This window comes from Hevea brasiliensis, chromosome 16, assembly GCF_030052815.1.
Source record: "Hevea brasiliensis isolate MT/VB/25A 57/8 chromosome 16, ASM3005281v1, whole genome shotgun sequence".
NCBI classification, from domain to species: domain Eukaryota; kingdom Viridiplantae; phylum Streptophyta; class Magnoliopsida; order Malpighiales; family Euphorbiaceae; genus Hevea; species Hevea brasiliensis.
Window position 1 is genome coordinate 17,180,519 of NC_079508.1, and position 72,089 is coordinate 17,252,607.

Consider the following 72,089-nt stretch of genomic DNA (forward strand, 5'->3'; position numbering starts at 1 on the left):
TTGAGGAACACTTTATCGCCAACCGCATATTCTATGTCATTTCTCTTCAGGTCGGCATAGGATTTTTGTCTGTCTGAGGCAACCTTCAAATTGGCTTTGATTAGCTTTACCTTCTCCTCAGTCTGTTTCACCAAGTCTGGTCCTACCAGCTTATCTTTGCCCAATTCAGTTCAACATACGGGGGTTTTACACTTCCTCCCATACAGTGCTTCATACGGGGCCATTTGAATGCTAGCTTGGTAGCTATTGTTATATGTAAATTCTGCCAGTGGGAGGTATCTATCCCAACTCCCCTCAAACTTAATGACACAGCTCCTCAACATATCCTCCAGGATCTATCACATAATTCACATTGTTACTATCATTTCAATTTATTAATTGTGAAAATTCAATTAGTTTTTAGGTTTACCTGGATTACTCGTTCCGACTGTCCATCTGTCTGAGGATGAAAGGCTGTGCTAAAGCGGAGTTGTGTGCCCAAGGCTTCTTGCAACTTTTTCCAGAATCTCAATGTAAACCTTGGGTCTCGATCAGATATGATGGAAAGTGGGATTCCATGCAATCTAACAATCTCACTGATATACAATTTTGCTAGCTTCTCCAGTGAGTAGTCAGTCCTAATTGGCAGAAAATGTGCTGACTTCGTTAATCTATCCACCATCACCCATACTACATCATGCTTCTTCTGGGTGAGAGGTAGACCACTAACAAAATCCATAGTGACCTGGTCCCATTTCCATTCAGGTATGCTTATATGTAACACCCCTAAGTTCGGTAGTGCGTTCTACTATTCCGGTGACCAGTGTTGTCTGGACAGCTAGGATGCCTAGAACTACACTTCAATATGAGTGAGGAGACATAAAATAATGAAATACAAGAAAAACAAAGGAAAAATAATAGCAAAGAAATGTGATCAAGTTAAGCGAGTCGGGAAACCTAGCGATGGGTGACCGCACCGGGAAGTCACGGCGTGGACCGTTGACTAATCAACTGCGAAACCACGGAAAACATTTTTAGAACTTAAATAGACCCTTATTGAAGAATAAATATCATTAGAAAGATCAAAGAAAAATTAAATAATTAGTACAAAGAAAAGTGAGAAATCGAAAAACGGATAAACCTCGGTGTTACCGAAAAATCGGGAATGCAACCCGAACAGGGGCATTATGGTCATTTGACATCCCGAAGTGTCTTTTGACCTAAATTTCCATTAAAAATAAATAATATTACACTTAGAAAATAAAATGAAAAATTAGTTTAGTGGTACCTAAAGTAAATAGCTAAAATCATGGGTTAATGTGGAATAAATGCACAATTGGCTTATTATATGATTATTTGGAGTTAGTGGACCAATAAAGGATTAATCAAACACATAGTGGGGCAGGTGTACTTCCATTACACCATCAGAAAATTTCATCTTCTCCATTGTACCAAAGTTGCCGTGAATGAAGGTGAGAGAAAACTCCATGGGCGTTTCATGCAAGCTCACTTAACCTCCCCATTTTCAACCCCAATCCCTTAAGTGGCTTCATGAAAGTTTGTCTACTCATCACAAGGAAGAGTTTGATACCAAATTTGAGAAGTTTAAGCAAGGTTTAACAAGCTTCAACCATAAGGTAAGTTAATATTTTTGAAGATAGCTTTGTTAAGTTTTGTGTACATGTTATGGGTGTTGGTTTTGTGAAGGAAATTTTTAAGTTTGAAGAGTATTGAGATATCCATTTTTGGGCAGCCATGTAATCATGTATTGATGAAGTATTTGTACATATAATTGATGAGAATTATGTTGGTTGTGATGATTTAATAACCTAGTGAATTACTTCACATGTATAAGGTGATTTTTGCACTTGGAATGGGATTTAATGAATTGTAGGACACTTGGTGTTGAAGGACAATTTCGGCAGCTTGGGGACACTTGAATAAATGTATGTATTCATGGAAGTGTTGGCAGAATGTTGACATAGAAGGATTGATGGATATGTGTATGAAATTATTTTGTAAAGTGTATGTGAGAATTAGTGATGTTTAGGTGTGTATGTGATTGTATTTAGACTTTGTAAATGTGAACTTTAATTGGTGTATTGAAGATAATTGTAATCTGCCCAAAGTGAGGATAATGTAAAGTGGGATGTGGTTTTGGTAATGTACCAAAACAGATTTGGTAGGGAAGTAAACATATTGCAAGGTAAATGTGTGTAATTGATGTGTGTTAAGCAAAGTAACCAAGGGCAGTGTACATTTTAGCTAATAAGTTTAAATGTGTAACCTCAATTGGTATGAGACCAATTGGAGGTGGAACTAGGCACAAAATGTGCCAACTTTCATTGAGAAAACATACCAAAATTCTGCTTGCAAGGTGACCTAAGAAAATGACCAATTCGGATTAGGTGCAATTAAGACCTGAAAAATGACCAATTGGGCAGCAGTGAGTGTTTAGGCCATAACTCACTCAAAACAGGTCCAATTGACCTGAAATTTTAACCATGAATAGTTAAGACCCATACCTACAAGTATTATGAAGATACAAAAGCCCAGAAATGACCATAAGCAAGTCAAAAAGCTTGCACAAGTTCGGGTCCAAAAACTGGCCGAACCAAAGTTGACCAAATTGACCTAAAATTGACCTTATTTGATGCTATTTGACCAGCAATAGTGTAATGACCATAACTTGGTCTACTTAACTCGGATTGACCTAAAATTTTGTCCCGCGTGCAATAAGACATAGATCTACAAGTTTGTAGTTTTGATCGAAACCCGAAAACCGAGGGAACTAGGTCGTCTGCTTAGGTCAAACTAGTATCCCAGAATCCAGCAAATTGCAAGAAAATGCACTAAACAAGGAAATGAGTTTGGTAAAATGTACCAACCCTAAAACCCTATCGAATATGACATATTAAGGACACCAAAACCTAATTTACCTTAAATGCATCGAGGGTTGGTATATTAGGTAATTGAGCAAATAATAGCCTTCAGTGAATTACTTATCGAACATTATCGTTAGAGACAGTTTAATTTAGTACTGAAACACTTCAAATTGTGTTTCTCAGTTACCAAAGACTCAGGAAAAGGGAAGGAAACACTGAGTACAGACCAGGAGACAATTATCAGAGGTTTGTGCACAACTAGTTTTTAACTGATTTTACTTTGAATATTTCATATGATTAAATGACATATTTTTCTTATGTATTATGTTTAACAAGCATTGGATTTAATTCAATGATTATTGAAAATTGTTATAGTATGTATGAATTCAGCTTTGTGAAATGGTATTTCCACAAGTATTAAGCATTATTATGGATTGAACAAATTATTGTTTTGGAAAATTGTGATAGAACATTTTTTGAATTGTGAAGGTAATTTTCATGGAAAAATGCAAATTTATGATTTGAATTGTGATGAGCATAAAAATTATTGGATATTAGAATTGACTTTGAATCGAATTATATTGTGATTTATGCTCACTAAATGGATTGTAATACTGTTTTATATCTCACTATAGATGCTTGACTAGGTTATTACCTGTCTCTCTCATTTGTTGAGAAGACAATGGAGTTAGTTGTGTTTTGATTACCATGGTACGTGCACAGGCTTAGATTTTCCTTTGATTTGAGGTTAGATCTAAGTTTATTTTATCGTTATGGCCCTTGCGGAAGATTCATTATTGTGATGGTACTATGCACGATGATTCGACCTCCCCGACCATAGGGAGTTAGAATCTGATTCGACCTCCCCGACCATAGGGAGTTAGAATTACATCGAATATGGCCCTTTCGGATTAGTCTTGCATGGTTAGTGAGATAAAGAATGATTTTTGAGATAAAGAATGAGTTTTGAGATACAGTATGATTTTTGAGATACAGTATGATTTTTGAAATACATAATGATTTTTGAGATCTGAGAATGGCTTTTGAATGGTAAGGAATTTTGATTTCAATTATGGTTTATGTATAATTGATTTCGTTAGAATTATTTAAATGGATAGTCATGATTTGATAAATTGAATTTTGTGATCAAAGTCATTTATACAAATGATTTACATTATTGGCAATGAATATTTTGAGTTGTGGAATTTGATGAGTATTCAGATTTCCAAAATATTTACTGTAAATTTTGTCAATGTATATTGTACTATGTTTTAAATTATAGTTGTGCACCACTGAGTTCACCACTCAGCGATAGCTTTGTATGCTGTCGCAGGTAAGAAGAGCATAGAGCAGTGATTAAGTTTCTTTGAAGACATATTCAGATCAGCTCCAGGTATATCATAGGTATACCCATGTACATAGGTTTTGATGTATGCATGTAATAATATGTATGTAAATTATTTGAGCAGTTGTAAATTAAAATTGTACAGTGAAGTTGTAAAGTAAATTATGAGTTATCTTGACTTGTAAAATTTGTATTATATTTATTTTATCTCATCCTTTGAAAATACTGAAAAATTGTTGTGGATTGAGTTGAGAAAAATATTATGTTGAATTTTGTTGGAGTTGATGTTTGGAAAAAATATTGAAGTGCTTTTTTTTTACAGGTTTTCTGAAGAACTGTTTTATCCAAAATACAGATGGCACTCTGCCAAAATTTTTACAGAAATTCCAAATAATTTAAATGTGTTAGTTCTATCACTTCAGATCAAAAAGGTTTTTAACACCTGTAAATAGTGCTCACCACTGTAAAAGAAGTAAGAAAAGTTTTTTAAAATCCCTTGTAGTGTATTTAATGGGTTATCAGTAGACGGAGTTGGTAATTCATTAGGTATACTACGGGATCATGTTATGCCTTACAGAGGCGTAGGGTGTGATTTGTTTTAGTGGTATCAGAGCAATGGTTTTAAAGTAAATTTTGAACTGTGAATTTGAAATCTTTTTGTCGGTAACTACAACTGCTCAAATCTTTGATACATATAGTACATTTACATCATAAATGTGAACTAATGGAGAGGAATCTCCTTATGTTGGTTGTACAGGAATAGAAAATTCTGTGAAAAGAATGGAAGAGCAGAATGAGACAATAGAACAGTCTGTGATGGTAGAAGTTCAAGTTGAGGCCCCAACTCCACAAAGTGTAGAAGGCCCGACTATACCAGCTTTACCAGTACAAATTACTGCACAAATGGCCCAGCAAATGGCCACTTTCTTCCAACAAATGGCTGATAATCTGTCAGCCCAAGCCCAAGTACAGACCCAACCCCCACAAGGGTAGTGTGAAATGGAAAAGAGGGAGAAACCTATGGGTCAGCGTTCGAACAGTAATTTGGGGAAGAGAAAAGAATTTGAGAAACCCCGAACTCAGAAATATGATAGAGGCGGATCATCAGGGCAGAGACCACTATGATCTAGTCGTCGAACAACTAGAAGTTCCTACCCTTCCCGCCAATGTGAAACTTGTAGAAGATATCATGGAGGTATTTGTTGTAAGGCCTCTGGAGCCTGTTACAATTGTGGAAAACTTGGACACTTTGCTAAAGATTGTGCTAAACCACCTCGATCTGCTCTCCGGAGTTCACAGACCGTCAGTCAGACTCAAGATAGAAATAGAGTTGGTACTCCTCACCACTATAACACAGTGAATCAACCCGAATATAGTAGCGCACCAGTCGGAGAGTCCACTATGCGCCAGGTAAAAGGAGCAGAAACTTCAGATGTAGCTGCTGGTAAGTTCTTAATTTTTGAAAGAAACAATTAGTTATTAATTGATCCCAACACTACTTAGTTATGTGTTAGTGTCAGAACTATATGTTCTGTTGTTATTCCTTTACATGGGAACGAATTTTGATGTATTAGTGACTAGTCCTTTAGGATAATAACTATAATAACAAGTATGATTGACATTACTTTTGGAAGAATTGTTAGCTAAAAGTATTTTCTAACATACCATAAATTATAAAGCTAAATGGCGAGCCTACTTAATGTAAGGCAAGAGGACCTAAAAGTAAGTTACAGTAATAGAATTACTCTAGATGAGGGCAAAGATGTTACTGTTAGTAATTGTCAAAGGAAATTGTAATCAGAATCGGTTTGGGATATTAGTGGATTCGAGAAAGATAAGATGTTAGAAAACCTAGTCCATGAGGTTATAACGTAGTGACTATATAATGTTCTCGATGTTTGTATTGTAAGCTCTGATTCTGATGCAAACCTTTGGATTATTGTGTAGATCTACGTGTTTCCTCGTGTTACAATAAGTAAGAATATTTGTAAGTAATCTATAAATTGATACTGATTGCACGAATAGGGTACTATTACTGAAATAAATGTGAAAATTTTAGTCGAAATTTAAAACTTGAGAACTAGCACATCGAAAGACTACACTTGTAAGGTAGCCGAGTCGAGAACTCGATTACAATAATGTGAACTACGATTACCACAAGAATTGCTATTAGCTTAGAGATTTGATTACAACGTATCATCCTCAGACAGATGGACAATTGAAACAAGTAATTCAGGTAAATTCGGAAACTCATTCAGTTCCTATAAATAATGAAATGAAATGATAAAAATAACCTGTAAAATGTGATAAGCCCTCAAGAATATATCGAGAACTTGTGTCATTGAATCCGAGAGGAGATGGGACAGAGACATCCCACTAACAGAATTTGTATACATTAATAAGTGTCAAGCTAGCATACAAGTGGTACCCTATGAAACATTGTAAGGGAACAGATAACTATGGATTTTGTGATGAGATTTCTGAGGACACAGAATAGTCATGATGCAGTATAGGTTATAATTGACAGACTAACCAAGTCTGCTCACTTTTGCGATCCGGATGGACTATAGCACAGAAAGATTGGCGGATTGTACATATATGAGATTGTAAAATTGCATGGAGTGCCAGTATCAATTGTGTCTGACAGAGATCCTAGGTTCACTTCTAGATTCTGGGGTAGTCTTCAGAGAGCCCTGGGAACTAGATTCAACTTCAGCACAGCATTCCACCCATAGACAGATGGCCAGTCTGAGAGGGTTATTCAGATATTAGAGGATATGCTATGGGCTTGTGTAATTGAATTTGAAGGTAGTTGGGATACACACTTGCCTTTGATTGAGTTTGCTTATAACAACAGCTACCAATCAAGCATTGGGATGCCTCCATATGAAGCTTTGTATGGCAGGAAGTGCAGAACTCCCTTATGTTGGGATGAAGTAGGTGAAAGGAAGATGATTGGGCCAGAAATTGTTCAACAGACAGAGGAAAAGATCAGATTGATTAGAGATAGACTCAAGGCTGCATCAGACCGTCAGAAGTCCTATGTTGGTTTGAAAAGAAGAGATATTGAGTATGCAGTGGGTGATAAGGTATTCCTCAAAGTTTCTCCTTGGAAGAGAATTATGAGATTTGGCGAGAAAGGAAAGCAGTCCTCGTTTCATCGGACCATATGAAGTTACGGAAAGAGTGGGTCCTTTAGCATATCGGTTGGCATTACCTCCAGAGCTAGCAAGGATACAGTGTCTTCCATGTGTCCATGTTAAGGAGGTACAGATCGACCCATCTCATGTCTTGTCGATTGAAGAGATTGAAGTAAATCCGGACCTCTCATCTGAGGAAGAACCCATAAAAAATCTGGCGTATGAGGTGAAGCGGTGAGAAACAAGCAGATACACTGGTTAAAGTCTTTGTGGAACCATCATTCAGGCCAGGAAGCTACTTGGGAACGTGAAGAGGATATGAGGAGACAGCACCCACAGCTGTTTAGAGACTAATGCCAGATAAAATTTCGTGGACGAAATTTATTTAAGGGGGGGAGAATTGTAACACCCCTAAGTTCGGTAGTGTGTTCTACTGTTCCGGTGACCAGTGTTATCCGGACAGCTAGGATGCCTAGAACTACACTTCAATATGAGTGAGGAGACATAAAATAATGAAATACAAGAAAAGAAAATACAAGAAAAACAAAGGAAAAATAATAGCAAAGAAATGTGATCAAGTTAAGCGTAGGAAACCTAGCGATGGGTGATCATAGGAAGTCACGGCGTGGACCGTTGACTAGCTCTGGATGCGAGGGAACCTGGAAAACATTTTAGAACTTAAATAGACCCTTATTGAAGAATAAATATCATTAGAAAGATCAAAGAAAAATTAAATAATTAGTACAAAGAAAAGTGAGAAATCGAAAAAGCGGACAAAACCGGTGTTCAGAAAAGTCGGAATGCAACCCGAACAGGGCATTATGGTCATTTGACATCCCGAAGTGTCTTTTGACCTAAATGTCCATTAAAAATAAATAATATTACACTTAGAAAATAAAATGAAAAATTAGTTTAGTGGTACCTAAAGTAAATAGCTAAAATCATGGGTTAATGTGGAATAAATGCACAATTGGCTTATTATATGATTATTTGGAGTTAGTGGACCATTAAAGGATTAATTAAACACATAGTGGGGCAGGTGTACTTCCATTACACCATCAGAAAATTTCATCTTCTCCATTGTACCAAAGTTGCCGTGAATGAAGGTGAGAGAAAACTCCATGGGTGTTTCATGCAAGCTCATTTAACCTCCCCATTTTCAACTCCAATCCCTTAAGTGGCTTCATGAAAGTTTGTCTACTCATCACAAGGAAGAGTTTGATACCAAATTTGAGAAGTTTAAGCAAGGTTTAACAAGCTTCAACCATAAGGTAAGTTAATATTTTTGAAGATAGCTTTGTTAAGTTTTGTGTACATGTTATGGGTGTTGGTTTTGTGAAGGAAATTTTTAAGTTTGAAGAGTATTGAGATATCCATTTTTGGGCAGCCATGTAATCATGTATTGATGAAGTATTTGTACATATAATTGATGAGAATTATGTTGGTTGTGATGATTTAATAACCTAGTGAATTACTTCACATGTATAAGGTGATTTTTGCACTTGGAATGGGATTTAATTAATTGTAGGACACTTGGTGTTGAAGGACAATTTCGGCAGCTTGGGGACACTTGAATAAATGTATGTATTCATGGAAGTGTTGGAAGAATGTTGACATAGAAGGATTAATGGATATGTGTATGAAATTATTTTGTAAAGTGTATGTGAGAATTAGTGATGTTTAGGTGTGTATGTGATTGTATTTAGACTTTGTAAATGTGAACTTTAATTGGTGTATTGAAGATAATTGTAATCTGCCCAAAGTGAGGATAATGTAAAGTGGGATGTGGTTTTGGTAATGTACCAAAACAGATTTGGTAGGGAAGTAAACATATTGCAAGGTAAATGTGTGTAATTGATGTGTGTTAAGCAAAGTAACCAAGGGCAGTGTACATTTTAGCTAATAAGTTTAAATGTGTAACCTCAATTGGTATGAGACCAATTGAAGGTGGAACTAGGCACAAAATGTGCCAACTTTCATTGAGAAAACATACCAAAATTCTGCTTGCAAGGTGACATAAGAAAATGACCAATTCGGATTAGGTGCAATTAAGACCTGAAAAATGACCAATTGGGCAGCAGTGAGTGTTTAGGCCATAACTCACTCAAAACAGGTCCAATTGACCTGAAATTTTAACCATGAATAGTTAAGACCCATACCTACAAGTATTATGAAGATAAAAAAGCCCAGAAATGACCATAAGCAAGTCAAAAAGCTTGCACAAGTTCGGGTCCAAAAACTGGCCGAACCAAAGTTGACCAAATTGACCTAAAATTGACCTTATTTGATGCCATTTGACCAGCAATAGTGTAATGACCATAACTTGGTCTACTTAACTCGGATTGACCTAAAATTTTGTCCCGCGTGCAATAAGACATAGATCTACAAGTTTGTAGTTTTGATCGAAACCCGAAAACCGAGGGAACTAGGTCGTCTGCTTAGGTCAAACTAGTATCCCAGAATCCAGCAAATTGCAAGAAAATGCACTAAACAAGGAAATGAGTTTGGTAAAATGTACCAACCCTAAAACCCTATCGAATATGACATATTAAGGACACCAAAACCTAATTTACCTTAAACGCATCGAGGGTCGGTATATTAGGTAATTGAGCAAATAATAGCCTTCAGTGAATTACTTATCGAACATTATCGTTAGAGACAGTTTAATTTAGTACTGAAACACTTCAAATTGTGTTTCTCAGTTACCAAAGACTTAGGAAAAGGGAAGGAAACACTGAGTACAGACCAGGAGACAATTATCAGAGGTTTGTGCACAACTAGTTTTTAACTGATTTTACTTTGAATATTTCATATGATTAAATGACATATTTTTCTTATGTATTATGTTTAACAAGCATTGGATTTAACTCAATGATTATTGAAAATTGTTATAGTATGTATGAATTCAGCTTTGTGAAATGGTATTTCCACAAGTATTAAGCATTATTATGGATTGAACAAATTATTGTTTTGGAAAATTGTGATAGAACATTTTTTGAATTGTGAAGGTAATTTTCATGGAAAAATGCAAATTTATGATTTGAATTGTGATGAGCATAAAAATTATTGGATATTAGAATTGACTTTGAATCGAATTATATTGCGATTTATGCTCACTAAATGGATTGTAATATTGTTTTATATCTCACTATAGATGCTTGACTAGGTTATTACCCGTCTCTCTCATTTGTTGAGAAGACAATGGAGTTAGTTGTGTTTTGATTACCATGGTACGTGCACAGGCTTAGATTTTCCTCTGATTTGAGGTTAGATCTAAATTTATTTTATCGTTATGGCCCTTGCGGAAGATTCATTGTTGTGATGGTACTGTGCACGATGATTCGACCTCCCCGACCATAGGGAGTTAGAATCTGATTCGACCTCCCCGACCATAGGGAGTTAGAATCACATCGAATATGGCCCTTTCGGATTAGTCTTGCATGGTTAGTGAGATAAAGAATGATTTTTGAGATAAAGAATGAGTTTTGAGATACAATATGATTTTTGAGATACAGTATAATTTTTGAAATACATAATGATTTTTGAGATACAGAATGGCTTTTGAATGGCTTATGTATAATTGATTTCGTTAGAATTATTTAAATGGATAGTCATGATTTGATAAATTGAATTTTGTGATCAAAGTCATTTATACAAATGATTTACATTATTGGCAATGAATATTTTGAGTTGTGAAATTTGATGAGTATTCAGATTTCCAAATTATTTACTGTAAATTTTGTCAATGTATATTGTACTATGTTTTAAATTATAGTTGTGCACCACTGAGTTCACCAGTCAGCGATAGCTTTGTATGCTGTCGTAGGTAAGAAGAGCATAGAGCAATGATTAAGTTTCTTTGAAGACATATTCAGATCAGCTCCAGGTATATCATAGGTATACCCATGTACATAGGTTTTGATGTATGCATGTAATAATATGTATGTAAATTATTTGAGCAGTTGTAAATTAAAATTGTACATTGAAGTTGTAAAGTAAATTATGAGTTATCTTGACTTATAAAATTTGTATTATATTTCTTTTATCTCATCCTTTGAAAATACTGAAAAATTGTTGTGGATTGAGTTGAGAAAAATATTGTGTTGAATTTTGTTGGAGTTGATATTTGGAAAAAATATTGAAGTGTTTTTTTTTTTACAGGTTTTCTGAAGAACTGTTTTATCCAAAATACAGATGGCACTCTGCCAAAATTTTTACAGAAATTCCAAATAATTAAAATATGTTAGTTCTATCACTTCAGATCAAAAAGGTTTTTAACACCTGTAAATAGTGCTCACCACTGTAAAAGAAGTAAGAAAAGTTTTTTAAAATCCCTTGTAGTGTATTTAATGGGTTATCAGTAGGCGGGGTTGGTAATTCATTAGGTATACTACGGGATCATGTTATGCCTTACAGAGGCGTAGGGTATGACATTATAGGCTGTAGATGAAACTTGATGTTCTGCTTTAACTTGTTGACATGTCAAACACTTAGTCACATAGTCAGCTATATCCCTCTTCATACCAGGCCACCAATAATGAGGCTTCAAATCATTATACATTTTTATGTTTCCCAGGTGCATAGCGTAAACACTAGTATGTGCTTCTTTCAGAATACTAGTCTTCAGTTCCCCATCATCTGGTACACACGCTCTTCCTCTGTTGCACAGACACCCATCTGCTTTTACCTCGTAATCAGTTTTATTTCCCTCTGAAATTTTACCCACCATACCATTAATTTTTCATCTGCATTCTGCCCATCTTGTATCTGCTGTAGCAGGTATGACCTCACTTGCAACTCAGCCAAAATAGCTCCATCTTGTGCTAAGGACAGACGGGCATTTAGTGATCTTAAAGCTGTGATGGACTTTCTGCTCAAGGCATCAGCAACTACATTTGCCTTCCCAGGATGGTAATCTATCACACAACCATAGTCCTTCAGGAACTCAATCCATCGCCTCTGTCTAAGATTGAGCTCCTTCTGGGTTAGCAAGTATTTCAGACTTTTGTGGTCTATATATATGTAGCATTTTTCACCATATAAATAATGTCTTCATATCTTCAGTGCGAAGATAATTGCTACTAACTCCAGGTCATGAGTAGGGTAGTTATGTTCATGTGGCCTTAACTGCCTGGAAGCATAGGAGACCACTTTCCCCTCTTGCATCAATACACACCCTAACCCATTATGCTAGGCATCACTATAGACCACAAAGTCTTTTCCTGATACTAGCTGTGTTAACACTGGTGCTTCTATCAACATAGCCTTTAGCCTCTCAAAACTGGCTTGGCACTTGTCGTTCCAGCCAAATTTCACATTTTTGTGTAACAACTTGGTTATTGGAGCAGCTATAAGAGAAAACCCCTTCACAAATCTTCTGTAATACCCAGCTAGCCCCAAGAAACTTCTAACCTCAGTTGTATTTCTAGGAGGCTTCCATTCCATCACTACTTCTATCTTTTTGGGATCCATTCTTATCCCCTTTGCTTATACTATGTGTCCAAGGAAAGAGATTTCACTCATCTAGAAGTCACACTTGGACAGTTTAGCATACAGCTTCTTTTCTTACAAGGTTTGCAGAATAATCCTCAAATGTTCATCATGTTCTTCTCTAGTCTTGGAATACACCAGAATATCATTAATAAAGACCACTACAAACCGATCTAAATATGGATGGAAGATACGATTCATAAGGTCCATAAATGCTGTTGGTGCATTTGTTAACCCAAACGGCATCACTAGGAATTTATAATGTCCATACTGGGTTCTGAATGCAGTTTTTGACACATCTGCATCCTTTACCCTTAACTAATGATACCCTAATCTGAGATCAATTTTTGAAAATACACCGGCTCCCTTTAACTTATCAAACAGATTGTCAATTCTGGGCAACGGATATTTATTCTTCACAGTTACTTTGTTCAACTGCCGGTAGTCAATACACAATCTCAAGGTTCCATCCTTCTTCTTTAGAAACAGCACCGGAGCTCCCCATGGTGACACACTAGGGCGTATGAACCCCTTATCGAGTAACTTGTGCAACTGAATTTTCAACTCCCTCAATTTAGTGGGTGCCATCCCATAAGGGGCAATAGAAATTGGTGCTGTACTCGGCATTACTTCAATAGCAAATTCGACTTCCCTTTCTGGTGGAAAACCAGACAATTCATCAGAAAATACATATGGGAAGTCTCTTACTGTGGGTATATCACACAGATTCGGCTTAGCCTACCTAGTATCAACCACGTGTGCTAGGTAAGCTTCACAGCCTTTTCTCATCAATCTTCTTGCAACTGTGGCTGAGATAACATTGGACAGGAAATCTGTCCTTTCACCCACAACAATAATCTCATTACCCTCAAAAGTTTTCAGAGAAATCCTCTTTAATTTGTAATCAACTATTGCCTGATGACGTGACAACCAGTCCATTCCCAAAATCACGTCAAACTCGTGGAAGGGCAATTCAATTAGGTCTGCAAAGAATTCATACCCCTGAATCCTCAACGGGCAACCTTTATACACCTTATTCACTATCACACTGCAGCCTAGTGGATTTGTGATCAGAATGTCTTGATCACTCTCCTCTTCTGAAACTCCCGTCTCTACGGGTAGTTTGATGTAGATGTATGAATGAGTGGATCCTGGATCCACCAATGCATGCACAGATGTGTTGTAGAGGGAGAACGTACCACTGATGACATCCGGAGCATCTTGCTCCTCTTGAGCTCTTATGGCATAGGCTCTTGCAGGTAATCTAGCCTTTGGCCTTTCAGTTGACTCAGATGCAGGCCTCAGTGATGGACCAGTTGCCTCAAATTTATTGGGCTTCCTACCCCTTTGAGGTGCAGGAGCAGGTCTGTCTGTTGGTGTTAGAGCAGCTGTAGTAGTCCTTTTCGGACAATTTTTGATCTGATTTTATGTAGATCCATACCATAAGCATGTACCAGTCACTCGCCAACAGTCCCCTTTATGCCACTTCTGGCAGTACGGACAGGCAAAAGATGCTGGGGCTGATCCCCTGAACACCGTCCCTGGAGAGCTGCCCACTGATGGTGTGGACTGGCCTCTCCTAGGTGTAAACTATGGTCTGGGCCCCTAGAAATTACCCTGACCTTGTGGTTGTCCCGAACCCTGAACAGGAGGACCCTTGCTCTTCTTACTGGGAGCAGAAAATGATCTAGACTGACCTGGACCCCTCTTTTACTGTCTTTCCCTTCTATTCTGCTCATTTATGCGGACTCTTTCTACTTTCGATGCAGCATTTACTAATTTGGCAAAATCCATGATCTCCAATGCTATTATCATGACTTTGATATTTTCATTGAGCTCTTCTTCGAACCTTCTACACCTCTCTGCCTCTGTCGGGACTATCTTCCCCCCATACTGGCTCAGTCTGACGAATTCTCTCTCATACTCTACCACTGATAATTGCCTCTGTCTCAGACTAATAAATTCTCTTCTTCTCTCTTCTAAATATACTTTACTAACATACTTCTTCCTGAACTCTGTAAGGAAGTAATCCCAGGTGATTTGATCCGGTTGCACCTTACTGGTTACTGTGTCCCACCACTGGTATGCATCATCTTGAAGTAGGGACACAGCACCCTTTAGGTTCTGCTTGGGGGTGCAATGAAGCTGTTTCAACACTTTGATTATTCTATCCAACCAGTTTTCCGCTGTCATAGGGTCATCCTCCTTCTTTCCAAAGAAATCCACAGCCCCATGTTTTTGCAGTTTCTCCAGATGGGACTTCTGTGGTGCTGGTAGAGGTTGTGGCCGTGGTTGTGGTGGTGGAATTGCCCCCATCATTTGCCAGTAAAATTTGGTCATTTGTTCAAATAATGCAAACTGAGGTTAGGCAGGTGCCTCAGTTGCTGGTGGAGCAGATTCTTCCCTGCCCCCAGATTCAGCCCATGGTGGAGCATGACTCTCCACCTCTTCATCAGCTGCTCTTTGAGAAGCAGGATCCATATCCTGATCAAAATAACAAAACAAATAAATCTGCATCAATGTCACCTCAACACTTACAAATGCAATGCAATGGTATGTACTCTATCTAGGCCCATAAACGCCTAAACCGATGCTCTGATACCAATAAATGTGACACCCCTTACCCGTTTACAGTGTAGCCAAGCAAGATATGCCACACAGTGTACCGGAGCACCAAATCATATTTTCATTACAATTTACCCTTTTTAATTCATTTATTTATAATTTTGATTAATCTGAATTTTTTGCAAATTTTATAGAAAATTCGGTAGAGTGCTGGCTATAAATTGGAAAAACAGTTCTTCTGAATCTGTTAAAAACACTTCAAATATAATCATAATATCAATCTCAGTCAACCACCAACATATTTTCAACAATTTCTCAAATGACTTCATTATCTCAAATTTCAATTCATTTCATATCGTACTCAATTCAATAAGAAATACTCAATTTATTACTGAACATGGTTCATAAATAATTACATCAAAAGCATAATTACATGAGTTTAAAATATACATAACAAAAGTTTAGAAAATACAAAAGACCAAAAGTAGCCTAATATCCTACCAATGCACTGCAAATGTGAGGTGATTCTAGACTCTGTGTGCAGATCTGAAAGCTCACCCGGTATGAGGTCTCCTGGACTCCCTAGCTATGTCTCCAGTACTTGCACGTGGCAAAAGCGACGCCCTAAGCAATTCTGCTTAGTGGTGACAATATAAAATAAAATAACTAAAATAAAGTGAATATGCAGAATGTATGTTTACATCTTTAGTAGACTTAATATCTGGCATTTATTGCTGTAATACCCCTATTTGCATAGCCTGGTATATTTCACTATTTCGGTGACTGGTGTCGGTCCGGATAATTAAGGGGATTAGAACCACACTTAAGACAACTAGATAAGCTATAAATACAAATAATTAGTAATTACCAATTAGTTAAGTATAAATAAGAAAAACAGAACATAAGAAGTTAAACGAGCTGAGAGTCACAGCGATGGAAGACCTTCTCGGGAAGGACTACGAAGTTGATTTAAACTCAAATTTTGAACCGTAAAATGTGATACCATGGTCCTTAGGACCATTACGAACACAGTGGAAAAGAGAAAATTACGAAAAAGAATTGTTAAGTCAGTCAAATAATTAGGTCAAGGAGCCAAAAGAAATATTGAATTATTTGCAAACCAGGTCGAACCGGCGAGGGACAATTTGGTCAATTGACCCCGAGAGCTGACTCCTGACCTAACTGTCAAATAAAATTAGAGAAAAGAAAATTTCGAAATCGAAAATTAAATTAAAGAACTAGGAAAAAATAAATAAAAAAAAGAAGAAAAAAAGAAAAGTTGAAATGAGTGACATCATGCATGATGTCATAAACACTAATATAATTAAAACTTAAATTTTGGATAATTATGGTCTTCCATAAGACTAAAAACATAAAAGAAAAGAAAAAAAAAAAGGAAAAAAAACCCTCATTTCTTCTTCCTTGCTGCCCTTACTCTCTTTCACCCTCTCCTCCTCAAAATTTCCATTAAAGCTAATTTTGAGCTTGAAGAAACCAAACCTTAGCCATAAAAATTGCAAATCCCTTAATTAAACTTGGTCTTTTAGTCTTGAAAAGAAGTTTGAGCAAGAAAGAAAGAAGAAAGGAAGGAGTTGAAGAGGAAAAAAAATTCTACAATTCAAGCTGAAAAAGACTTAGAAAGTCTGAGAGACTGAGTCAAGGCCTAGAGGTGACTCACGTCAGGTTTGTGCACAATAATCCCTATTTAAGCATTTTATCATTAAAAAATGGATTTAGTATGCATTATGAGTTTAAGAACTTTTGTGTTGCCACTTTGTGAATGCAAATGTAATTTTGGAAATTGATTTGATTTTTGTATGCAATATTTGAATAAATTATTTTAAATTGATTTCAGATTCACACTTAGCATGACAGTACCATATTATTCCCCTATTTATGGGGTTGAGATCAATTATTTTCCTCCCTCTCTGGTTTACCAGTTGAGGTTATTGATCGGATGAGTACTCACTAGCTAGCTAGCCACCTCCCTCATTGATTTTGATTAGTGGGGTTGTAGTTTGCTTTGTCGTGGTGTACAACGCAGCATTGATCGGAAATTTTGTGTCATGGCTTAAGTTGTGTATGATTTGGCAACACTGTGTTGATTAAATTATTTGACCAAATTGTGCTATTATGAGTTTTGATAATTTGTGAAATGTGATTGAGAAATATTTAATTTGTGATTATCAATGAATGTTTTATGTACTACATTTTAAATTTTTATTGTGCACCACTGAGTATTTTTATACTCAGCGATAGCTTATTTTGCTGTCGCAGATAAGGGCAAGGAGAAAACAGCAGAATGAGCTACTACTGAGATAGTGGACTTCACTAATCACTTTTGTAAGGGTATTTATTTGTACCCTTGTAGTTAATTGATATAAATATTGTAATGTTTTATATATCAATGTAAAGTTGAGCAGTTGTATAATAAATTGTAATAATATTATTTCTGTATTTTATATCTGTAAATTAAACTTGTGAATGTAAATTAGCTTTGTTGAATGAAATGATGAAATATTTTGAGATGACAAACTTGGATTAAATTGTGAAATTATTTTGAAGTGGTTTGATTTGAAAATTGAGATTAATTCGAGGTTGGGAGTTGTGGAAAAATTTATTGAAAGTGTTTTTCTCAGGTATTTGAAGAACTGTTTTCTCAAAATACAGACGGCACTCTGCCGAAATTTTTATAAAATTTGTGGAAAAATAAAATGGGCAAAAGTTTTAAATAGTTTTGAAACTTCAATTAAATGATTTTAATTCCTACCAAAATGCTCACCACTTCCAAAATGTAAGAAAATGGTTTTAAAATCCCTTGTAGTGTACTTAATGAATTATCGGTAGGTGAAGTTTGGTAGTTCATTAGGTATTCTACGGGATCATGTTATGCCTTACAGTGGGGTAAGGTGTGACATGTTTTAGTGGTATCAGAGCATGGTTTTCCAATAAATTTTGACTATGTATATGAATATTTCTTTGATAAGTACAACTGCTCAAGTATATTTAATTGATACATATGACATATTTACATCATGAATATGCACTAATGGAGGTCAACCTCCTTGTGTTTGATCTCAAAAAGTAGAAATTTTGGGAAAACAGAATGGAAGAAGGAGATCATTCCGTGGAACAATCTGTTAAGGCTGAGGTTCAAGGGGAAGCCCCAGCACTCCAGAATGTGAGTGGGTCAGCCACTCCAGCTCCTACTCTAGCACCGCAGTTTCCTGCTCAATTTGCACAGCAGATGGCTGCGTTTTTCCAACAAATGGCAGGAAATGTGCCACCCCAAGCTCAGATGCAAGCACCTATAGCACAACCACAGCCCTCTGCTCGGCAATATAAAAAATTGATGAAATTTGAGGCCACCGAATTTAAGGGCACTGTGGATCCAATGGAGGCAGAATAGTGGTTGGAAAGAATGGAATGGGTTTTCAGAAAGCTGCAGTGTACTGAAGAATTAAAATTTGAATATTCAGTATCTCTTCTCCAAGGGGATGCATATGAATGGTGGAAGACCATCCCCCACAGCCTAGTTGAGCCACTTGTGTTGACCTGGTCAGACTTTTTGAGGGAGTTTCGATAGAAGTGGGTCCCGATGCTTATGTGGATATGAAGTTACAAGAATTCTTGAGTTTGAAACAAGAGGATAGAACAATAGCAGAGTATGAACGCGATTTTTCAAGGCTAAGCCACTATGCTGGAAGCTTAGTCTCCACCCCCAGAGACAGATGTAAGAGGTTTGAGTCTGGGTTAAGGCCGAATCTGAGGATGCAAGTTGTGGGATTCAAACACCAGAATTTTTCTGAGCTGATTTCATAAGCCCTGGAACTAGAAAGGATAGAATTAGAAGGGGCAGCGAAGAAGGGTACACAAGAGAAAGAGAAGACTGCAAAGACTACTGGTCAAGCACCTGAAAGTGGTTCAGGGAAGAGGAAATAGTTTGGAGGATTTAGCTCTCGCAGATCTGGCAGAGGCAGATTCTCTAGCCAAAGACCACTCGGACTAGTCAGCAGACCCAGTAAGCACCTCGAGGAGATTTATCAGTCCGGCAGTATGAGACTTATGGTAGAACGCATGGTGGGGTTTGTTTCAAAGCCACAGGTGCATGTTTTAACTATGGAGGGAGCGGACATTTTGCTAAGGATTGTACTAGTCCGCGTTGGTCTAGACCTTCTGCTACATCTGAGGGATCAGCCCAAGTCTCTGCACCTAGAGGGTCATAGCCAACTGGTAGAGGTAGAGGTAGAGGCAGAGGTAGGTGTCCTAGTAACACTCCTAGAAGTCAAAGCACTATTAACCAGCCAATACCTAGTGGCGCATCAGTCAGAGTGTATACCATGCGTTAAAGGGAGGAGGCTAAAACATCAGATGTAGTAGTTGGTATTTTCTCCATCCTTGACCAAGATGTATATGTTTTGTTTGATCCTGGCTCCACACATTCGTATGTTAGTGCTGGTGTGATGTGTTCTACTGTTATTCAGTGTGTACCAATGGACTATGATGTGCTAGTAACTAGTCCATTAGGCCAGGAGGTTAGGGTAAATAAATTATATATGGATTGTTCTTTGGTGATCCAAGGACATACTTTTCTGTCTGATTTGATTAAAATGCCCTTAAGAGATTATGACATTATCTTGGGCATGGATTGGTTAGCCAGGCATCATGCGATGATTGACTATAGACTGAAGACAGTCACTTTTGGTCTCCCTCAGTATGGTGATATAGTAATACATGGGGAGAGGCAGTTATTGCCTTCAAACATCATTTCAGCTGCACTGGCTGAAAGAACGGAAGCGTGAAAAACACAAGTTTATACCATTGAATTCAAAAATTTTCACCTAGGGTCACATGCATCATGCAAGATTTATTTTTATCTATTTGATTTCAATGATAAACAGCATATTAAAACTCTTTTAATATGTTTTTGTATCTGTATTTTCCATTTAAGATTTTTAAAATTAATCAGATTAATTTTATAACCCTAGATTAAATCAAGAACGATTACACTAACCTCTTGATGCACTGCAGCGTGTCTGCGCCTTTGAGATTTGTCTTCAGGACACCAAATGTTGTCCCTCTAACTTGTCCACACCAAGAACACCTATGACAGCCCTTGAACAGCTTCTAAAGCTTTTTCTATTAATTAGAAATTCAAGTTCTGCCTTTTAAGAGATTAGAGATGTAAACAGGACACTAGAAACAATTTCTAGTGTTCTTAATTCAAGAGATTGATGGCTAATCTCTTTGAATTGATGAGAGATGAAGAAGAATAGATGGAGAACCTCAAAATGGCGTGACAAAGGAGAGGAGTGGCTCCTGGTTGTTTTTCTTTCTCATAACAACACTTATATAGCTAGGTTAACACATTAAACCCTTGCCACATATCACTATTTGATTAGCTCTAGGTTTAAGTGACCCAATCACATTGTGCCAAGTGTCAAACCTATATTTAATCTTGATTTTAATCATCTTACATGATTAAAAAACATTTGGCAAGCTTATGTGTAATCCCATGTGTCACCATCTCATGGTGCCACGTGTCACACTGTGAAATGACCAAAATGCCCCTGTGTCTTAATTTTGAGTTCTGAACCCAAAATAATTATTTTTCTTCTTCTAATTTATATCAAATATAAATTAATTAATTAATCTCTATTAATTAATTTCTCATTAATTAAATTCATATTTAAACACTTTAAATATAAATTTAACTTATACTATACATCCAATAATCTAGATTTGGTTTCAAGTCATGCTAGGGACTTTGCAATTTAATTGCAAACCAAACCTATTTAATTAATCAATTAAACCCTTTAATTAATTAATTAAATCATATTTAAATAGGTGATAACTTGTGTATGTGTGTGACTTACTAGGCTCATCACTAATTGGCAATAAGACATGATATCAACTCTTAATATCATCAGAACTCTTTCTTACCATAAATGATTTCTCTAAATCATTTTATGAACCTCATAAACCATGATTAACACCTAGCATAGCATGCCATGGCCACCCAATTAGTAATAAGGTTTACCTTAAATGAACCTATAATCATATGTTACCATGCACTAGAATCTCTCTGTTACAAAATCCCAACTCAAGCTGGAGTCATGGTTTATGTCAAACTCCATTTGCTATGAATATTATGTTCTCTTTTAATTCCAGTTCTTGATTAAAAAGATTTTCTCATCAGAAACTCTTTTCTGAATAAATCTATCTGTCCTGGCTAGGAACTTGAAACATCAAGAACAATTAAATGAACATAGGATTTTATCCTTATTTACTTAGAGGAACAGATTCCATCTTGATCAACACCTACCTCCATATATAACTAGTAGGAGCCAATAGATGCCCATACACCCATACACAGTACAAGTATGAAAGCAGTATCAAACTCAAACTACCTATATACAAGATAACTGTGCTATATCAGGTCTAAAGATTATATGCACTGATATGATTTATGACAAAACATTGACAAGAGTAAACTCCCTGTGCTTGTCATAAGTGTCACTGGTTTGGCCTACTTATCATTTATAAGTGCCTATCATGTTTGTTACATGGATGAGACTCACCATTCCATCTTATTTATATCTCATATAAATAACTTGGTAACAAACATGAATACAATCTTTCTGGATAAGTCATGTCCTTATTATGAAGTATCCTCGATTATGAACCTATTTATGATACTTTGTGCTAGAAATATTGTCACTCATATTCTTAACAACTTAAGAATAATATTTCTAACAAAATATCAATGGACCTTTTATATTACACATAAATATATTATGTAAACAGAAAAGTGGAAATGCCTTTTATTAATAAAAATATGTACAAGATGCATGCTAAATGATATGCTCTAGTGGCCAGAAAAATGATTAGGAAGGGGTGTGAGGCGTACTTGGCACATGTGATAGACACCCAAGTGGGTAGTCTAGCATAGAAGGACATCCCTACGGTATGTGACTTTTCAGATGTATTTCCTGATGAATTGCCTGGATTACCTCCAGAAAGAGAAGTGCAGTTTGAAATTGATGTTATGCCTGGTGTGGACCCAATCTCTATAACACCATATAGAATGGCACCTGCAGAATTGAAAGAGTTGAAAGTGCAATTGCAAGAGCTGCTGGACAAGGCCTTGCACTAATTGAACCTCTACAACTCCAGTTATTGCTGCCCAAACCTGCTGGACTCATGGTCAGTCTTGCAGGTTAGCCAAGGCAGCAATACTAACTTTAATTCCCACTACACAAACCACTTCATTTCTCATTCACACATAACTAAATGGTTACTAATAGACCATTAAAACTTACTTTCACCATTTCATGATCAAAGTCTCAATTTCATACCCAAACCCTAACCCATTCCATCTCAAATTATGCATTCACTTACTTTTTACCATCCTAAACAATAGGTTAGTGTTAAGGGCAGCTAGGATACCATTTTAATTCAAGAAAATCTTCAAAACCCTACCAAGCCCAAGGCTGCTGGAATTTTAAGCAAGACATAAACATGATGTTTATTAAATTTTCTTGTAAGTTTGCATTCAATTTCACTCCTTCAACATGAATTGGAAGAGAAAGAGTGAGTTTAGTCACTAACCTTTAATGAAGTAAATTCCAAGCTTATCAAAGCTCCTCCTTTCTATTTCCTTTTACTGTCTTTAGCTTGCCCAAGATGTATGAACAATTTTTTGTGAAGACAAAGTTGAGTTTCAAGGTAATTTAGTGGGTGATTTCAAGCTTTCCTAAGCTTCCATGGAGTTTCTCTTCTCTTTCTCTCTCTCTAATATTTCCGCTGGTTTGGAAAGAAATGGTTGCTAGAATTTTTCTTGGTTGTTTTTATCTTATTTTGTGTCCCTTTTATCTCTTAAGTCATTTTGTTAAGTGGTGATTGGATGGAAATTCTTAATTACATAAGCATGACATCATAATTCTCAATTTAACTTCTTTTTCTTTCTTTTCTTTTCTACCAAATTTCAAAACAATTTTTAGCAATATTTATTCGCATTTTGTGTCATAATAATTATTTACTTAAATGGACAAGTCGGCCAAAAATCACCTCTAAAGGCGAAATGACCAAAATGCCCTCTGTTTGGCTTAACAAACTAAAATTGTCTGTACCGATTGAAAAATTTTTCTAAGCATTTTCTTGGCATTCTAATGCCATAGGACCTCAATGACCCTTCTCTGGAGTCCCAAAAATTATTTTATGAATTTTCTCTAGGGTCTAAGGCTCCTAGTTGCGAGAACTGCAACTTCCCACTAGGTTACCCATCGCTAGGGCACCGGCTCATTTAACTTAGTTGTATTTTATTTCTAAAATTTTTTCTAAATTTTTCTTATTAATATTTGAGTTAATTATGCTTCCTTACTTTAGTTTGAATATCTTTCCAGACGTTCTAGCTGTCCGGACTAACACTTGTCATCGAAATAGTAGAATGTACGGAGTTGCTACAAGGAGGGTGTTACAGTCCTGGAAGTAGACGCCCTAAGCATGGTAAATGCTCAGTTTGATCAGCTTACAAGGAAACTCGAAAGAATGCATGCCAATGCAGTTGGTACAAATAGTCAACATAAGGATAGCTATGGAGGAGGATACATGAGTTCAGAACACAACAATTTCAATGAACCCTCCACAGAACAGATGAACTATGTGAATAATGGAGGAAACTTCAACCAGAGGTAGCCCAACAATCCATATTCAAATACTTACAACCCTAGATGGAGGAACCACCCAAATTTCTCATGGTCCAATCAACAGAACCAGCCAATAAACAAGCAACAAGGGTCCAAACCACCAGCACCCCCTGGATTTCAGAACAGAGGTCAAAACTTTGCATAGTCATCACTACCTCTCCAACCTCAACAACCTGAACTGAAAATGACTATGGAAACCATGATGGAAGGATTCCTAGCAGCTCAACAACAACAAAATGAATTGATTAAATAGCTGACTTCCACAGTGGACCAACTCACTACTCATAACAAGAAGTTAGAGAATCAAATTACTCAACAAGCAAGTTCTTCAAGTAAGGCTGCTGGCAAACTGCCTAACCAATCGGAAGTGAACCCAAGGGAGCATTGTAAGGCAGTTACACTGAGGAGTGGGAGAACTCTAGCACAACCAGAGGTAGAACTGACAGAGGAATCCATAGAAAAATCTAAAGACCAAGCAGAGAAAAAGGAGAAAGAAGCTAAGAAAGATCAGGAAGAGGAAGCAAGGAAGACAAAGAAATTACTAGAGCCATACCAACCTCCCTTACCTTTTCCTCAGAGATTTCAGAAAGCCAAATTGGACAAGCAGTTTGGGAAGTTTTTGGAAGTTTTACAGAAACTTTACATAAACATCCCCTTCACTGAAGCACTTTCTCAGATGCCATCCTATGCCAAATTTCTTAAGGAAATTTTGTTTAAGAAAAGAAAGCTAGAAGACTAATAGTAGCTCTAACAGAGGAATGCAATGCCATACTGCAAAACAAACTGCCTCCAAAGTTGACAAATCCAGGAAGCTTCTCCATACCTTGCCACATTAGTAACAAGAAAATGGACAAGGCCTTCTGCGATCTTGGTGCAATCGTCAGTTTAATGCATTTATCAATATGCAAAAAGCTAGAGATAGGAGAACTGAAGCCCACAACAATCTCATTGCAATTGACTGATCGATCTGTTAAATATCCTGCGGGTATACTTGAGAACATTCCTATCAAAGTGGGCAAATTCTTCATTCCAGTGGACTTTATTGTCCTTGAGATGGAAGAAGATGTTCAAATTCTTATCATCTTGGGAAGACCATTCTTGGCAACTGCCAGAGCCATCATATATGTAAAAATGGGCGACTAACTCTCAAGGTAGGAGAAGAAGAAGTGGAGCTCAACTTGTTTGACACAATGAAACACAAATTTAAACCTGATGAATGCTTCAAGGTTGACACAATTGATGAACAAGTTGAAAAGGAATTTCATAAGACACATCCTAAAGATCCTCTTGAAGCATGTATTGTGTACAGCCACACAATGGATGATGAAAATATAGAAATAGCAGCCTGTGCACAATAGTTAGCAGCTCATCCACCCCTACCCTCAGCTAAGGCTTTTGAGATGGAGAAGTTGAAAGAGGAATAAACTAAAGATAAGCTCCAGGAAAACACCAAACAGGTAGAACTTAAACCTCTCCCCTCATCGCTAAGGTATGCATTTCTAGACTCAAATTCTAAATATGCTATTATAATCAATGCTAGCCTGTCTAAGTTGGAAGAGGAAAAATTGTTAAGAGAACTTAGGATCCATAGCAAGGCCATAGGGTATAAAATAGAAGACCTGAAGGGAATCAACCCTTCGATTTGCATGCATAGGATACCCATGGAAGAAAACAGTAAACCCACGATCGAACACCAAAGAAGACTTAACCCAAACATGAAAGAAGTAGTCAAGAAAGATATTTTAAAACTATTAGATGCAGTTATCATATACCCAATTTCTGATAGTAAATGGGTTAGTCCAGTACATATACTTCCTAAGAAAGGTGGGACAACTGTTATCCAAAATGCAAACAATAAACTAATCCCTACTAGAGTAGTCACTCAGTGGAGAATGTGCATAGATTATAGGAAATTGAAAAGTGCCACCAGAAAAGACCATTTCCCTCTTCCCTTCATCGACCAAATGTTAGAAAGGTTAGCGTAACATTCTTATTTCTGTTATCTAGATGGGTATTTGGGATTCTTTCAAATTCCTATTCACCCAGAAGACCAAGAAAAGACAATATTCACTTGTCTCTATGGAACATTTGCATATAGGAGAATGCCTTTTCGTCTTTGTAATGCCTCTGCTACGTTTTAAAGATGCATGATGGCTATCTTTTCTGATTATATTGAAGATATCATGGAAGTTTTTATGGATGATTTTTTTGTCTATGGAACTACTTTTGATGATTGTCTAGCTAATTTATCTAAGGTGTTGCAAAGATGTGAAGAATCAAACCTGGTCCTAAATTTGGAAAAATGCCACTTCATGGTAAGGGAAGGCATAGTTCTGGGACATTTGATATCAGAAAGAGGAATTGAAGTTAATAAGACAAAAATTGAGATCATTAAAAACATGCTAACCCCAACATCAGTTAAGGGAGTGCGAAGCTTTTTGGGACATGCAGGATTCTACAGAAGATTCATCAAGGACTTTTCCAAAATAGCTAAGCCACTTACCAATTTGTTAAGTCAAGATGTTCCCATTGATTTTGATGAAAATTTTCTTGTCTCCTTTAACAGGATCAAAGAAGCCCTGATATCAACACCAATAATGCAGCCACCAAATTGGGAGCTACCATTTGAGGTGATGTGCGACGCGAGTGACTTTGCAGTTGGAGCAGTGCTCGGGCAAAGAAAAGATAAAAAGCTCCATGCTATTTATTATGCTAGCAAGACACTCGATGATGCACAAATCAGTTATGCCACCATAGAGAAGGAATTCCTAGTAGTGGTGTTTACAATGGACAAGTTCAGATCTTACCCCATTGGGTCAAAAGTCATTGTATTCACAGATCATGCTGCAATCTGGTACCTTTTGAACAAGAAGGAAGCAAAACCAAGGCTGATTCGATGGATTCTACTCCTAAAAGAATTTGACCTTGAAATCAAGGACAAAAAAGGATCCGAAAATGTAGTAGCTGACCATCTTTCCAGACTAAAATTGGAGTACACAGGGGACTTCGAAGATTTACCAATTAATGATTCATTTCCTGATAAGCAATTACTTACATTCTCCAAGGCTTCATGGTATGCTGACTTTGTTAATTTTCTTGTATGCAGGGTACTGCCTCCAAACATGACTTATCAACAAAGGAAGAAATTCCTACATGATGTGAGATATTACTTATGAGAGGAACCTTTACTGTATAAGAGATGTAATGATGGACTGATAAGAAGATACATACTAGAAGAAGATATGGAAAGTATCATTTATCACTGCCATTTATCACTATATGGAGGACACTTCGACACCTCGAAAACCATAGCCAAGATTTTGCAAGCAGGGTTTTTCTGGCCACATTTGTTTAAGGATATAAGATGCTTTGTGCTAGGCTGTGATCAATGCCAAAGAACAAGTAACAGTTTAAGAAGGAATGAAATGCCACTGCATCGTATACTTGAGATAGAATTGTTTGATGTATGGGGAATAGACTTCATGGGCCCATTTCCCTATTCCCTTAGAAACAAGTATATTCTGGTTGGAGTTGATTATGTGTCAAAATAGGTAGAAGCAATTGCGACACCAACCAATGATGCTAGAGTAGTCACAAGATTCCTTAAGAAGAACATCTTCACAAGATTTGGCACATCACGAGCGATAATCAGTGATGGAGGAAGTCACTTCTGCAACCAACAATTTGAAACACTATTAAAAAAGTATGGAGTGACTCACAAGGTGGCCACACCTTATCATCCTCAATTCAGCAGTCAAGTAAAAATCTTAAACAGGGAACTGAAGCAGATTCTAGAGAAAACTGTAAACAAGTCCATGAAGGATTGGTGCATGAAGTTAGATGATGCACTATGGGCAAACCGCACTGCATATAAAACCCCAATTGGCATAACACCCTTTCGATTGGTTTATGGAAAATTATGCCATCTCCCTGTTGAACTTGAGCATAAAGCTTACTGGGCAATTCATATCCTAAACTTTAACCTCAAAGCTGCTGGTGAGAAAAGACTCCTGTAACTGAATGAGTTGGAAGAAATTCGACAGGATGCATATGAAAATGCCAAAATCTTCAAGAATAAAACCAAAAGATGGCATGATAAGCACATAACAAGGAAAGAAATAAAAGAAGGAGATCTTGTCCTGCTATTCAACTCTAGATTGAAACTCTTTCTAGGGATGCGAAAATCAAGATGGTCTGGACCTTTCAAGGTCACCCAAGTCTTCCCACATGGAGCAGTAGCAGTGTGGAGCGAAACCTCAGGTGCATTTAAGGTCAATGGGTAGAGGCTGAAGCCTTACTTTCAGGGAGAACCCATAGAAATGGGAGTCAATTACACCCTCGACCATCCTATTGACAGACCATAAACAAGTAAAGTCCAGCTGAAGATTATAAACAAGCGCTTTTTAGGAGGCAACCCAAAATTTTTTCTGAATTCTTCTTTTTCTCCTTTTTCATATTAATTTTTGTTTCATACTCATTAACACTTCATTTTGTAGGATTTTTGGAAAGGGGAGTAGAGAACAAGAGAGGAAAGGAATCACCAAGTCAAAACCACAAAAGGAAAATTTGGACAAAACTAGGAAAGTTGTAACACCCCTCACCCGTCTACAATATAGCCGAGTGAGGCATGCTACACGGCGTGCCGGAACACCTAGTCTATTATTATCTCATTTCTTGAACTCAATTTGATTTTAAGAAGTCATTTATGAAATATTCATATCATGTTGATACTATTGTCATACTTTGTTAAAATCAGTGTTTCAAGACTGGTAATAAAAATTTGGCAAGGTGCCGTTTATATTTAGGACTAACTGTCCTTCCAAACCTGTTGAAAACAGTTTAATATTATGATATCAAAATCTCAAATATTTCACAGTCCCTATTTCTCAGTAAAGTCAATAGACTTTTACAGTCATTAAACAGTTCCATAATACAGTCCATAATAATTTAAATATGTACAAAATATTACAAACTTTAAAGCTTTCATAATATTACAAAATACAAGGCCAAATTTCAAATATACAACAAAAGTACAAAATACAAGATATCCTAAGTCCTACCATGTATGCAATGCAGTGCAGATGACTCTGGACTCCTGTGCAGATTTGATGTCTCACTCGGTAGTAGGTCTGCTGGGCTCCCTAGCTGTGTCTCCAATACCTACGCGTTACAAAAGCAACGCGCTAAGCAATTTTGCTTAGTGGTGCCAAATGTAAAGAAATATACACTAAAATAAGGTAAATAAAGTGTTTACAAATTTTTGGTGGTGCTGTATGTCAGTAGATTGGATTTAGGTATTTGAATTTAATAGTACTTGAATTACTGCCCGTGTAGCCTATATCGACTGCATCGGATAAATGGATATACTGGCACTGGGTACCTAGTACCTCGGGCCGTCACACCATCGGTCACAAAGTGTCTCCCGGTGTGCAAATAGCGTAGCTAAAAAGCCATATAGTCAATCTGGCGATAAGCCAAAAATAAATACACAATATGTATAGCCGTAGGCTATTAAAGTCACAGTGCGGCATAATAGGCCGTAAAAACACAATATGGCATAAAGCCATTTACAGAACAGCTGTCAGAATCCTATTGGCATGCCAACCTATCCATACTAGTCAACTAGGCAAACTAGGGCACATTATAAATTAATTGTTTACTTCTTCAATCTTTGGAGTTTACTAATTATTATATAATTCACAAGTCAATGCATGTGTTGACCTTTTTAGGTAATATGGATAAGTTATTTCTAGCATCAATATGTCACAATTTAAATCTCAATATGCTGCCAATATAGTGCAATTTACCATTTTTACAAGTTGGCATTCATTGCCAAAATTCTTCAAGCATCATTGTATGCAAAATGTCACATTCTCTGTTTTTGTGTGCTAGATTGGTCTAGGTTAAAGTCCTATTTACCTTGGTTTTTAGCTTCGGGTCAAAGAAGCAAAATTGTAGCTCTATGTCTTATTGCACGCGGGGCAAAATTTCACGTCATTCCAAGTTGTGTAGACTAAGATATGGTCAATTTGCTAAAGCTGGACAGATTGCACTTTTGGTGCACAATTTGGTCAATTTTTAGGTCACTTTCGGTTCGGCAGTTTTTGTGCCCGAACTTGTGCAAGCCATTTGACTTGGTTCTGGTCATTTCTGGGTTTTGGTGTCTTCATAATACTTGTAGATATAGGTCTTAACTATTCATGGTCAAAATTTCAGGTCAATTGGACCTGTTTTGAGTGAGTTATGGCCTAAACACTAACTGCTGCCCAAATGGTCAGTTTTCAGGCCTCAAATGCACTAATCCGGATTCGGTCACTTTTTAAGGTCAGTTTCTAGGCAGAATTTTGGCAACCTTTCTCCATGAAAGTTGGCCTATTTGGTGTCTAAGTTCACCCTATATTGGCCTCATACCAATTGGGTTCATAGTTTGGCACTTATGGCCTCATTTAGGTACTGCCTTCAATACACAACCTGCACAAATCTCATACACTTCCAATTTAATGTTCCTCCTCCTCCTCATTACTACAATATTCAATCAACAACACTTCTATACATATATTGTACACAATTCCAGCAAAAATTCTGGGTAGAATACTCAAGTCCACAAGGCACACAATACACCATTAAACTTCAATATTTACATCCACCCAAATTCAACATACTTCAATGTTAATATTACACATATACTTCAACATATTCATACTTCAATATCATTTACACTTGTTGCCCACAAATTGATATTAACATATATCATTAATAACCATATATTCACACACAAATTCATGCTATTAGGGGCTGCCAAACATGGCAGTTTGCTCAAGGCTTCAAGGTTCCATTTCACACCTTAAATCTAAACACTACATGTACATATTTATGCATAAACTTACTCTAACTTTCATTTGAATCAATCAACCTTCATTCTCATTCATTAAAAGTAAAAATAACTCAAGCTCAACAAGGGTTCATGGTTGCCAAAAATGGACAAGTCCATTTCTCACTATTTCTTGTATTTCTCTTCACCAAAACACTCACCTCAACCTAAACACAAGCTTTACCAAAGCAAGGGAGGGATTTTGGACACTTACAACTTTTGATGCTTATCAAAACTTCACCAAATCTGGTTTTTCTTGTTGCCAATATCTTCCCCAAGGTAAGTAGGCAAGCTTTAATGAAGGAAAGAAGTGGAAAGGATGGCTTGATCATGCACCCATGGAGATTGCATGTGGGGTGGCCATGGTGATTTCCATGGTGGAATTCATTACGGCAAAGTAAAATGGGCTGATGAAGAAGATGATGGTGAGTGATATCTGCTGTCCCAAGGCTGTGATAAGGGTCCCAATATCTATGTTAGTGGAGCACTAACTTGGATTTTAATGTTAATTATTCAAAGTTTCATAAATTGGATTTTATCCCCCATTTCTTTCACTATTCTTATAATGTATCACAATTTAATTTTTTTCATGATATTTTCTAAGTGTAATATCATTTATTTTTAATGGAGATTGAGGTCAAAAGGCAACACTATGTGTCAAATGACCAAAATACCCCACTTCGGTTTATATTCCTGATTTTTCGGTAACACCGATTTTTTTCTGTTTCTCGATTTTTCATTTTTCTTTGTACTAATTTATTAATTTTTCTTTGATATTTCTAGTGTCAATTACATTTCAATAAATCTTTATTTATGTCTCAAAATTATATTCAGAGGGTTCGCCGCAGTCCTGGGGTCGGCAATGGCCTTCCCGGTGCGGTCACCCATCGCTGTGGTGCCGGCTCGTTTAACTTAGCATCATTTTCTCTCTTTCATTTTTGTTTGATTTTTCTTGTATTTTATTTTTATTTATTTCATCATTATATGTCTGTTCACTATCACCGAAGTGTAGTTCCAGATATACTGACTTGCCTGGACAGTTATTTGACTACTGGAGCAATTGAACGTACAGAACACGTGCAATGGGGATGTTACAACTCTTCCCCTCTAAATAAAAATTTCGTCCTCGAAATTTACCTGATGTGAAGAGCTGAGGGAACTGTTGTCTCATTGTCACCTCGCTCTCCCATGTTGCCTCTTCCGTGTTGTGGTGTCTCCATAGGATTTTCACTAGTGGAATTGTCTTATTTCTGAGCTCTTTTACCTCTCTTGCCAAGATTTTAATTGGTTCTTCTTCATATGTTAGGTCAGGTTGTACCATAATTTCTTCTGCTGAGATGACATGTGAAGGATCTGATCTGTATCTTCTGAGCATCGAGACGTGGAACACATTATGTATCTTGTCCAGCTCAGGTGGTAAGGCTAATCGGTAGGCTACTGGTCCCACACGTTCAATAACTTCATATGGGCCAATAAACCTAGGGCTTAATTTTCCCTTTTTCCCGAATCTCAACACTTTCTTCCACGGTGATACTTTGAGAAATACCTTCTCGACAACTTCATACTCAATGTCTTTTCTCCTCAAGTCAGCATAAGATTTCTGTCGGTCTGAGGCAACTCTCAAATTGGCCTTTATCAGTTTCACCTTTTCCTCTGTCTGTTTTATCAGGTCTGGCCCCACTAGCTTATCTTACCCAATTCAGTCCAACATATAGGTGTTCTGCATTTTCTCCCATACAGTGCTTCATAGGGTGCCATTTGTATGCTAGCTTGATAGCTATTATTATATGCAAATTCTGCCAGTGGAAGGTATCTCTCCCAACTTCCCTCAAACTCATTAACACAACTTCTCAGCATATCCTCGAGGACCTATCACACATATTCAGTTATTACTATCATTATTATCAGTTTATTGTTTGCAATAACTCAGTGAGTTTCAAAATTTACCTGGATTATTCTTTCTGACTGTCCATTCGTCTGAGGATGAAAAGCTGTACTAAAATGGAGTTGTGGCCCAAGGATTCTTGTAATTTCTTCCAAAATCTAGATGTAAACCTCGGGTCTCTATCAGATATAATGGAAAGTGGAATTCTATGTAGTCTAACTATCTCACTGATATACAATTCTGCTAGCTTTTCCAGTGAGTAGTCAGTTCTAACTGGCAGAAAATGTGCTGATTTGGTTAACCTATCCACAATCACCCATACTACATCATGCTTCTTCTGAGTGAGAGGTAGACCACTGACAAAGTCCATAGTGACTCGGTCCCACTTCCATTCAGGTATGTTTATGGGCTGTAACAAACCTGATGGAACTTGATGTTCTGCTTTGATTTGCTGACATGTCAAGCATCTAGTTACATAGTCAACTATGTCATTCTTCATACCTGGCCACCAGTATCGGAGTTTCAGGTCATGGTACATTTTTGTGCTTCCTGGGTGCATAGCATACACACTGTTATGTGCTTCTTTCATAATACTGGTTTTCAACTCTTTATCATCTGGAACACATACTCTTTCTTTATAGTACAGGCACCCATTTTCTTTCACTTCATATTCAGTTTCCTTCCCCTCAGTGAATTTGCCCATAACAGCCATTAATTTCTCATCTGTCTTCTGCCCATCCTGTATCTGTTGTAACATATTCGGCTTCACTAGCAACTCAGCCAAAATAACTCCATCATGAGTTAAAGATAGTTGGGCATTCAGAGATCTTAATGCTACAATAGATTTTCTGCTTAAAGCATCAGCGACTACATTTGCCTTCCCAGGGTGGTAGTCAATCACACAATCATAATCTTTCAGGAATTCAATCCATCGCCTCTGTCTCAAATTAAGTTCCTTCAGGTTGTGATACTTCAGACTCTTATGGTCTGCATATATGTAGCATTTTTCTCCATACAGGTAATGCCTCCATATCTTCAATGCGAAGATAATTGCTGCTAATTCTAAATCATGAGTAGGGTAATTCTTTTCATGTGGCCTTAATTGCCTGGAAGCATATGCGACCACTTTCCCTTCTTGCATCAGTACGCACCCTAACCAATTATGTGAGGCATCACTGTAGACTACAAAGTCTTTTCCAGATATTGGCTGTGTTAACACTGTTGCCTCTGTCAACATAGCCTTCAGCCTCTCAAAACTGGCTTGACACTTGTCATTCCAGTCAAATTTCATATTCTTGTGCAGTAATTTGGTCATTGGAGCAGCTATCAGGGAAAATCCCTTTACAAATCTTCTATAATATCCAGCTAACCCCAAGAAACTTCTGATCTCAATTGTATTTCTGGGAGACTTCCATTCCATCACTACTTCAATCTTCTTGGGATCCACTATAATCCCTTCAACTGATACTACATGTCCAAGGAATGCAATCTCATTCAACCAGAACTAAAACTTGGACAATTTAGCATACAATTTCTTCTCTTTTAGAGTCTGCAGAACAATTCTCAATTGCTCATCATGTTCTGCTTTATCCTTGGAATACACCAGGATGTCATCAATGAAGACCACTACGAACCGATCTAAGTATGGATGGAAGATACGGTTCATAAGGTCCATGAATGCTGCTGGAGCGTTTGTTAACCCAAATGGCATCACCAGGAATTCATAATGCCCATACCGGGTTCTAAATTCAGTCTTAGGCACATCTGCATCCTTAACCCTTAGCTGATGATACCCTGATCTGAGATCAATCTTAGAAAACACACCGGCTCCCTTCAACTGATCAAACAGATCATCAATTCTAGGCAACAGATACTTGTTCTTCACTGTTACTCTGTTTAACTGCCGGTAGTCAACACATAACCTCAGTGTCCCATCTTTCTTCTTTACAAACAGTACTGGAGCTCCCCACGGTGACACACTGGGGCATATGAACCCCTTGTCTAGTAATTCTTGTAGCTGGATTTTTAACTCTTTCAATTCAGTAGGTGCCATCCTATATGGAGCAATTGAAATTGGAGCTGTACCCGGCATAGTCTCAATAGCAAATTCAACTTCCCTTTCTGGTGGCAAACTAGGCAATTCCTCTGGAAACACCTCAAAGAAATCCCTTACTGTGGGTATGTCAGATAAGTTAAGTTTACCCTGCCTAGTGTCAACCACGTGTGCCAGATAGGCTTCACACCCTTTTCTCAACCATCTCCTTGCAACTGTAGCTGAGATGACATTGGACAAGAAATCTGTCCTTTCACCAACAACTATTATTTCTTCGTTCTCAGCAGTTTTCAGAGAGATTCTCTTTAATTTACAATCTACTATTGCCTGATGATGGGATAACCAGTCCATTCCCAAAATCACATCAAACTCATGGAAAGGCAGTTCAATTAAGTCTGCTAAGAACTCTTTCCCTTGAATCTTCAATGGACAGCCCTTATACACCTTGTTTACTACCACACTGTGGCCTAGCGGATTTGTGACCAGGATGTCTTGGTCACTTTCCTCCACTGGTATTCCCTTTTCTACGGGCAGCTTGATACAAATATATGAATGAGTAGATCTAGGATCTACTAATGCATGCACAGAAGTATTATAAAGGAGGAACGTACCCTTGATAACATCTGGAGCATCCTGTTCCTCCTGTGCCCTTATAGCATAGGCTTTGGCTAGTTTTTTGCCTTCTGCTTTCTCCATAGACTCTAACACAGGTTTCTGTGAAGTACCGGCTGGCTCAGCCTTACCCGGCCTTCTACCCCTTGGAGCTGGAGGGGCAGGCCTATCAGTTGATACCAGAGTGGATGTAGCAGTTCTGCGTGACAATCTCGGACTAGGTGGTCTGTAGATCCACACCGTAAACAAGCACCTGTTATCCTCTAACACTCACCCTTATGCCATTTTTGGCAATGTGGGCAAGCAACAGATACCGTTGGGGCTGGTCCCCTGTACCCTGTCCCTCGAGAGCTAGCCACTGAAGGGGTGGACTGGCCTCTCCTTGGTACAAACTGAGATTTGGGCCTCTGTGACTGACCCTGACTTGGTGCTCTACTAAAACTCTGAGTAGGCGAACCTCTGAATTTCTTACTAGGCGTAAGATGTACCGTGCGACCACGACCTCTTTCTCATTGTCTGTCCCTTCTGCTCGCTCATTCATTCTAACTTTTTCAACCTTCAAGGACTTCCAATAACTTGGCAAACTCTTTAATACCCAAGGCTGTAATCATTACTTTAAAGTTATCATTGAGTCATTTCTCAAATATCTTGCATCTCTCTGCCTCATTAGGGACTATTTCACGCCCATAGCAACTCGATCGACAAATTCTCTTTCATATTTAGCCATCACAACTGTCTCGCGTAGGGTAATAAACTCCCTTCTCTTCTCTTCCAAGTATACACTGCCCACATACTTCTTTCTGAACTCAGTGAGAAAGAAATCCCAAGTTATCTGTTCTGGTGGCACCTCACTAGTTACTGTATCCCACCACTGGTATGCATCATCCTGCAGTAGTGATACAACAGCTTCCAAATTCTGCTCTGGAGTACAATGAAGTTGTTTCAATACTCTTCCAGTTTTGTCCAACTAGTTTTCAGCTGTGATAGAATCATCTTCTCTTTTGACTAGAAAGTCCACTGCTCCAAACTTCCTGAGTCTCTCCATATGAGATTTTTGATGTGGAGGTGGTGGTGGTGGCATAACTCCTGCCATCTGTCTAAAGAACTCAGCCATTTGCTGAAATGTGGCTGATGAATTTGGTACTGGTGGAACAGGTTCCCTCTTGTCTCCTGGTTCAGTCATAGATGGAGCATGACTTTCCACTTCCTCATCGACCGCTCTCTGCTATGTGGAGTCCATATTCTGATCAAAATAACAAAACAAATCAAAAGATCTGCATTAGAGTCATCTTCACACTTACAATGCAATGCATGATGTGCAATCTATCTAGGTCCAAAAACGCCTAAACCGTGCTCTGATACCACTAAATGTAACACCCCTCACCCGTCTACAGTATAGCCGAGTGAGGCATGCTACACGGCGTGCCAGAACACCTAGTCTGTTATTATCTCATTTCTTGAACTCAATTTGATTTTAAGAAGTCATTTATGAAATATTCATATCATATTGATACTATTGTCATACTTTGTTAAAATCAGTGTTGCAAGACTGGTAATAAAAATTTGGCAAGGTGCCGTTTATATTTAGGACTAACTATCCTTCCAAACCTATTGAAAACATTTTAATATTATGATATCAAAATCTCAAATATTTCACAGTCCCTATTTCTCAGTAAAGTCAATAGACTTTTACAGTCATTAAATAGTTCCATAATACAGTCCATAATAATTTAAGTATATACAGAAAATCTTCATATTATTTAACATGTACAAAATATTACAAACTTTAAAGCTTTCATAATATTACAAAATACAAGGCCAAATTTCAAATATACAACAAAAGTACAAAATACAAGATATCCTAAGTCCTACCATGTATGCAATGCAGTGCAGATGACTCTGGACTCCTGTGCAGATCTGATGTCTCACCCGGTAGTAGGTCTGCTGGGCTCCCCAGCTGTGTCTCCAATACCTACGCGTTACAAAAGCAATGCACTAAGCAATTTTGCTTAGTGGTGCCAAATGTAAATAAATATACACTAAAATAAGGTAAATAAAGTGTTTACAAATTTTTGGTGGTGCTGTATGTCAGTAGATTGGATTTAGGTATTTGAATTTAATAGTACTTGAATTACAGCCCGTGTAGCCTATATACTGACCAGACTAGATAAACGGATATACTGGCACTGGGTACCTAGTACCTCGGGCCATCCCACCATCGGTCACAAAGTGTCTCCCGGTGTGCAAATAGCATGGCTAAAAAGCCATATAGTCAATCTGGCGATAAGCCAAAAATAAATACACAATATGTATAGCCGTAGGCTATTAAAGTCACAGTGTGGCATAATAGGCCGTAAAAACACAGTATGGCATAAAGCCATTTACAGAACAGCTGTCAGAATCCTATTGGCATGCCAACCTATCCATACTAGTCAACTAGGCAAACTAGGGCACATTATAAATTAATTGTTTACTTCTTCAATCTTTGGAGTTTACTAATTATTATATAATTCACAAGTTAATGCATGTGTTGACCTTTTTAGGTAATATGGATAAGTTGTTTCTAGCATCAATATGTCACAATTTAAATCTCAATATGCTGACAATATAGTGCAATTTACCATTTTTACAAGTTGGCATTCATTGCCAAAATGCTTCAAGCATCATTGTATGCAAAATGTCACATTCTCTGTTTTTGTGTGCTAGATTGGTCTAGGTTAAAGTCCTATTTACCTTGGTTTTTAGCTTCGGGTCAAAGAAGCAAAATTGTAGCTCTATGTCTTATTGCATGCGGGGAAAAATTTCACGTCATTCTGAGTTGTGTAGACCAAGATATGGTCAATTTGCTAAAGCTGGACAGATTGCACTTTTGGAGCACAATTTGGTCAATATTTAGGTCACTTTTGGTTCGGCAGTTTTTGTGCCCGAACTTGTGCAAGCCATTTGACTTTGTTCTGGTCATTTCTAGGATTTGGTGTCTTCATAAGACTTGTCGATATAGGTCTTAACTATTCATGGTCAAAATTTCAGGTCAATTGGACCTGTTTTGAGTGAGTTATGGCCTAAACACTAACTGCTGCCCAAATGGTCAGTTTTCAGGCCTCAAATGCACTAATCCGGATTTGGTCACTTTTTAAGGTCAGTTTCTAGGCAGAATTTTGGCAACCTTTCTACATGAAAGTTGGCCTATTTGGTGTCTAGTTTCACCCCATATTGGCCTCATACCAGTTGGGTTCATAGTTTGGCACTTATGGCCTCATTTAGGTGCTGCCTTCAATACACAACCTGCACAAAGCTCATACACTTCCAATTTAATGTTCCTCCTCCTCCTCATTACTACAATATTCAATCAACAACACTTCTATACATATATTGTACACAATTCCAGCAAAAATTCTGGGCAGAATACTCAAGTCCACAAGGCACACAATACACCATTAAACTTCAATATTTACATCCACCCAAATTCAACATACTTCAATGTTAATATTACACATATACTTCAACATATTCATACTTCAATATCATTTACACTTGCTGCCCACAAATTGATATTAACATATATCATTAATAACCATATATTCACACACAAATTCATGCTATTAGGGGCTGCCAAACATGGCAGTTTGCTCAAGACTTCAAGGTTCCATTTCACACCTTAAATCTAAACACTACATGTACATATTTATGCACAAACTTACTCTAACTTTCATTTGAATCAATCAACCTTCATTCTCATTCATTAGAAGTAAAAATAACTCAAGCTCAACAAGGGTTCATGGCTGCCAAAAATGGATAGGTCCATTTCTCACTATTTCTTTTATTTCTCTTCACCAAAACACTCATCTCAACCTAAACACAAGCTTTACCAAAGCAAGGGAGGGATTTTGGACACTTACAACTTTTGATGCTTATCAAAACTTCACCAAATTTGGTTTTTCTTGTTGCCAATATCTTCCCCAAGGTAAGTAGGCAAGCTTTAATGAAGGAAAGAAGTGGAAAGGATGGCTTGATCATGCACCAATGGAGATTGCATGTTGGGTGGCCATGGTGATTTCCATGGTGGAATTCATTACGGCAAAGTAAAATGGGCTGATGAAGAAGATGATGGTGAGTGCTATCTGCTGTCCCAAGGCTGTGATAAGGGTCCCAATATCCAAGTTAGTGGAGCACTAACTTGGATTTTAATGTTAATTTTTCAAAGTTTCATAAATTGGATTTTATCCCCCATTTCTTTCACTATTCTTATAATGTATCACAATTTAATTTTTTTCATGACATTTTCTTAGTGTAATATCATTTATTTTTAATGGAGATTGAGGTCAAAAGGCAACACTATGTGTCAAATGACCAAAATACCCCACTTCGGTTTATATTCCTGATTTTTCGGTAACACCGATTTTTGTCTGTTTCTCGATTTTTCATTTTTCTTTGTACTAATTTATTAATTTTTCTTTGATATTTCTAGTGTCAATTACATTTCAATAAATCTTTATTTATGTCTCAAAATTATATTCAGAGGGTTCCCCGCGGTCCTGGGGTAGGCAATGACCTTCCCGGTGCGATCACCCATCGCTGTGGTGCCGGCTCATTTAACTTAGCATCATTTTCTCTCTTTCATTTTTGTTTGATTTTTCTTGTATTTTCTTTTTATTTATTTCATCATTATATGTCTGTTCACTATCACCGAAGTGTAGTTCCAGACATACTGACTTGCCTGGACAGTTATTTGACTACTGGAGCAATTGAATGTACAGAACACGTGCAATGGGGATGTTACAAAAGTAGTTCTATTGCTAAACTTTACATCCATTTCATGTGTTTACACGCCCCGTGTAACTTTTAAAAGTTCGTAAATTTCTTACATTTTAACTCTAAGAAGGATAGAAAGTTACATGGGTCCATAGCCCAATTTACACATACCGTGTAATGTCCCTAGCAGAAAAACTTAAAGCCAAAAAGTTACACGGACCGTGTAACATATCTAGAAATAGAAAGTTACACGAGTCCCAGAGCTCATTTACATGAGCCGTGTACTATGACAGAATTTGAAATTTTCAGGTAGAAATTTATACGGCCCTACATGCTGAGACCCATGTATCATTTCGCAGACGCGACTCTTAGGGCGTAAAAAGTGCGAAACGAAGAGTCCTAACAGCTTTATAAATGCACCCCTAGCTTTAAAACCCTTCATAAATGCAAAACCCTTCATCTCCACCCCTCTTAGTCTATAAAAACCTCTCAAATCTCATCTCCCTTCACCAAACCCTACTCTTCTCCTTCCCAAAAACTCATCCATGGCTCCTGCAAAGAGATCTGCAAGAAGAATCGGCTTTTCCTCAAGGCAAAGAGGAGAATCCTTACCTTCTCCACCTCAGCCTCCACCCTAACGCCCAAGATCAAGGGTAGCCACTCCCCAACCATCTCAACAAGCCCATCCTCCACTGCAACCACAGCCACAACCCTCTCAACAACCCGAAATCTCCATTCCTTGGGGATTCTGTGATGATGCCCACAAAGTAATGTGCACCCGGCTTCACACCCAGAAAATAAGCTCCACTAAATATATGGACTTTTCGCTTTTGGAGCAAATCGGGCTGCAGGATGAAATCAATGGGCTACTTGATAGCGTTGGGTGGACAAGGTTCTTCCAACTCCAATTTTTAGCATACAAAGATGCAACACTGGAATTTTTTGGCAGTTTTAAGGCCACCTTATGGCCTACCGATAGGGAGGATAAGGGCAGGATTGAATTTTGCCTCCTCGGTGTCGATCGGGTGATGAACATAGATGAGTTCAACACCATCTTTGGCTTTGACAGCGCTGGTCACTAAGAAATCCCTAGGAACCGCATGCTCTACAATAATATCAGCTTTTGGAATTCCATTGCCCTGAACACGGAGCCATATAACTCCAGCAAATCCAAATCCATGGGTATCACAAGTCCAGCCCTGTGCTATATGCATTGGTTCACTGTCCACACCATCATGGGCCACGGCGATAGCCTTGGCATTGTAAATGCCAACGGGTTATTCTTCTTGTGGTGTATGGTCACTGGACAGCGATACAACACCTACTTCTTTTTGTGCAACCATTTCCGATGCCTCTGTCATCAGTCTATCGGGCACATCGTACTTGGTGGCCTTGTCACAACCATTGCCCTCCACTTCGGCTTCATTCCAGGACATCACAGGCTGCACTCTATCATTGGAACGTCAAGAATAGATCAAACTATCTGCATATCCATGGGGATATGTAAGAAGGTGGGCAACACATGCTACTTGTAACACCCTCCTTTTAGCAACTCCGTACATTCTATTGTTTTGGTGACCAGTGTCGGTCCGGACAGCTAGAACGTCCGAAAAAATATTTAAACTAAAGTGAGGAACCATAATTAACTCAAATATTAATAAGAAAAATTTAGAAAAAATTTTAGAAATAAAATACAACTAAGTTAAATGAGCCGGTGCCCTAGCGATGGATAACCTAGTGAGAAGTTGCGGTTCTCGCAACTAGGAGCCCTAGACCAGGGGGAAAAATTATAAAATAATTTTTGGGACTTCAGAGAAGGGTCATTGAGGTTCTTATGGCATTAGAATGCCAAGAAAATGCTTAGAAATTTTTTTTCAATCGGTACAGACAATTTTGGCTCGTTAAGCCAAACGGAGGGCATTTTAGTCATTTCGTCTTCAGAGATGATTTTTGGCCAACTTGTCCAGTTAAATAAATAATTTCTATAACATAATATATGAATAAATGCTGTTAAAAATTTAATTGCAATTAAATAGACAAGAAATGAAGAGAAAATGAAAGAAAATGGACTTATGACATCATAATGATGTCATTAAGATTCTCCCAACCTATCCAATATGGACACATGGCATAAACATATCTTAAAGAGACAAAATGGGCTGAAAATGAACAAAAAATCAGATTTCTCTCTCCCTTTCTTCTTCCTTGCCGTGACCCTCCTCCATAACCACCATTTTCAAGCTTTTTCAAAGCTTAATTTTACTAACTTCTACCCAACAAAACCCTAACCTAGCAACACAAAAAAGTATTCTTGCATCTTGGTGATTCTTTTGGGAGCAAAAGAAAAGGAAAGAAAGAAACCTAGCAAGTGGGAAACTTCACTCCATAGAGGTTAGTGACCTAACCTTAGTTTTTACCTTAAATTCATGTTAAGGACTATGTATAAGTGCAAATTACAAAGAAAATTTGTTGAATATCATTTGTATACCAACCCATAAATTTTGGCAGCCTTGATTGGTTATGATTGTGATGAGTTTGATGGAGCTAACATGCTAGTATGGCTGCCCTTAAATTGTATATCTCAAGTGGAGTGTTGAAATGCAATGATAATGCATGATTTGAAATTGTTGAGTTAGGGTTTGGGGTGGAAAATGAGACTTTGAACATGTGATAATGAAAGTAGGTATTAATGGTCAATTAGTGACCATTTGGTATAGTTTAAATAAAAAATGAAGTGCATTGTTTAGTTGGATTGGAGCTTGGTGTGGTTGCTGTTGGTGACCTGCAAGATTGGACATGAGTCCAGCAGGTTTGGGCAGCAATAACTTGAATTGTAGAGGTTCAATTGATGCAAGGCTAATTGGACATGAAACTAGACACATAATGGCACAACTTTGGTGAAGAAACCATGCCCAGAAAACCAAACCAAGTTGACCAAAAGTTTTCCCTAATCCGGGTGACCTGCAGTCTGCCTGGGCAAAATGACCAAATGAACAGTGTTTGGTCACCATAACTCAGTGTAGAAAGGTCCAATTGACTTGAAATTTTACTAGCAACAAGCTGAGATATAGGCCAACAACTTTCATGAAGAAACCTAACCCAAATTATGACTAGAACATATTCCAAAAGTGAGTTGTAGTCACTGTTCCAAACACTGTAGATTTGGTCAGTCCAGAAATTCTGGAAAAATTTCAATTCGGCCAGTTATGGTTTTTGGGCCATAACTTGAGCTAAAAAACTCCAGAATGGAGTGATTCAAAAAAGGAAATGCAACTAGACAAAATAAGGAACAACTTTCATGTTGAACATTCTGCCAAATTCCCACTGTAAAAATGACTAATGGAACAGTAAAAATAAAGTATGAAAACTGAAAATTCTGCCTAATTAACATTAAGCTTAGAAATGGTATTGGCAACCAATACCAACAAATTTTAAATGAAAAATGTGGTATGTTGATGATATTTAAACCAATGTACCTATTGCCTATGCAAAAGTCAACATTTTTGTTGACTAATGAATGGAATAGTAACACTAAAACTTAAATTTTTGCTCCCAGTAAGAAAAGTAAGGGTCCTCCTGCTCAGAGTTCAGGGCCACCACAAGGTCAGGGTCAGTTTCAGGGGCCCAGACCACAGTTCACACCTAGGAGAGGCCAGTCCACACTATCAGTGGGCAGCTCTCCAGGGACGGTGTTTAGGGGACCAGCCCTGGCATCTTCTGCCTGTCAGTACTGTCAAAAGTGGCATAAGGGAGACTGTTGGCGAGTGACCAGTGCATGTTTACGGTGTGAATCTACAGAACATCAGATCAAGAATTGTCCGAAGAGGACTACTACAGTTGCTCTAACACAAACTGAGAGACCTGCTCCTGCACCATAAAGGGGTAGAAAGCCCGGTAAATCTGAGGCAGCTGGTCCATCACTGAGGCCTGCATCCGAGTCAGCTGAGAGGCTAGACACTAGAGTACCTGCCAGGGCCTATGCCATCAGAGCTCAGGAGGAGCAAGATGCCTCGGTTGTCATCAGGGTACGTTTTCCCTCTACAACACTCTTGTGCATGCATTGGTGGATCCAGGATCCACTCATTCCTACATTTGTATCAAACTACCCATAGAGAGGGGAGTTACAGTAGAGGAGAGTGATCAAGACATTCTGGTCAAAAATCCACTAAGCCACAGTGTGGTAGTGAATAAGGTGTATAAAGGTTGTCTGTTGAGGATTCAAGGGTATGAATTCTCGAAAGACCTAATTGAATTGCCCTTCCACGATTTTGACGTGATTTTGGGAATGGACTGGTTGTCACGTCATCAGGTAATAGTTGATTGCAAATTGAAGAGGATTTCTCTGAAAACTTATGAGGGTAATGAGATCACTATTGTGGGTGAAAGGGCAGATTTCCTGTCCAATGTTATCTGAGCCACAATTGTAAGAAGATTGATGAGAAAAGGCTATGAAGCTTACCTAGCACACGTGGTTGATACTAGGCAAGCTAAGCCAAACCTGTGTGATATACCCACAGTAAGAGAATTCCCAGATGTATTTCCTGAAGAGTTGCCTGGTTTACCATCAGAAAGGGAAGTTGAGTTTGCTATTGAGGTAATGTCGGGTACAGCACCTATTTTTATTGCTCCTTATAGGATGGCACCCACTGAATTGAAGGAGTTGAAAATTCAGTTGTAGGAGTTACTCGATAAGGGGTTCATACGCCCCAGTGTGTCACCATGGGGAGCTCCGGTGCTGTTTGTGAAGAAGAAGGATGGAACTTTGAGATTGTGTATTGATTACCGGCAGTTGAACAAAGTAACTGTGAAGAATAAATATCCATTGCCCAGAATTGACGATCTGTTTGATCAGTTGAAGGGAGCCGGTGTATTTTCAAAAATTGATCTCAGATCAGGGTATCATCAGTTGAGGGTAAAGGATGCAGATGTGTCAAAAACTGCATTCAGAACCCGGTATGGGCATTATGAATTTCTAGTGATGCCATTTGGGTTAACAAATGCACCAGCAGCATTTATGGACCTTATGAACCGTATCTTCCATCCATATTTAGATCGGTTTGTAGTGGTCTTTATTGATGATATTCTGGTGTATTCCAAGACCAGGGAAGAACATGATGAACATTTGAGGATTGTTCTGCAAACCCTGCGAGAAAAGAAGCTGTATGCTAAGCTGTCCAAGTGTGACTTCTGGATGAGTGAAATCTCCTTCCTTGGACACATAGTATCAGCTGAGGGGATTAGAGTAGATCCCAAAAAGATAGAAGCAGTGATAGAATGGAAACCTCCTAGAAAAATAACTGAGGTCCGAATTTTCTTGGGGCTAGCTAGATATTATAGAAGATTTATGAAGGGATTCTCCCTTATAGCTGCTCTAATGACCAAGTTGTTGCACAAGAATGTAAAATTTGGCTGTAACGACAAGTGCCAAGCCAGTTTTGAGAGGCTAAAGGCTATGTTGATAGAAGCACCAGTGTTAACATAGCCAGTGTCGAGAAAAGACTTTGTGGTCTATAGTGATGCCTCACATAATGGGCTAGGGTGTGTATTGATGCAAGAGGTGAAAGTGGTCGCCTATGCTTCCAGGCAGTTAAGGCTACATGAACAGAACTACCGTACTCATGACCTGGAGTTAGCAGCAATTATCTTCGCACTGAAGATATGAAGGCATTATTTATATGGTGAAAAATGTTACATCTATACAGACCACAAGAGTCTAAAATATTTGCTAACCCAAAAAGAGCGCAATCTTAGACAGAGGCGATGGATTGAGTTCCTAAAGGACTATGATTGTGTGATAGATTATCATCCTGGGAAGGCAAATGTGGTCGCTGATGCTTTAAGCAGGAAGTCAATCACAGCTTTAAGATCACTAAATGCCTATCTGTCCTTAGCTCAAGATGGAGCCATTTTAGCTGAGTTACAAGTGAGGACAACCCAGATGGCCATTGTGGGTAAAATTCTAGAGGGAAAGGAAACTGATTATGAGGTAAAAGCAGATGGGTGTTTGTATTACAAAGGAAGAGTGTGTGTACCAGATGATGGGGAATTAAAGACTAGTATTCTAAAAGAAGCACACACTAGTGTTTATGCTATGCGTCCGGGAAACATAAAAATGTATAATGATTTGAAGCCTCATTATTGGTGAACTGGTATGAAGAGGGATATAGCTGACAATGTGATTAAGTGTTTGACATGTCAGCAAGTTAAAGCAGAACATCAAGGTCCATTAGGATTGATATAGCCTATAAGCATACCTGAATGGAAATGGGACCGGGTCACTATGGATTTTGTTAGTGGTTTACCTCTCACCCAAAAGAAGCATGATGCAGTATGGGTGATAATGGATAGATTGACGAAGTCAGCACATTTTTTGCCAGTTAGGACTGACTACTCACTGGAGAAGCTAGCAGAATTGTATATCAGTGAGATAGTTAGACTGCATGGAATCCCACTTTTCATCATATCTGACCGAGACCCAAGGTTTACATCTAGATTCTGGAAAAAGTTGCAAGAAGCCTTGGGCACACAACTCCATTTTGGCACAGCTTTTCATCCCCAGACGAATGAACAGCCAGAACGAGTAATCCAAGTAAGCCTAGAAACTAATTGAATTTTCACAAATAATAAATTGAATAATAGTAACAATGTGAATTATGTGATAGATCCTGGAGGATATGCTGAGGAGTTGTGTCATTGAGTTTGAGGGGAGTTGGGATAGATACCTCCCACTGGCAGAATTCGCATATAACAATAGCTACCAAGCTAGCATTCAAATGGCTCCGTATGAAGCACTGTATGGGAGGAAATGTAGAACCCCAGTGTGTTGGACTAAATTGAGCAAAGATAAGCTGGTAGGACCAGACCTGGTGAAACAGAGTGAGGAGAAAGTGAAGATAATCAAAGCTAACCTGAAGGTTGCCTTAGATAGACAGAAATCTTATACCGATTTGAAGAGAAAAGAGATAGAGTATGCAGTTAGCGATAAAGTATTTCTCAAAGTCTCATCGTGGAAGAAAGTATTGAGGTTTGGAAGGAAGGGTAAGTTAAGCCCTAGTTTTATTAGCCTATATGAAGTCATTAAACGTGTGGGACCAGTGGCCTATCGGCTAGCTTTACCACCAGAATTGAATAAAATCCATAATGTATTCCATGTTTCTATGCTGAGGAGATATTGCTCAGACCCTTTACATGTCATTTCCATGGAAGAGATTGAAATCCAACCGGACTTGACATATACAGAAGAACCTATATAGATCCTAGCTCGGGAAGTGAAGGAACTGAGAAATAAACAAATTCCACTGGTGAAAGTTCTTTGGAGGAACTACAACACTGAAGAGGCAACTTGAGAAAGTGAAGAGATGATGAGACAACAATTCCCTCAACTGTTTGCATCAGGTAAATTTCGAGGACGAAATTTTTATTAGAGGGGAAGAGTTGTAACATCCTCCTTATAGTAAATCTGTACATTCTATTATTCCAGTGACCAGTGTCAGTCCGGACAGCTAAAACATCCGGAAAAATATTTAAACTAAAGTGAGAAACCATAATTAACTCAAATATTAATAAGAAAAATTTAGGAAAAATTTTAGAAATAAAATACAACCAAGTTAAATGAGCCGGTGCCCTAGCGATGGGTAACCTAGTGAGAAGTTGCAGTTCTCGCAACTAAGAGCCTTAGACTAGGGGGAAAAATTATAAAATAATTTTTGGCACTTCAAAGAAGGGTCATTGAGGTTCTTATGGTATTAGAATGCGAAGAAAATGCTTATAAAAAATTTTCAATCGGTACAGACAATTTTGGCTCATTAAACTAAACGAAGGGCATTTTGGTCATTTCATCTTCAGAGATGATTTTTAGCCAATTTGTCCAGTTAAATAAATAATTTCTATAACATAAGATATGAATAAATGTTGTTAAAAATTTAATTGCAATTAAATAGACAAGAAATAAAGAGAAAATAAAAGAAAATGGACTTATGACATCATAATGATGTCACTAAGATTCTCCCAACCTATCCAATATGGACACATGGCATAAACTTATCTTAAAGAGAAAAAATGGGCTGAAAATGAACAAAAAATCAGATCTCTCTCCCCCTTTCTTCTTCCTTGCCGTGACCCTCCTCCATAACCACCATTTTCAAGCTTTTTTCAAAGCTTGATTTTACTAACTTCTATCCAACAAAACCCTAACCTAGCAACACAAAAAAGTGTTCTTGCATTTTGGTGATTCTTTTGGGAGCAAAAAGAAAAGGAAAGAAAGAAACCTAGCAAGTGGGAAACTTCACGCCATAGAGGTTAGTGACCTAACCTTAGTTTTTACCTTAAATTCATGTTAAGGACTATGTATAAGTGCAAATTACAAAGAAAATGTATTGAATATCATTTGTATGCCAATCCATAAATTTCGGCAGCCTTGATTGGGTATGATTGTGCTGAGTTTGATGGAGCTAACATGCTAGTATGGCTGCCCTTAAATTGTATATCTCAAGTGGAGTGTTGAAATACAATGATAATGCATGATTTGTAATTGTTGAGTTAGGGTTTGGGGTAGAAAATGAGACTTTTAACATGTGATAATGAAAATAGGTTTTAATGGTCAATTAGTGACCATTTGGTATTGTTTGAATAAAAAATGAAGTGCATTGTGTAGTGGGATTGGAGCTTGGTGTGGCTGCTGTTGGTGACCTGCAAGATTGGACATGAGTCCAGCAGGTTTGGGCAGTAATAACTTGAATTGTAGAGGTTCAATTGGTGCAAGGTCAATTGGACATAAAACTAGACATATAATGGCACAACTTTGGTGAAGAAATCATGCCTAGAAAACCAAACCAAGTTAACTAAAAGTTTGCCCTAATCTGGGTGACCTGCAGTCTGCCTGGGCAAAATGGCAAAATGAATAGTATTTGGTCATTTAGCCATAACTCAGTGTAGAAAGGTCCAATTGACCTGAAATTTTACCAGCAATAAGCTGAGATATAGACCAACAACTTTCATGAATAAACCTAACCCAAATTATGGCCAGAACATATTCAAAAAGTGAGTTGCAGTCACTGTTCCTAACACTATGGATTTGGTCAGTCTAGAAATTCTGGAAAAATTTCAATCCGGCCAGTTGTGGTTTTTGGGCCATAACTTGAGCTAAAAAACTCCAAATGGAGTGATTTAAAAAAGGAAATGCAACTAGACAAAATAAGGAACAACTTTCATGTTGATCATTTTGCCAAATTCCCACTGTAAAAATGACTAATAGAACAGTAAATATAAAGCATGAAAACTGAAAATTATGCCTAATTAACATTAAGCTTAGAAATGGTATTGGCAACCAATACCAACAAATTTTAAATGCAAAATGTGGTATGTTGATGATATTTAAACCAATGTACCTATTACTTATGCAAAAGTCAACATTTTTGTTGACTAATGAATGGAATAGTAACACTAAAACTTAAATTTCAAAAATTGTGAAACTTAAAAGTGTAAAATGCCCTAATATACCTAATAAGATTGGTTTGGATAGCTTGGCATGCCAATAGGGTTCTGTTAGCAGTACTGCATATGGCTTCATGCCATTCTGTGTTTCATGGCTTCTCATGCCATTCTGTGACATAATAGCCTTTGGCTATGTTATTTGAGTTGATACACTTGGGTTTTAACCCTGATAATTATTACAGCTTATTAGTTGTTCTGTTGCACACCAGGAGACACAATGTGACTGATGGTGTGATGGTCCAAGGTACTTAGTACCCAGTGCTAGTTTACCTGTTTATCCAGTCCAGTCGACTAATATGGGTTACTCGAGCAATGATAATAAACTTTACCAAATTTTAATTGAACAATACTGCAAATAATATCAGAAATTAAGTCTACCCAAAAAAATGTAAACATACATTCTGCATACTTATTTTTATTTTATTTTATTTTATTTTATATTGTCACCACTAAGCAGAATTGCTTAGCGCGTCACTTTTGCCACGCGCAGGTACTGGAGACCTAGCTGGGGAGCCCAGCAGACATCAGACGGGGTGAGCCTTCAGAGCTGCATCCGGGGTCCAGAGTCACCTCACATCTGCACTGCATATGGTAGGACATTAGGACTATGGGTGGCCCTTTTGTATTTTGCATTTTGTATTAGTTTGGATTGTAACTATAAACTCTTGTAATTATGTATTAATGTAAATATATGAAATTTCATATTATTGAAATTTTCTGCATAATGTATGTTGATAAATGAAATGTTGAGAAATATTTATGAATATGCTTCAAGTGATGAAGTGAACAGAAAAGTTTTGAAAATAGTATTGTGATTTGAGATTGAGATTTTGAGATTGACTTGAAATGTGTATAATGGAGTTTGGATTTGGAAATTATATTGGAAGTGTTTTTAAACAGGTTCAGAAGAACTGTTTTTCCAATTTACATCCGGCACTCTGTCGAATTTTTTATAAAATTTGCAAAAATTCAGATTTATCAAAATTGAAAATAAATGAATTAAAAGTGATAAATTGTAATAGAAACATAACTTGGTGCTCCGGCATACTTAGTGGCATAACTTGCTCGGTTACATTGTAGACGGGTAAGGGGTGTCACACTACTTGCTGGATACTGAAGGAAAGGCCATCCCTCGGAGAGACAAAGCACGAGAAGGACTTCGCGAGACTTCGCAAGCTCAAGAAGAAGGCTAAGAGCCAATGTTTCAGGAGTCCCCCACTCGAGTGCCCCCATGCACACCACCACCCACAGACCCGATACTCACATACCTACAGCGCAGGGAGATGATAATCAACAACAGGATGCGAGCTATCAAGGACAGTCTCCAGAAAGCACACAACAAATTGGACATGCTAATGGAGAAGCTAGATGAGGAGGAGGAGGAGCTAGCATCGCCATCATCACCATCAGAGACCTTTTAGAGCTAGGACTATAGGATAGAAACTTTATTGTAATATCTTACATGCCTTAGTCCTAAGTTACAATCATAGGTCTCTTTTATATGCTTAATGTCCAAACATTTCAATATCTAATAAATAATATGCTTCTTTATAATCTTTGTACATTTTTTCTGATTTTGCATATTATTTTAACATTGAGGACAATGTCTTGTTTGAGTTTGGGGGTCATTACACATGCACATCATTACATTGTTTAAATTCAGCTACATTATTCTTGTGTATCAAAATTTTTGAAAAATTTTTTGAAAATTTTTGGACTTTAAATTGTGAAACTTAGCACTATAACTAAATTCTAGTAAGCTAATAATTGAACTCCACGGGATAGAGGAATGAACGTATCTAGATAGGCAAAAAGGGATTCTAACATGTTGTTTGTGAAGAAACCAATCTCTTTAATGGAACTAGACTAGTTAAACCTCTTCATAACTATTAATTTATCACATTGAACTTGTAAAATTAGGAGAACAATTTTTGAAATACAAGCAAACCTAAAAAAAAAAAAAATGCCTCACTAGCTCTAAAACATATCTCTTGGACCTATCAAGGCGAAATCCTAGCATATGCTTGATGAAGAAATGATCAAGGTATTATTTGATATAGCCTCACTAAGCCTTAGCCACCCCTAATTAAAATCTATATCCCTTGTAGCCAACTTGAAGCCTATGTTTATCCCTTAGAATTTATTGCTTACCCATGTTATTTACCTAGCCCCTAGCCTAAACACCTACCATACCCTTTTGAGAAAACAAAATGCATAAGGAAAATGAAAAAGGATGTAGAACTCAAGAAAGAGTGCAAGTGTGCAATTGAAATCAAAGAAAAATTTGCCTTTCCAACCTAACAAAAGTAATGAGTTTAGGGGAGAGGACAAAAGGGACATAAAAAAAAAAGGAGAAGAGGTCCCATGATAAGTATCATGGAAGGATGCTTGGCACTATAAAAACCAAAAGCCCCTCTTTTCCATGCAAAATATGTAGAAACGAACTTAATATACTTGAATTTTATGCATACATGCTATCCTCATATTTGCATCCCCTAAAAACCTTTCATTGGCAACTAAGTCATTATCCCTTTAGCCCCATTACAGCCCTTTTAAAGACCTTTTGATTTTTGGAAAAGTGCATGCTATATTAGTGGAGATAGAAAATTGAGATATGCCTATGGAATTAGAATTGAATTACTTCATCACAATTACTCACAAAGGAGGCAAATTTGGGGGAGTTAGTGTTTCTCAAATCTTTTTCGATAAAACAGGTTATTTGTGGCTTATTAATGGTCTTGTATAGAGAAATAATTAGTCTAAATACCATGAAAGAAGGTGAAGTTCTAAACAGGCAGCTATTAGAATCCTTATGCCTTAAAGAAGGGAAAATTGGTATGAAGGTTGGAGGAGTTCAATTCTATGCTTATTAAATTATTGGTTATATTCCTAAATATCCCCTAAAATGTGTTTTAAAACAGAATTTTATTTTGCTTGAGGACAAGCAAAAGTTTGAGTTTGGGGGTATTTGATACACTTGAATTGTATAGAAGTTTTTAAGCACATTTGTATACTATTTCATAGCATTTAGGCAAGTATTTTCATGCATAGTAGTTGATTTCATTAGTTTTTATAATTTCTATTGTTAAGCCCTTAATTCCATGTTTTCTGCATCATTTCAGGTGTTTGGGTGAAGTCTCAGAGTATGGGAGTGCAAAGGAAAGCTTGGAGAAGTCAAGAGACAGAGAATTACTGCTGATACAAAGTACACGGGCCTTATAAACCAAGCCCCAGACCCATGTAACTCTCTGCTAGAAGAAAGCCAAGAGAATCAATGGAGAAACACAAGTACACGGGTCGTGTAAGTAGACCCGTGCAATCTGTAGGGACCCGTGTAAGTTTCTGCTGGGGACAAGCTTGAAGAACCTTATGGGAACAATAGTACATGGCCCGTGTAGTTGGCGTAGACCCGTGTAACTCTCTGTGCCAATGTAAGACTCCGCAGTTCTGCTCCAGTAAGTTACACGGCCCTACATGCCGGGACCCGTGTAGTGACACACGAGCCGTGTACCTTGCGACAGCTAATTTTCGAACTTGAATTCCCTCTCTTGTTTTTGGATTCAAATGAGACTCCTAAAGCCTTTTGGACTCAAAATGACCTAACCCTAGAGCAACTATTATAAATAGAAAAGAAAACATCAAAAAAAGGGCTAGCAGGCTCGCTCTCTCTTTTATCTTTTGACAGCAATTTGGAGGAGTTTCGAAGGAGAGAAATCCACATCAGTACCAAAAGAAGCTTTCTAGCTGAAGCTCCACAAGACCAAAGCTGCAAACTCTCTTTGGTGCCTTCGTTTCATCTCCCTAGATAGATTTTCATTATTTTATTTCTTTTACATGATTTTCTCTTTTTACTGTTTTTATCTTTTTTCAATGATATTTACTGAACTCACCATGAGTGAGTAGTTTTCTTATTCTAGATTTGGGAGAGTAATGCTTGTAATTATTATTATGGATGAACACTAAGTTTTTTTTATTGGATTTGAGATTTGTTCCTTGATTTAATTTCTTGTGATCTTAATACATGCTATGTGCTGGTACCCACTTAGCCATGATTGTAGATGTTAATTGAAGGACTGAAAGGTGAAGATTAATATTAGAAAATCAAGATCTTGAACCTAGGAATTCTGACCTAGACATAGGCTGATACCTTTGTGGAACTTTAAAATTGGTCAAAGATCTTAAAGGATTTTAATTAATTTGATCACCACAAAAGTAGGGTTTGAGTTAATTAAAATACAACCTAGATGCCTTGAGAGAGGATTTAAGATAACTTAGGATTGATTTCCATCAAGGAAAACAATCCTTAATCGAGTAAATAAACGAGGTAACATCCCTAGTAAGATTCGAGTGTGAAATCTTAATTCCAGAATTTTTTCAAATAAATCATTTCATTTTAAGTTCATCATTCTAGTGTTTAAGGTCAACAAAATTCATTCCCTAAGTATTTAATAGCCTAGACAGTCAAAATTATTGTGTAGATTGGTACTTGCTAATCAGATTCCTTATGGGAATGATACTCTACTAATCACTTTATTACTTATTAGTGATTCGTGCACTTGCGGGGTTGTAAAACCACACAAACATTAAGCAAGATGCCTATGAGAATGTAAAGATTTACAAAGAAAGGACAAAGAGTTGGCATGACAAGCATATTATGAGAAGAGAAATCAAAGAAAGAGATATTGTCTTGCTATTCAACTCTAGATTGAAGTTATTCTTTGGAAAGTTAAGATCTAAATGGTTTGGACCTTTCAAAGTCCTGCAAGTTTTCCCTCATGAAGCAGTAAAAGTTTGAAGTGAGTCATCAAGAGCATTCAAGGTTAATGGCCAATGCTTGAAGCCATACTTCTCTAGAGAGCTTATTGAGAGAGGAGCTATACACTCCTTTGTTGATCCACCTGCCCCTTATGAGCCAATGGTATAGTCAAGCTAAAAACTATAAACAAGCACTCCTTGGGAAGCAATCCAAGTTTTAAGCTTTTTTTTTTTTTTTTTTTTTTGCATTTCTTTTATTACCTTTATCCAAACTCTAAACTTGAAGTATTTAAGGTGAAGAGAGGAAAAGCTAGAAGCCAAAAGGAGGAAGGATTGGAAAAAGGCACAAAAACACACAAGAGAAGTGAATTTCAATCAGGAAAGTTTCTTTACTTGCTAATTTCTGTGTTTCATTGACATATTTATAGCTAAATTAGCAGAGGAATAAAAGTAGAATAGGGTACCATTATGCATCTGAAGTGCTATTTTATTGAGTTTTCAGTAGTTAGGTAGTGAAAAATTAACTAAAACACAAGAGGGATCATGAAAAATTTGAAAAAGCACTCCAGAACATTGCACAGGGTACCCTGTGTATCAAAGCACACCTCGTGTAGCTTGGGATTAGAAATCATTCAAAAAGGTTGGTCCAGAAAGTTACATAGGGGTACCCTATGTAATGTTACATGGCTCATGTAAGTGCCCAAACCAAAAATTGTAAACTTTTTTGAGATAAAGTAACTTCCACGGGGCACTTTGTAACACTACATGGCCTCGTGTAAATTGCCGCAAACTGCATTTTAAAAGCGCGTTGTTTTGCATGAAAAATCACACCCACTCTGAACTAACTTTTTAAAACCTATATAAACACTAAAAACACTTCCTAAACATTAAAAAATCACATCTCTCTCTCCCAAAACATCTCAAATTCTCTTCCCTCATAAAAACCTATCCAAACCCTAACTATAAACACTAAGATTTCATCTCCAATGGCTCTAAGGAAGAGAGTAGCAGCTCATGCTTCCTCTTGACATGCTAGAGAGGAAACTCCTTCCCCTCCATTGTGCTAAGAATGTGCCAATCACAAAGAGAGGAGATTGCACAATGCGAACAACCCATGGCAGGCCAATAACAAGCACCACCATAACTACCACACCATGATTTTACATTGGCCTAGTCAATCAAAGATGCCACCCATAAAGCCCTGTGCCAATAACTCTCTACTCGTAAGGTAACTTCTATAAAGTACCTTGAGACTGACTTATTAGAGCAACTAGAGTTAAAAGCACAAGTGGATGAGTATCTTGGTAACATTAGTGGGTGAGATTTGCAACCTTAAGATTCCCCATATATAGGGCCTAACTTTGGAGATTTTGGGAAGTTTTAAGGTCGACCTTTAGCCCATGGATAGGATTAACAGGGGGTAGATCGAATTCAAGATTTTTGGTATTGATAGGGCATTGAACATGGATGAGTTCAATTCCATATTTGGATCTGATAGTGAGGGCTTACAGGAGATTCTCGATAATAGGACGATATATAATAGTGTAACCTTTTGGAGGACAGTGGCCCTTAACACACTAGAGTGCCATCCCAATAGCTCCAAGTCTTTAGAGCTCACTAACCCAACATTGAGATATCTCCACCTCTTAGTGGCACACACCATCATGGGGAGAGGAGATAGTTTGGGGATGGTTAATACCAATGAACTGTAACACCCTCACTTTAGCTAGTTCGTACATTCGACTGTTCCGGTGACCAATATCTGTCCGGACAGCTAGAATGTCTGGAACTATATGTAAAATAGAGTGAAGAGTCATAAATAACTCAAATAATGATAAGAAAAATCAAGAAAAAATTTTAGAAATAAAATACAATGAAATTAAATGAGCCGGTGCTCCGGTGATGGGTGACCTTGACTGGAACTTGCTATCTTTACAGCTAGAAGCCCTAAACCCAGGGGAAAATTCATGAAATAATTTTTGAGACTCCAGAGAAGAGTTATTGAGGTTTTGTTGGCATTAGAATGCCAAGAAAATGTTTAGAAAATTTTTTAGATCGGTACAGACAATTTTAGTCTGTTAAGCAAAACGAAGGGCATTTTGGTCATTTCGTCTTCAGAGATGATTTTTCACCAACTTGTCTACTTAAGTAAATAACATATGTGAAATAAAATATGAACAAATATTGCTAAAAATGAGCAGAAAGGAAAAGAAAAAAAAAATGAAAGAAAACTCAAATTTTGGCATCATAATGATGTCATTTAACAAGCTCCCACCAATCACAATAGAACAAGCCTTCTTAAAACAATTAAAATAGATAAATTGAACAAAAAAAAAATTATGGTATTTCTCCTTCTTCTTCAGCCAGCCGAGAGTCCTCTCCTCCTCCTCCATTTTTGTTTTTCTTCAAGCTTAAATTCCCTTATTTCTCACCCAAAACCTCAAAGCCCCAACACTAAAAATAATTCTTGGGTCCTCCTAGAGTGTTTGGTAGCCAAGAAAGGGTTAGAAAGTGAAGGAAAATTTAAGATTAGCTAAGAGAAAATTCTGCTTACAAGGTTAGTGCTAGTCTCACTCTTTTCTTCCTTTCTAAAGTTAAAATTAAGGTTGAGTATGAATAAATTACAAGGAAAAACGTTGAAATTTATGCATGAATTTAGAAATATAAATTTTGGCCAGCCTTTGTGTGTGGTTACTTTGATGTGTTTGATGAGTTTAATTATGTTTATGCATGATGATGATTGTATACAAATGAATTAGAATGGAGGATTGAATGGTTTGCATGAATTGGAGAAAATTATGACCAATTAGGGTTTGTGACAAATTTGGGTTTTGCTCATGTGTTGGTGAATGGAAGTCCTAATGGTCAATTAGTGACCGTTTGCTTGTGTTTGATAAGGAATTGAAGTGAATTATGGCTTTGGATTTGAGGTTGGGTATGCTGCCTCATAGGACCTGCAGGGCTGGATGTGAATCCAACAAGTTTGGGTAGCTGTAACGTGAGTTGTGTAGGTTCAATTAGTGCAAGGCTAATTGGACATGAAACTAGACACATAATGGTCAAATTTAGAACACCTTTCATGAAGAATAGAACTCTAAATTTTGACCACAACTTAATGGAATTGTCCACCAAAGTCAAGACATAAAATCTGGCAGAACCAAATTTTCCTAGAAAATCTGGGTAAAGACCAATCCAGCCTGTTATGGTAAATTAACCATAACTTAAGTTACAAAACTCCAAATGGAGTGATTCAAAAAAGAAATTAAAGAAGACACATAAAGGAAAAACTTTGATGAAGAAAATTTTGCCAAATTTCCATTGTAACAATGACCAATGGAACAGTAAACTTAAGGCATAAAATCTGAAAATTTTAAATAACATAAAATAAGCTTTGAAATGGTATTGACAATCAATACCAATAAATCTAGAACCCAAAATATGGTATAATTATGTATCTATAATTTGTATACATATTATGTATGAAAAAGTTAACAAATTGAGTGAATATTAATGTGTGAATTGTAACACCCCTCACCTGTCTACAGTGTAGTTGAGCAAGGCGTGTCACACGGAGTGCTGGAGCACCTGATCTTATCTGATTTCATTACAATTCTTGATTTATTTATTCAAAAACTTTATTTAAGATTTAGGCTATTTTTACTTTTATCAAAATCTAACTAATTTGGAAATTTAAAAAATTTTAACAATAATCCGACAAAGTGTCGGCTGTAATTTGGACTAACAGTTCTTCTGAACCTGCCAAAGACAATTCACAACATATTCAAATTCATAGCTCAATTTATCTCAATAATATCTCATCAGTTTCTCAAAATTTCTTAAACTCAATCTTATTCAGAATCATTATGATTAGACAATCAATTCAGACATCAGAATTCTCACATTTCATTAACTTATAGAATTTTCCAATTAAGTACATAACTTTGTCAAGTACAGGATATACAAATGAAATTACAATATACTTAGAATGAACAAAATACATAACATGTATAATTATGAGCCCTATCTACATGCATTGCTGAGGAGGTGACAATCTTGAACTCTTATGACACTTCTGTAGATCTGGACTCCAAAAATCTCAGTCGACAGTCTACTGATTTTACCTTCAGTACCTGCGCGAGGAAGCAATTTCATCGCGCTAAGTATTTCTGCTTAGTGGTGTAATAGTATAATAAGAAATGATATATACAAATAAAGAAAGAAATAAATCATAATTTAGATACTCAGGAATCAATTTAATTTGATATAATATTTCTAGTATCAATGATCTTATATACTAGTTTGTTCCTTTTTGGAAGTGCTTAGTTTATAACTTTTCAGTAAAACTACCCATTATACAAATTATTCTAACTGTATTGTATTTCAAGTCTCTACAGTTCTGTAATTTATATTTTTATTATGTTTCTTTTGCTAATCTCTTTTACTCATTCATTCAATACTTAATTAATTGTACTGAAATTTCATTATACTTAACTTAACTTAACGGCCTGAATTGAATAATGTTTTAATTAACTGCCCATACAGCCTATACACTGACCGGACTGGATAAACGGATATACTAGCACTGGGTACCTAGTACCTCGGGCCGTCACACCATCAGTCACAAAGTATCTCCCGGTGTGCAAACAGTGCAGCTAAAAAGCCATATAATCAATCAGGCATTAAGCCAAGTATAATAACACAATCTGTATAGCCATAGGCTATTAAAATCATAGTATGGCATAATAAGCCATAAAACACAGTATGACGTAAAGTCATTTACAGAACAGCTGTCAGAATCCTATTGGCATACCAACCTATCCAAACTAGTCAACTAGGCAAATTAAGACATATTACAATGTTACATATTTAATTCTTTATTCATAGGGTTTATACATCTTTATGCCTTTCACTGGTCAATAAAATTATTGACCTTTTTATGCATCATGGATAGGTTGATTCTAGCATCAACATGTCAGAATTTACAATTCAATATGTTGTCAATATAATGCAATTTTACCCTTTTCACAAGTTGGCATTCATTGCCAAATCACTTCAAGCATCATTTTATGTAATTACCAATTTGCAATTTTAGTGTGCTAGATTGGTCTAGCTTAAAGTCCTATTTCCCTTGGTTTTTAGCTTATGGTCAAAGAAGCAAAATTGTAGGTCTATGTCTTATTGCACGTGGGGCAAAATTTCAGGTCATTCCGAGTTGTATAGATTGCACCTTTGGTGCAAAATTTGGTCAATTTCTCAATTTTTTTTGTGTGCTAGATTTGTCTAGCTTAAAGTCCTATTTCTCTTGGTACTATTCCCTTCAATTTATTTCATTAGTCACCCTATAATGTTGACCCTTGATGCACTCTACGTGAGTCAATTCTAATGTTAACAATATGTCACATTTTATAGCCCTTTAGTGTTAGTATATGTTACCAATTTCATTTCCAAGTGTATTGCATTTTATTGCAATTTACCGGATTTCGGTGTACTATTTTTACCTAGCCGGACGACCTAGTTCTCTCGATTTTTGGGTTTTGGTCCAAATTACAAACTTATAGATCTATGTCTTATTACACGCGGGGCAAAATTTCAGGTCATTTTGAGTTGTCTAGACCAAGATATGGTCAATTTACCAATGCTGGATAAATTGCACCTTTAGTGCAAAATTTGGTCAATTTTAGGTCACTTTTGGTTTGGTAGTTTTTGTACCCGAACTTGTGTAAGCCATTTGACTTGGTTCTGGCCATTTCTGGGCTTTGGTGTCTTCATAAGAATTATAGATATCTAAACTAACCATGGCAAAAATTTCAGGTCAATTGGACCTGTTTTGAGTGAGTTATGGTCATCCCAAGGACTACTGTTTATATGGTTAAAAATCTGGGTTGCAAGGTTGCTATTCCGGATTTGGTCATTTTTAAGGTCAGTTTCTAGGCAGAATTTTGGCAACATTTCTACATGAAAGTTGGCCTATTTGGTGTCTAGTTTCACCCCCCATTGGCCTCATACCAATTGGGTTCACAGTTTGGCACTTATGGCCTAATTTAGGTACTGCCTTCAATACACAACCTGCACAAAGCACATACACTTCTAATTTGATATTCCTTCTCCTCCTCATTACTTCAATATTCAATCAATAACACTTCCATATATATATTGTACACAATTCCAGCAACAATTTTGGGCAGAATATTCGAGTGCCCAATGCACACAATTCACCATTAAGTTCAACATTCACTTCCACCAAAATTTAACATATCTCAATGCCAATATTACACATACACTTCAACATAATCATACTTCAATATCACTTACACATACTGTCCACAATTTAATACTAGCATATTTCATTAATAAACTACATATTCACACACAAATTCATGATTTAATAGGCTGCCAAACATGGCAGTTTGCCAAAGCATCAAGACCCATATTCAAACCCTTAATTCAAGCACTAACATGCACATCATTGGATATTAACTTACTACCACTTCCATTTAAGTTAATCAACCTTAATTTCCATCCATTAGAGGTAAGAAAAACTCAACTACAATAAACTTTCATGGCTGTCCAAAATTGAATATATCAATAACTCATCGAATCCTTCAAATTTCTTCACCATCCAACTCATCTCAACCTTAATACAAAATTTAATGAAGCAAGAGATGAAAAACTAGCACTAACCTTTTTTGAGCTTCACCAAAACTTCATCAAATCCTCTTCTTTTTGCTTCCAACATACTGCCCAAGGTGTGTGTACAAGCTTTAATGAAGGAACTAAGTAGAAATGGTGGCTTGATCATGCACCCATGGAGGTTGCAAGTGGGGCATCCATGGTGATTTCCATGGTGAACTACATTTCTCTTGGCTGGTTATTTCTCAAGGTGGAAGACGATGGTTCTACTGTCCCAAAGGAATATTTAAGTGTCCAAAATTAAGAGTTAGTGAAGCACTAACTTGGATTTTAATGTTAATTATTCAAAGTTTCATAAGTTGGATTTTATCCCCCCATTTCTTTCACTATTCTTATAATGTACCACAATTTAATTTTTCATGACATTCTCTAAGTGTAATATCATTTATTTTTAATGGACATTGAGGTCAAAAGGCAACTCTAGGTGTCAAATGACCAAAATGCCCCACTTCGAGTTATATTCCTGATTTTTCGGTAACACCGATTTTTGTCTATTTCTCGATTTTTCGTTTTTCTTTGTACTAATTTATTAATTTTTCTTTAATAATTCTAGTGTCAATTATATTTCAATAGACCTTTACTTACGCCTCGAAATTAAATTCTAAGGGTTCCCCACGGTCCTGGCATCGGCAACGGCCTTCCCAGTGCGGTCACCCATCGCTATGGTGTCGGCTCGTTTAACTTAGCTTCATTTTCTCTCTTTCATTTGTCTTTGATTTTTCTTGCATTTTCTTCTTATTTATTTCATCATTATATGTCTATTCATTATCACCGAAGTGTAGTTCCAGACATTCTGACTTTTCGGGGCAGACATTAGTCGTCGGAACAGTAGAATGTACGAACTACGAAAATGAGGATGTTACATGAATATAACCCCAAAAACATAAGGAATAATAAAAGAAATTAAAGAAGCCATTATGATTGATAATATATAATATGATTAGTGAATTGTGATTTTTGAATTTGAGTGACCCTAAAACATAGAAGAATGTTTTAAGTACAATGGTGCATGAGAACCATTGATGAGAATTGTGATCATATAAATTATCAAATGAATGTATAAATTATGAAATTTATCATGAAATAATGAAGTCATAAAACACAATATATTAACATTTAATGGTACTATGTGTCCATGTATTGCTTAGACACGTGTGTCAGATTGGATAGATTGGCATGCTAATAAGATATTGTTTTAGTAGTACTGCGTAAGGTTTTATGCCTATATTCATGGCTTTATGCCTGCACTCATGGCTATATGCCCGCACTCATGGCTTTTATGCCCGATTATATGTTATCATGGCTTTTTAGCCATACTGACTGCATTTGTGGTTGACGTTCTTCATCCCATGGTATGATGGCCCGAGGCACCGTGGTGTCCAGTGCCAACGACCCGTTATCCAGTTTAGTCAGCCTGTCATAGGTTACTTGGGCAGTGTAAATTATTGAAATTATTTAAGAACATTCATATTGAATGAAATAAGGAAAAAGATTAGCAATGGAAACATAACTAAATCAAGTAAGACAAATGAAATTTTCAAAATTGTAGGAACCGAAAATAGAATACTCTAGAATTAATCTGTATAGCGAATATTATTACTATTTAAACTCAGCACTTCCAAAGAGGGACAAAATAGAATATAAGATAGTTGATATTAGAAATATCATACAAAATTTAATTAATACCCATGGATCTAAATTATACTTTAGAATTATACTTTAGTCTTTCTTATTTGTATATATTATTTACTTGTTATATTATTGCACCACTAAGCAGAAATGCTTAGCGCGATGGATTTGTTTCCTTCGCGCAGGTACTGAAAGTAAAACCCAGTGGATATTATACTGGGATTTTAAAGTCCAGATCTGCAGAAGTATCAGAAGGGTTTAAGATTGTCACCTCCTCAGCAATGCATATAGATAGGGCCCATATAAGTCATTTTATGTATTTTGTATATTATAAATATTTTTGTATGTTGTAATGTAAACTAAGAATTGTAAACTAAGAATTTGTAAGTAATATTTATGTGATGTAAATTAATAAATTGATTAGCTCATATGTAATTAATTTGTATATCATGCAAATTGTAAATTTATTCAATTAGTTTGCAAATTATGTAAATTAATGGAAATATGAGAATTTTGATATGTGAATGGAGTATGAAGGAAAGTGGATGGACATGAATATGAGAATTGAAATACATGGATGATATTGAAATATGAGATGATTATGAGATTTTATTTTGAAAATATTATTGAATTTCAAACAGGTGAATAGTGAAATACGCCAAATGGTAATAGAAATAGGGGAAACTCCGCTAGTTTCTCCATGGAAAGATAATTGATAATAAAATATAACGAGAATAAAATTTTTAAAGGAATAAAGTAAGATAAAATAGGGTGCCCCAGCATCAAATGTAGCACACCTTGCTCGACTACACTGTAGACGGGTGAGGGGTGTCACATTTATTGGTATCAGAGCACGGTTTAGGCGTTCTTGGGCATAGGTAGATGGAAAGGAATAGTGTGCATAACATGCATTGCATTCATATGAGTTGAGGTGACACTAATGCAGATATGTTTTCTCTAGTAAGGTGAAGAAATAAGGAAGTAGCAGCTCCGTGACTATTTACACCGGGTAAATTTCGAGGGCAAAATTTTTGTTAAAGGGGAAAAATTGTAACACCCTCACTTTAGCTAGTCCGTAAATTTGACTGCTCTGGTGACCAATGTATATCCGGACAGCTAGAATGTTTAGAACTATATGTAAAGTAGAGTGAGGAGTCATAAATAACTCAAATAATGGTAAGAAAAATGAAGGAAAAATTTTAGAAATAAAATACAATGAAGTTAAATGAGCCGGTGCCCCAGTGATGGTGACCTTGACAGGAACTTGCTGTCTTCACAGCTAGAAGCTCTAAACCCAGGGAAAAATTCATGTAATAATTTTTGAGACTCCAGGTAAGAGTTATTGAGGTTTTGATGGCATTAGAATGCCAAGAAAATGCTTAGAAAAATTTTTAGATCGGTACAGACAATTTTAGTCTGTTAAGCAAAATGAAGGACATTTTGGTCATTTCATCTTCAGAGATAATTTTTCACCAACTTGTCTATTTAAGTAAATAAATTATATGACATAAAATATAAATAAATATTGCTAAAAATTAAATTAAAAATGAGTAAAAAAGAAAAGAAAAAAAAATGAAAGAAAACTCAAATTTTGACATCATAATGATGTCATTTAACAAGCTCCCACTAATCACAATAGAACAAGCCTTCTTAAAACAATTAAAATAGATAAAATGGACAAAAAAAATTTTGGTGTTTCTCCTTTTTCTTCGGCCAGTCGAGAGTCCTCTCCTCCTCCTCCATTTTTGTTTTTCTTCAAGCTAAAATTCCCTTATTTCTCACCCAAAACCTCAAAGCCCCAACACTAAAAATAATTCTTAGGTCCTCCTAGAGTGTTTGGCAGCCAAGAAAGGGTTAGAAAGTGAAGAAAAATTTAAGATTAGCTAAGAGAAAATTTTGCTCACAAGGTTAGTGCTAGTCTCACTCTTTTCTTCCTTTCTAAAGTTGAAATTAAGGTTGAGTATGAATAAATTACAAGGAAAAAGGTTGAAATTTATGCATGAATTTAGAAATATAAATTTTGGCCAGCCTTGGTGTGTGGTTAGTTTGATGAGTTTAATTATGTTTATGCATGATGATGATTGTATACAAATGAATTAGAATGGAGGATTGAATGGTTTGCCTAAATTGGAGGAAATTATGACCAATTAGGGTTTGTGAAAATTTTGGGTTTTGCTCATATGTTGGTGAATGGAAGTTCTAATGGTAAATTAGTGATTATTTGGCTGTGTTTGATGAGGAACTAAAGTGAATTATGGCTTTAGATTTTAGGTTGGGTATGCTGCCTCATAGGACCTTTAGGGTTAAATGTGAGTCCAGCAAGTTTGGGTAGCTGTAACTTGAGTTGTGTAGGTTCAATTGGTGCAATGCTAATTGGACATGAAACTAGACACATAATGGCACAACTTTGATGAAGAAACCTTGCCCAGAAAACAAACTTAGGATGACCTAAAAATTGGCCAAATCCGGGTAACCAATTCAGGACTTGGTAAAAGTGACCAAATGAATAGTGTTTGTTCATTTGGCCATAACTCAGAGTAGGAATATCCAGTTGACCTGGATTTTATATCAATAGAAAGCTTAGACAATTTAGAACAACTTTCATGAAGAATAGAACTCCAAATTTTGACCACAACTTAATGGAATTGTCCACCAAAGTCAAGACATAAAATCTGGCAGAACCAAATTTACCCAGAAAATATGGGTAAAGACCAATCTGGCTAGATATGAGATATCTAAACAACTATTCAAAATGAAAATGCATGAAGGTCAGGATGTGGGAGAACATGTCCATACCATGATCCGACTTATAGAGCAGCTAAAGGCATTGGATTTCTCTATGGACTTTTCTCTTCAAACGAATTTGATCCTTCAATCCTTGCTGGAGTCTTTTGGAAGCTTTATCACAAACTTCCATATGACTAAACAATAATGCACTCTGGCTGGTCTTCTAAACATTGTTGTAATTGCTCAAGGCAATATGCCTGGCCGAAAAAGAAAGGAAGTGGCACTTATTGCTTCTTCTTCTTCTGGTAAGACCAAGAAGAAGAAGAAAAGCAACAAGAAGAAGCCATCTTCTATCCCTGGTCCTTCTGGTAGAGTGGGAAAAAAGAACCAAACTATGAAGAAGAAGGCAGAAGTAGCTCCTGCTGATAAGAGAAAGTGTTTTCACTGTCAAATGGATGGGCATTAGAAGAGAAACTCCCCAGAATACCTGGACTTGGTAAAGAATAAGAAGGCAAGACCTTCTGATGGTATAGCTATTTATTGTTTCTTAGATTCTGGTATTGCTTGTCATACTAATTCTACTTGGGTCATTGATACTGGTTATAATTTACATATAATTTCTGATATACAGGAACTAGTAAATCTTAGGAGCTTGGATCATGGAGAGGTAAGGTTGAGGATTGGTGATGGATCAAGTGTTGATGCCAAAGCCATCAGATCTACTTCTCTTATTATAAATAATCATTTTGTTGATGATGCTTTGTATTTAAAGGATGTTTTGTATGTACCCAACATGTATAAAAACATCATTTCTGTAACTAGTTTGACTAGAGATGGCTATGAATTTAGATTCATAAATGATGTATGTGCAGTTTATTATGGTAATAAAGTTGTATGTTTGGGTTACTTGCAAAATGGTCTTTATTACGTTGATAATGAATGCAAGACAGCTCCAAGCTCCGAATATGAAATTTATATAATAGAAAATGTCAACCCTAATCTAAAACAACTTCGGCACTTAAGATTGGGTCATGTAGCAGAAGATAGGATCACGAAATTGGAAGGGATGGGGATTTTATCCACTTTGGGAAATAAACCATCACCAACTTGTGAGTCCTGCCTTTAGGGCAAGATGACCAGATCTCCTTTTGTGGGACAAGGGAAAAGAGCTGAAGATATTTTAGAACTCATACATAGTGATGTATGTGGGCCATTTAAAGAAATGGCTAGAGGCGGATATAACTACTTCATTACCTTCATTGATGTTAAATCTCAGTTTGGGTATTTGTATTTAATGAGATACAAGTCTGAGTCCTTTGAAAAGTTCAAAAAATTCAATGCTGAAGTAGAAAATCAAACAAGAAAAAGTATTAAAGCCCTTCAATCTAATTGAGGTGGTGAATACTTAAGTGCAGAGTTTGATGAATTCCTTCAGGAACAGGGCATAATTTCACAACTGACCCCTCCTGGCACACCACAGTTGAATGGTGTGTCAGAGAGAAGAAACCGTACTTTGTTAGACATGGTACGCAGAATGATGAGCTTCACTAATTTGCCTATATCCTTATGGAGATACGCATTAGAGACTGCACTGTATATTCTTAACAGAGTTCTAACTAAATTAGTTTCTTTCACACCATATGAGATATGCCATGGAAGACAACCATCTCTAAGATATGGGATTGTCCAGCTTTTATCAAAAAGTTAAAAACTGATAAATTAGAAACTAGGTCCAAAAAAGGTAAGTTTATTAGATATCCAGAAGATAGTTTTGGATATTATTTCTATCTTCCACATTCACAAAAAGTTGTGATAAGTGGAGATGCAATTTTCTTGGAAAAAGAGTTTATTGAAGAAGGTGGCAAAGGAAGGAAGATGGAATTGGAATTAGAGAATTCCACAAATAACCAACAACCTACACCCATGGATATTGATCCAGTGGGAGAGCCTATGCCTATAGATAATACATCCACAACACCGATTCTTCGTAAATCTAGTAGAATATCTCATCCACCAAAGAGATATGGATTTCTTCATGAGAATGAACAAGAATTGTTTATTCATGAAGAAATTGATCATGGAGATGATCCTAATAGTTACGAAGAAGCTATATCAAATATAGATTCTTCAAAATGGTTAGAAGCTATGAAATATGAAATGGATTCCATGCATAAAAACCAAGTTTGGGATCTTGTAGACTTACCTGAGGGTATTGTACCCGTAGGATGTAAATGGGTTTTCAAGAGAAATATTGGTCTTGATGGAAAGGTAGAGACCTTCAAAGCTAGGCTTGTAGCGAAAGGGTTTCACCAAAGGGAAGGAATTGATTATGAATAAACATTCTCTCCCATAGCCATGCTCAAATCCATAAGCATTCTTCTAGCCATTGCAGCACACTATGATTATGAGGTTTGGCAAATGGATGTCAAAAGCGCTTTTCTCAATGGTGTTATTGAGGAAAACATATACATGGAACAACCCAAGGGTTTTGAATTGAAGGAAGGTTCCAAGGTGTGCAAGCTTAAGAGATCCATTTATGGTCTTAAGCTGTCACACCTTACCCCTCTGTAAGGCATAACATGATCCTGTAGAACACTTAATGAACTACCGAACTTCACCTACCAATAACTCATTAAGTACCCTACAAGGGATTTTAAAATGATTTTCTTATAATTTGGAAGTGGTGAGCATTTTAGTGAGAATTAAAAACCATTTATTCAAAGCTTAAAGACTAGTAAAAATTTTGTCCATTTTAATTTTGCCGTAAATTTTATAAAAATTTTGACAAAGTTCCGTTTGTATTTGGAGAAAACCGTTCTTCAAATACCTAAAAAAAACACTTCCAAAAATTTTCCACAACTCCCATCCTCCAATAAATCTCAAATCAACTCAATTCAAATCACTTCAAAGTAATTTCACAATCCAAATCAAAATTTATCATCTCAAAATACTTAACAACTCCATTCACAAGGCATAAAATATGAAATTCACATGTACAATTATTAATTTACAGAAGGAAATCCAAAAATAATATAATTACAATTTATTTACAACTGCTCAACTTACATTGATACATACAACATTACTATATTTACATCAAAATTAACTATAAGGGTATAAAATAATACCCGTACAAAAAGATCAGTGGAGGCCTCAATTCAATAGCAGCTCACTCTGCTGCTTTCTCCTTGCTCTCATCTGCGACAGCAAAATAAGCTATCGCTGAGTATAAAATACTCAGTGGTGCACAATAAAAATTTGAAATACAATACATAAATCATTCATTGCCAAAATACAATTTAAATATTTCTTAGTCACATTTCACAATTATCAAAACTCAGAATAACACAATTTAGTCAAAAAATTTAATAAACACAGTGTTGCCAAAATCATACACAACATAAGCCATGACACAAAATTTTTGATCAATGCCGTGTTGTACACCATGACAAAGCAATCTACAACCCCATTAATCGAAATCAATGAGGGAGGTGGCTAGCTAGCTAATGAGTACTCATTCGATCTCAACCTCAACTGGCAAGCCAGAGAGGGAGGAAAATAAATGATCTCAACCCCATAAATGGAGGAGGAATAATGTGATACTGTCATGCTAAGTGTGAACACAAAATCAATTCAAAACAATTTATTCAAATAATTTATGAAAAATCTAGTCAATTTTCAAAGTCATATTCACAGTCATAAATGGCAACACAATTCATAATTAACTAAAAAAAAATCAAATTTTCAAGAATCATATATTTAAACAAAAATTACTGTGCACAGACCTGACGTGAGTCGCCTTTAAGCCTTGACTCAGTCTCTTCGAGTTTCCAAGTCTTTTCAAGCTGAAACACACAGTTTCACAGTGTTTTAGTACCATAACTTAGCATAAATCCAACAATAAATTTCACTTCATTTTTACCTAGCTTTAATGTGCTAATTTCGATGTTCTCGAAGTTTTTGTATTTCGGGTTACTATTCACTACACTATTTAAGTCAAATTGTTGACTTTCTAAGGCTTAATAGATATGGGAACTCCAACTTCACCCACATACTACATTTTGGTCATTAAATTTGTTGGTTTTGGTCATTTTCTCAAAGCCTAAGTCGTTTTGGCAAAATTGTCAAATTTTCAGTTTTGGTGTCCCTAGTTGTACTGTTCCATTGGTAATTTTACTGTTGGAATTTGGCAAAACTTCCTTCATAGAAAATGTTCCTTAATGTCTTTAGTTTATTCTCATTCTTGAATGACCCCAATTGGAGTTTTGTAGCTCAAGTTATGGCCATTTGAACCAGAGCTACCGGGTTAGACACAACCCAGATTTTCTGGGCAAATTTTGGTGCTGGCAGTTTTGGGTCACCAACTTGGGGTGGCCAAATGGCTTAGTTTCTGGCAGAATTTGGACTTGTGTTCTTCATGAAAGTTTTATATCTATATCTCATCTAACCACTGGTAAAATTTCAGGTCATTTGGACCTGCCTAGCTCGAGTTATGACCAAATGAACAAACACTGTTTATTTGGTCAGTTTGTACAGTGGCAGACTGCACTTATCCAACTTTGGTCAATTTGTTCACTAGGTTTTGGTCACTTTTTGGGCATGGTTCCTAGATGAAAATTGTGTCATTTTATGTCTATTTTCATTCCCAATTGGTGCCATATCAATTGGACTTGTAAAAATTCATTTTTGGTCCTTCAAAGTTGACTTGGTCATGCTGCCAGCAGCATGACCATACACCCTCCGAATTTAACTTAATTTCCAACATTTCCCACACAACTTATTTGGTCACAATTGACCATTTTTCACTTCACAATAGGTCAAACACATCATTTACTCATTTCTCCAAATTTTTGCCTCAAAACCCTAGGCCTCCAAACCCTAATCACACTAAATTGTTGCATTTAATCACATTTAAGCATTTCAATCTTACTACCATTCTCATACAAGTTTACTAACACATTTAATTCATTCAAAACACATCATACCCTCACACATCCATGGCTAGCCAAAATTTCAGTTTGGTCCTCCCCACATATTTTTATTTTATTTCATTTCATTAATTTCTAAGTTCATCTAAGTAACTAATTATGCATTTAAAGAAAAAAAAATGAAAGTTAGCATACTAACCTTTCTTAAAACTTCAAATCTCTATCTTTTGTTCTTCTTTCTTCTTTCAATCTTCTTCTTAAGTTGAGATTACAAGCTCTAGTAAGGTTTTTAGGGGAGTTATGAAGGTTGAGTGAAGAAATTTAAGCTTGAGTATAAGCTTAAATGAAGAAACTTTCATGGAGGAATTAGGGAGAGAGTGAGACGGCAAAGGGAGAAAGAAGATGACTATTTGATTTTTTTTTTCTTTTCTTTTCTTTTATCTATTTTGGCTTATGGAAGACCATAAAAAAAATCTAATTAATTAATTTATTAATTATACACTTATGGCATCATGCATGATGTCATGCATGATGTCATCACCTTTACTTTTTTCATTTCTCCTTTTTTTTTCTATTAGTTTTTTAATTTAATTCTCGATTTTGAAATTTTCTTTTCTCCGATTTTATTTGACGTTTAGGTCAGGAGTCAGCTCTCGGGGTCAATTGACCAAATTGCCCCTCGCCAGTTCATCCCGGTTTGTAAATAATTCCATATTTCTTCCGGCTCACTGACCTAATTATTTGACTAGCTTAATAGTTCTTTTTCGTGATTTTCTCTTTTCCACTGTGTTCATAAGGGTCCTAAGGACCGCAGTGTCACATTTTACGGTTCGAAATTTGAGTTTAAAATGACTTCGCAGTCGTTCCTGAGAAGGTCACCCATCGCTGTGACTCTCAGCTCGTTTAACTTCTTATGTTCTGTTTTTCTTATTTATACTTAACTAATTGAACATTACTAATTATTTGTGTTTATGGTTTCTCTAGTTGTCTTAAATATGGTTCTAATCCCCTTAATTGTCCGGACCGACACCGGTCACCGGAACAGTGAAATATACCAGGCTATACAAATAGGGGTGTTACATAAGCAAACTTCTAGAAGCTGGAAAAAATGTTTTGATGAAGCCGTTAAAACTTTCGGTTTTATTCAAAACATTGATGAGACGTGTGTGCATAAGAAGACTAGGAGGAGTATATCTACCTTTCTAGTGTTATATGTGGATGATAAATTATTAATAGGCAATGATATTGGTATGCTAACATCTATAAAAACTTGGTTGTCAAGTACTTTCTCTATGAAAGACCTTGGGGAAGCCACCTATATTCTGGGAATTCGGATCAATAGAGATAGACCGAAAAGAATAATAGGTTAATCCCAAAGATTTTACTTGGAAAAGGTGTTGAAGAGGTTTAGCATGCTTGATTCCAAGAGAGGATTGTTACCAATTAGGCATGGAATTCAGCTTTCTAAGGAACATTCTTCCAAGAATCCTGAAGAAAGGGAAAAGATGGCCAAGATTTCTTATGCTTCAGCTATAGGAAGCCTGATGTATGCCATGCTGTGTACTAGGCTTGATAGTACCTAT